This window comes from Saimiri boliviensis, chromosome 13 (genome assembly GCF_048565385.1).
Source record: "Saimiri boliviensis isolate mSaiBol1 chromosome 13, mSaiBol1.pri, whole genome shotgun sequence".
Classification (NCBI taxonomy): domain Eukaryota; kingdom Metazoa; phylum Chordata; class Mammalia; order Primates; family Cebidae; genus Saimiri; species Saimiri boliviensis.
The window spans coordinates 27,367,199-27,439,287 of record NC_133461.1 but is presented as its reverse complement, the minus strand read 5'-3'; the positions used below and the strand labels follow the sequence as shown (position 1 = coordinate 27,439,287).

General features: G+C 42.1%; 1 protein-coding gene, 1 long non-coding RNA gene, 1 other non-coding gene and 1 pseudogene across 3 annotated transcripts; 1 reads left to right on the top strand and 3 right to left on the bottom strand.

The window, feature by feature from the left end:
- Window positions 1-4,423, bottom strand: part of LOC141580777 (serine/arginine-rich splicing factor 10 pseudogene) — a 5,943-nt pseudogene extending 1,520 nt beyond the window's left edge.
- Window positions 4,424-14,826: 10,403 nt separating this feature from the next.
- On the bottom strand, window positions 14,827-36,633 carry MEX3C (mex-3 RNA binding family member C). The gene is made up of 2 exons (XM_003926062.4): window positions 35,507-36,633; window positions 14,827-17,859 (listed from the first exon to the last, which is right to left on the bottom strand). Exons 1-2 carry the CDS (start codon window positions 36,261-36,263, stop codon window positions 16,634-16,636), a joined length of 1,983 nt encoding a protein of 660 aa, XP_003926111.2. The 5' UTR covers window positions 36,264-36,633; the 3' UTR covers window positions 14,827-16,633.
- A 130-nt stretch (window positions 36,634-36,763) lies between these two features.
- LOC141580776 (uncharacterized) lies at window positions 36,764-70,378 on the top strand. The gene is made up of 3 exons (XR_012513093.1): window positions 36,764-39,074; window positions 67,165-67,239; window positions 68,730-70,378. It is a non-coding gene; the product is annotated as an uncharacterized LOC141580776 (long non-coding RNA).
- On the bottom strand, window positions 68,690-68,905 carry LOC120361767 (small nucleolar RNA U3). Its single transcript, XR_005577886.1, has one exon. It is a non-coding gene; the product is annotated as a small nucleolar RNA U3 (small nucleolar RNA).
- Window positions 70,379-72,089: the final 1,711 nt, after the last annotated feature.

Sequence of the window (72,089 nt, the reverse complement as noted above, 5' to 3'; positions counted from 1 at the left end):
GTGTGGGAGGAGTGCTTTGTGGGAGGGAAAAGCGGGGATTTCAGCAAATTGCAACTTACTTAGTGCCCACCAAAGGGTGTTTAGATATTCTATTATCTATTTTTAAGTCAACCGAGGCTCCCAAGAAAAGGATAAGTGGCTTTAAAACAATGTTGAAAAGAAATCTTGGACTGAAGATAACGCTAATATGGAAATGACATCAGGCAAGCCCCCACATGGCAGAGCTGACCCTTCCTCCTCCTGCCCCCAGCCACCTTATGAAATGAAAACTGCAGCACTTTCCTCAGACCTTGCAGAGTTGGCTGACATTGCAATCATCCAGAAGACTATTTGAATGGCTTTATATCCATAACCATTCTGGTTGAATGTTGCCTGAGGTGCGTATTGTGCCAAGAAATGGTAACAAGACATTTGAAATATTAATTGTACCTTTATCTCATCCTTTCTACTCTTCTTTTTTGGATGTTTTAAAATAATAGCATGATAATAGTATACAGAAGTAATTTATAACATTAAATAATCAGAATGTCTGGGCACATGAACAACTTTGTGTCCCATGGTCAGGGCAATACGAAAACTCAGTGACCCCTCATCCAGCCCAGCGGATCTCAGGCCCACCTCCAGAGTTTCTGATCCACTGGGTCTGGAATGGAACAGATAATTTGCCTTTCTTTCTTTTTTTTTGAGATGGAGTTTCACTTTTGTTGCCCAGGCTGAGTGCAATGGCACAATTTCGGCTCACTGCAAACTCCACCTCGTGGGTTCAAACAATTCTCCTGCCTCAGTCTCCCAAGTAGCTGGGATTACAGGCCTGTGCCACCACACCTGGCTAATTTTTGTATTTTTTAGTAGAGACAGGGTTTCACCATGTTGGTCAGGCTGGTCTTGAACTCCTGACCTCAGGTGATCTACCCGTCTCAGCCTCCCAAATTGCTGGGATTACAGGTGTGAGCCACCGAGCCCGGCCTTATTTTTTCTTTCTAGTTAACCATTATTTCCTTCATTTTATTTTAATTATAGCATGTTTGCTTATTTTACAGCAAGCAGAAAATAAGCTTTGATCCAAACACTGATGTTTTAAAGGCCGTACACAGTATTTCCTAAAAAAAACACAAAAAAGTACTTTTTAGAAGCTTCTATAAGAAAGAAAATACAAAGTTTAACCCCACAATTTTTCTCTTTGCTGTAACTTGAAACTATTGCTACGGTTTTAAATAGACTTTTTGTTGTTTAAACCATATATCCAGGAAAATCTTTAAAAAAACAACAACTATAGAAACGTGCATATAAATGACTGCATAGCAGAACTTTAACTGCAAACAGTAAAGAAATGAAAGTTAGAAAGACTATCAAATACACAAATGTTCTAGAACCAATCCTTTATAAACACATTCCACAAACCATATTTAAAAGCCACATTTTTGTTCTTTACAGGCAAAGTCCAGATTACTAAAACCAAAACTGAAAAAAGTAATCTTTTAAAAGGAATTGTTTTCCTAAGATAATTCTTACTTCAATACGTAAGCAAGCATCTGAGATTTTAAAAGATGCTAGCTTTCTATTCTGAAACAAAATTGGACATGTCAAGTTGCTCTTGCCCCCAGTACAACCTTTCAGAGAAATACTAGAAATTATAAATGATACATTTGAATGAAGGGTATAATCAATGGGGTTATTACTCCATTTTTAGTAGGTAGTACATTAACAATCAAAAACTCAGAGATGTGACTATTGCTGAAAGCTGACTAATTTTTCCAAAATTACTTTGAATTTCGTGGCACCACAGAATCACCTAGAATGAAAGTGCTGTCTGTCATCTTGCCTCACATTAAATAAACTGAGGTGTGAAGAGCAGGCCTCCCTCATAAAAAAGTAGGCCAGTTTTTATACAAACGCACATGCCACATACTGCAAGTATCAAAATTTAATACATTTTATTTTTTACTTTTTTTTTTAAGAGGAAGTCTCACTCTGTCACCCAGGGTGGAGTGCAGTGGTGTGATCTCAGCTCACTGCAACCTCTGCCATCTGAGTTCAAGTGATTTTCCTGCCTCAACCTCCCAAGCAGCTGGGATTATAGGCATGTGCTACCATGCCTGCTGATTTTTGTATTTTCAGTAGAGACAGGGTTTCACCATGTTGGCCAAGCTGGTCTTGAACTCCTGACCTCAGGTGATCTACCCACCTTGGCCTCCCAAAGTGCCAGAATTATAGCTGTGAGCCACTGTGCCCGGCCTAAAATTCAATACTTTTACATATGCATGCAAAACCTACTTTGAAACAATATACTTGCTTCTAACAGCAGTATGAAAACAAAGCAGTATTATGGTCAGTAGTGCTCCTTAAATTTTAGAATAACTGCCTAGGAACCTTCTTTTCCTTTTAAAATTATTTCTGCCATCACTGACCTGCTCAAATTTTAAGGTAACATTGTCTCATGTTTTCTATGTCTGAATCTTTTGTCAGAAACCAAAAGAAGCAGTGAAGACTCCACGTTTCAGTCAAAACTCAATCTCCCGGACAATATTGCATAATTCAGTTGGCTTCATTCCCTAAAACAGTGGGGTTGCCAAAAGAACTATTCCCCATTGCATGATAAACAGTTATCACAGGCCTAGACACCTTGTCAAGACATACAGGCCCACCCTGAACCTAAATGTGTCTGAGCAGTAGTGTTTTGCTGTGGCTACAACTTCACTTTTGTATCATTCTATCTTATTAGCAAGCTACATTTCTAAGCTCACAGTTTGACCAAATAAGAATATGAAAGTTTATTTTTAATAAGACAATGTTAGGCTGGGCATGGTGGCTCCCATCTGTAATCCCAACACTTTGGAAAGCCAAAGCGGGAGATCCCTGAGCCCAGGATTTTGAGACCAGCATGGGCAACATGGTGAGACCCCATGTCTACAAAAAATTTTAAAATGAGTCAAGAATGGTGATGTGCACCTGTAGTCAAGCTACTTGAGAGGTTGTGGTGGGAGGATCACTTGAGCCCAAGAATTAGAGGTTGCAATGACCTGTGATTGCATCACTGCACTCCAGCCTGGGTGACAGAGCAAGACCCTGTCTTAAAAAAATGACAATGTTGCAAATTATGGTCAACCAACATCTTTTAACCACAAACTTCAAACACGAAAAAAAGAATCTTTACAAAAATATACAGAGACACCACAAATTGGTGGCTACCAATACCGTTAAACAAACTGGACTCTTAAAAACGGTTCCTCCACAGCATATCATTAGAATTATAACCATTGCCTGGTACAGTGTTTTTAAAGCATCGTTACAACATTGTATTCCTGATTTTCTTTTCCTTTGTGAGACAGTGTCTAACTTTGTCACCCAGGCTGTAGTGCAGTGGTATGATTTCGGCTCACTGCAGCCTTGATCTGGGCTTAAGCAATACTCCCACCTCAGCCCCCCAAGTAGCTGGGACTACAGGCGTGCACCACCATGCCTGGCTAATTTTTATATTTTTTGTAGAGATGGTGTTTTGCCACGTTGCCCAGGCTAATCTTAAGCTCCTGAGCTCAAGTGATCCTCCAGCCTCAGCCTCCCAGACTGCTGGGATTAAAAGGTGTGAGTCACTGCACCCAGCCTGGAATCTGTTTTAGAAGTGCCTCTAGTTTTGGTGTGAGATGCAGACCTAGCCTTCATTTCTTCTTCAGGCTGCCTTGAATTAGATGTAGATCTTGAAAAACACGGATTTTGGTGTTTGAATCCACCACTGTTGGAATGGCTTCTGCTACTCTGTGGTTTTCCAGTTGGTCGATTTCTAGGACTGTAAGATCTTCTATAATTGTAATCAAAATGCTGATCATTTGATCTCCTTTCATAACTTTGGCTTCTAGACCTTCTGTATCTGTTATAACCATCACGGCGTGAAGAACTGTACGCATTCCTCTGTTCCTTGGCTTTCATCTGATTTGGTGTCTTCTGACCCCCCTCTGCAAACTGTATTTCAACTTGATGTCCACAAATCTATTTCCTATCCAGATTATGTAAAGCAGCTTCAGCATCACAACTTCCTCAAACTGAACATAAGCAAATCCTCTTGGATGGCGAGTGCGGAAATCAAGTAGAACATAGACATCTCCTGTAGGAACATCATGACCAAATCCACCCTGTCCATTTTCAGACCTGGTGTCATTGGCCAGACTTCTGATGGACGGAGACATGTTTTGGAGGGGTGTGCAGGTAGTGGGACATGATGGCGGTGTGAGTCCAGGCCTGAGGCCCTAACAGACCAGGCAAACTGTCCCTGGCTCTGCTGTTAGAAATTTGTATTTCTAACAAGTTCTTAGGTGATGCTGATGGTCTGGATACCACTGGTCTACAGAAATGACCACAGCCTGAATGAAGGCAAGCTGAAGGCGGTGAGGCCACCGCTGCCCTTGTCAACCTTCCTCACAGGTGGAGACAAGGCTCTCGGCTGAAGACCGATGATCTCTCCCCACGGCCTGCCACATGCCTGAAATTCACCCTCAGTGCTGGACTCCTGAAACATGGCTTTGCAACTGCCTCTAGATACTAGAAAGCGTTAGCAAATGGCGAGCGGGGATGGGGAAGAGCGAGGGTTTGTGATCCCACCTACCAGCCTCACTGCCAAGGGTACAGGCCTGGAAGCCTCAGGCTCTGATGTCAGGGAGAGCTGAGCTGGATTCCCTGTGCAGCCACTTGCTGGCTTTTGATCTCAAATCTCTAGAAAAAAGACTTTGTTATTTCTAATTCTCTTGATGCCTTCTAAGAGGGGTGGGTCTTGGTAGCAGAAGGCTCTTGTCTGCTGGGCTCAGTGCTGGTCGTGGGCATGTAAGTGCGGAGGAGCTGGTAGCAGGAGCAGGGGAGTGGGAGGCTGCTGCGGAAAGGAAGGAGGAGGAAGAAGCTGTGGCCAGTGAGAAGGCACTGGGGAGATCTACAAGAAGGAAGCTGTGAGCCGCGTGGGGTGCAGCCCACCCTGTTCCTCTGGCCCCGCATGCTGCCAGCATCCTTTATAGGGCAGGTCTCCGGAGGCTGAGTCCACATCCTGGTAGGTGTGAGGAAGGCCTGGTACAGAGGCCATGTGCCTGGTAGGGCAAAGTTGCCAAGTAGATATCAGGACCTGCTCCATCCCCTGCTGCCTCAGGACTCCTTCCCCCACATGCATCCATTTTCCTTTATTTTTTTGAGATGAAGTCTCACTCTGTTGCTCAACTCACTGCAACCTCTGCCTCCTGGGTTCAAATGATTCTCCTGCCTCAGCCTCCTGAGTAGCTGGGATTACAGGACTGTGCCACCATGCCTGACTAATTTTTATATTTTCAATAAAGATAGGGTTTTACCATGTTGGCCAGGCTGGTCTTGAACTCCTGACCTCAAGTGATCCACCTGCCTTAGCCTCCCAAAATGCTGGGATTACAGGCATGAGCCACCACATCCAGCCTCTTTATTTTTTAAATATACATTTTTTATAAGGGAGTCCTGAAAACCAGAAGCAGTGACACACCAAAGGATGTGACGTTAATGATAGGATTTTCCGCACAGCACAGGCCGCGAGAGTCGGTGTCCTTCAGAGCGGGCCAAGTCATATCCATGCACATCCAGGCCACTCGCTTCTGCAGAAAAGCCTGTTGTGATACCAGGTTTCTGGACCTGCCCATGTTGGCCTTGGAATTCCAGCCTCTAGCTTGCAGGCTGCAGGGAGAGGGGAGCAAGCAAGCTCTGTGCAGCTCTGCGAAGTTCCAGCATAGCCTGCCTGTGCCTGGTGCTACTGGCTGAGGCTGGCACAGGGGAGCCTCTGAGCTCCCTCCTTTTTAGCACGTCTCATGGACCATTTGCCTTTAGGGGTAATTCTGCAGCCTCCTTTACCTTCATGAGTTAGTGCTTATAAAGGGCTGTTAAGAACTGTAAGAACTGTGTGGAGACAACAGGCCTCAGAGGGTCCAACCCTCACCCCATCACTGGCCACTTGGGTGACCTTGAGCAAGTTCCTCAATGTCACTGAGCCCCAGTCCCTTGCTCTGTAAAATAGGGTGATGAGGGTGCTGACTGCAGATGGCCATGAGGATGAAGCGATATGTTTGAAGAGCAAGGCCCAGTGGATGCTCTCTTGTGTCCTTACTATAGGCTCATCCAATTGGACTCAATTCTAAATTCTAAAAAGCCCTGTGGGTTATGCCATTGAGCTAAGCTCAGGGAGTCTTACCGTAGGATTTCTGGGGCACCTGAAGATTAATTCATTCATTCATCCAGGCAGCAAATGTATACTGAGTGCTGACAGCTTGTCAGACAATAAGCTAGTAAATACCTAAGAACAGAAGCTTCTCTGGGAGAGCTATTCATGCAGTAGGACCTTGAGGCTCTGGCAGACCTCTCTGGAGACTGAGCTGCTGGGTGAGGTGAGAATGAGGCAGGCAGGGGGCACTGCCAGTGGATGGAAGCCCTTTTCCACCCCAGGCAAAGGGGCAGAAGACCACGGAGGAACTGCCAGGTTGAAGGGCCCATAGTGAGACTAGGGGGAGTCTGAGGCTGCAGGGAGTGGCCAGCCTTTTCTGGCCATGAGTGCTCAGCCGCTCTTCATCCAGGTGGGAGGGTGGGAGGTTGCTGGGCTCTATAGGAGCTGTTCTCTACACACCTGACCTGCTGGAGTCATCCCAGTGCACTGCAAGCTTTGGAAATTAGGGCTTTGGAGTCAGGCCTGTATGCAAACCCTGTTACCCTGCTCTGCCTCGGGAAAGTCACTTTAGCTTCTGAGCCTTAGTTTCGCCATATGTAAAATGGTGGTAATTGCATCTTTTTATTTACTCTGCCCAGGAGAACCAAATGAGATAGTAAGAGGAAGTGCTTTCAAGATGATAGCACCTTATGCCCAGTGTCTACCACGTGGCAGTCTCTAGCAACAGCCTCCTCCTTGAATGGTTTTTATACTTTAAAACAGAAACAAAATCCTCACATGTAACAGCAACATGGAACAATGACCTTTCCGCCTCTTTATGATGAGGCAAAGATCCTAACAGACAGATGGGGGAGCTGGGGGAAAGGAGCTGAAGATTGGAGCAGCTGGGCTGCAATGTATAGGAACATCTGGCTTATATCCACAGCTGGACAGTGGGTCCGAATGTTTCCAGTGAGTGCCCCAAATGCAGTGGCTGCACAGACGGTCCCGTGGGCAGCTGCTGCCTTATAGATGGGCTCAAGGTACAGCTTCAAGACAGCAGTGACCACACTGCAGATGGTGGTGACCTGTCTGCTCTTTCTGCCTCCTGTTTAGGGTGCTTGGTGCCTTCCTGTTCAGTTTTCTCACCTAATCTTTTCAATAGAACCTTTACCCACAAAGCACAGCCAATGACCAAGGACACCTTAGAGCAAGGGTTAGTAAGCCACAGCCTTTGTACCAACGCGCCGCATGGCTCATGAACAAAGAATGGTTTTTGCATTTTTAAATAGTTGGAAAAAACTCAGTAGAAGAACATTTCGTGACATATGGAAATCATATGAAACTCAAATGTCAGTGTCCATCAGTAATGTTTCATTCACTTGTATGGTCTATGGCTGCTTTCGTGCTACAAAGGCAGTTTGCATACTTGTGACAGACTATATGGCCTGCAAAACCTAAAATATTATCTGGTCCTTCACAGAAAAAGTTGGCTGATCCTTGAGTTAAAGATACTTTCCTTCTAGGAGTTGCAATTTAATTCACATTCATGCTGTAAGCAAAACAGATGAAGCTCTAATGGTGGAATTTCAGGCGTTTATCTATGACAGGCTGACCTTCTAGGGGAGAGTATGAGGAAAATTAGAGCCAAGTAACAGAGAGGCAGCAGAATGTAAAAGAGAAATTTAACTAGGCAGTAGGAATCTTGCTTTCCAATTCCACCTTCAATTAATGAATGTGATTTAGAGCAAAAAGGCTTTTCACATCCCAGCCACTTTCGTTACCCAAAATCTCCTCTCCTGCCCTTAAAAAGGAAGACAATTACCAGTAGATAAGGCACTAAAAAGAAAAGAAAAAAAAAAAAAGAAGACAATAGCTGTGAAATGCTTTGAGACCTAAAAAAAGTCATTCAAATCAAAGATTAGGAGGGGGAAGAAAAGATTAGGCAATTCTAGAGCATTCTGATGAGGTGGTATCTGATATTTCTTTCTTTTATTTTTGATATCTGAAATATCTGATATTTATTCCCTTTTTAAAAAAATTTTTTTGAGATAGGGTCTTCCTTTGTCACCCAGGCTGGAGTGCAGTGGCACGAACCGCTACCTCTACCTTCCAAGCTCAAGCGATCCTCTTGCCTCAGCCCCACGAGTAGCTGAGACTACAGGCATGCGCCACCAAGTCCAGCTAAGTTTTGTACGTTTTGTAGAGATGGGGTTTGCCATGTTGCCCAGGCTGGTCTCAAACACCTGGGCTCAGGACATCCACCCGCCTCAGCCTCCCAAACTGTTGGGATCACAGGTGTGGGCCACCATGCCCGGCCTTTCTTCCTTTCAAAGAAGGGAAACAAAATGTCTATAGGTGTCGTGACCCTACGCTCCTCAAAACCCTTGGCTTGACCCCAAGTCTATTGTAGACCCTTGGAATCTGTGCAACTGACACACAGTCATTCCCAGAAGGTCCCTGACTGTATATTTGTTATTTCGCCTAGGTACAAATCTGAGTTACTCAGCCACTACTGAGTGAACCCAGTGGATGTAGTGGATGGCCCAGTACGACGTCCCTGGACGGCTGGCTGTTCTTTCCTTGTTATGACAGACGTAGTAACTAATAAAGTGATTTAAAACACTCTTTGTAAATAAATGCTCTGTATTCATGACAATGACCCTCTCAAATGTCTAAGGAGGGACTCTCCATGAGTGACGTGTTTTATGTTAAAAGTATTTATTTGCAATCAGGGACTTTGGTCTGTGGTGGCCATTTCTAAAAGCTGTCTAACATGTCTTTAAATACCATGCCCGGAAGTGGCTTCCTTTTATGGAAGTCTCAGTTTCTGGTTCCTGGAAGTTGCTGATTCCAACAGCACCTGATGCCTGCAAGTCATCTGAGGGACGTGTGGCCAAGAATGGATGACAGCCACATTTTATTCGGACACCAAAGCAAGTTGCAGTCTGAACTGCAGCCACACCCTGCAATGGCCCCAAAGCATGCAACAGAAACAGAATTTGCACTTGGTATGTTTATTTCTGTTGCTCTTAAAAATGCAAACCCACACTCCAGCCCATGCCAAAGACAGAACAAATTGCATCACCTGGATTTTTGGGTTTGTAATAGCTAGCCTATGTTGGTGTGCAAATTGGCCAGTTGCGTGTTATTTTAAACCCTTCCTGCTCTTTTTCCCATTTCTTGCCAAGGGCACACAAAGCTGCCCAGAAGGAAGGAATTCAATCAGCATCAGAAGAATGCATTGAAGTCCTGTTTCCTAAACCCCAGGGGAGAGCTGAGTGGGAGGGAAGGACCCAGCTAGCTGAGGACAGAGTCCTTTTTATGTGTCTTTTTCCCCAGGCCCAATGCTGCACCCAGCTGATGAATGTTAGTGGGAGGGAACAATGGAGGAGGGTGGCTGGATGGCAACTGAAAGGCCTGGGAAGGGCCTGGATGAAGAGGGGGTGGAAGCACTTCCTGAGGATCCATCCGGGCCCAGAGTTTTCAGCCGCCACCTCCAGAGCTCTGCTTGCCTGCTTGGCCAGGTCCAGTTGGCCCTGGCAGAAGGTCATCATCCTGTCTTTGCCAGCACTTCATCCCTGGCCGTAAGTCTTATCTGGCCAAGCTGCTGTCTCTATTGAACTCTCCAGTCAAGTATCTAGACTGCTGGGTTGATAGTCACCTTTTTTCTCTGATGTTTCTCCCTGGTCAGTCTCAGAATTAATACGTTTTTTCTCTGCCAGTTCCCTCTCTTCTCAAATGGCACGGAGGTTCTGTCTAGTCTAAACTCACCCAGGGAATGGGCTGGGCTGGGCCGGATGCCCTGCATGCTGACACCTCCATGTGGCCAGCCCACGCCCTGGGCTGTTTGCCAACCTGCCTCCCATTTTTGCACAGTGCCATACCTCAGGTGCCCTCTCATGTCAGCTAGTCAGAATGGAGTGTCCTCCTCTAGTACCCAGCGATAGTTTAGAGGCTGAAGTCCATCTTAAGGCCTCTAGGGTATCAAAGCCCAGGAAATCTCATGGAAGCATTGGTGTGGGATCAAGTCCACCCTCAGAAAAGTCCTATGCTGTATTATATCTGCTAAGGGGCAAGGCTGGCCCCGAGTAACAGGATATCATAGGTAAGCCCCTAGCAGGGTCACCTGCATGTTCTAGCTGCTCAGTAATGCAGAGTAACAAATATTTGAGTGGCCAGGGCAGTCCAATTACTAGGAACAACACAGAAGGGGCAGGTATTTTTTTATGAATGAAGTATTTCCCACCCAGGGGACTTTATCATTGTTAATATAAACTGTGAATTTAGAGAGCTTTTTTATTTTTTAGATGGAGTGACAAATCCATCGTGGAGCTTTGTTGGATCAAACCAGGTGACACCAAAGCCCTACAGAGGTCCACCGGGGTTAGCTCCGAATGGTCTTAGCACTGCCCTTGGCACACTCTTAGAGATTGGATCCAGATATGGTAAAGAGCACCCAGGACTCATACTTCAGGTGTCTTTCTACCTTATTAATGGAGTAAACTAAGGATGTCCCTCTAAGCCCTTTCAGGACTAAGCCAAGAGGAGTCTCTCAAAGCCCTGCAAGACAGCATCTCCACAACCCTTTCTAAGGCCTGAAGGTGAGGGTTCTGAAGTCCTCTGGTTCCTTTCTGGAACAAGGGTCAAATGAGAACACCACAGAAAAATGGGACTTCCTAGAAAGGTCTCCTAAGTTTTCAAATAAAATCTTACTTGAAGCCTAAGAAAACGGATTCAGGCAGCTTAATTCTTGTGTGTTCCACGCACAACCTATCTTTCACCAAATAGTCTGAGGCAACCTGATGGGGCTTCCAGGAATGGGCAGACTGTGAGGTGGGAAGTGCAGCAGACCCAGGACTGGGTGACTGTAAAGCAGGCCCTCAGGGCACACTGGTCTGGCTGCCTGGCAGCAAGATCTCTAGAGATAATCTGGGAAGTGCAAGAGACAGCTTTGTAAAGCGGTCCTGAGGCTTAGGAAGCCTGACTGTGGCATTTCAACTGCAATGTAAGATGCTGGAGGTCAGGAAGCAGCACACCGAAGGGTTGAAGAACATGCACATCAGAATGCCACTCCCTGGCCGAATGTCATTGTGTGACCCTGGGCAAGTTCATTCATCTCTGAGATGGGGCTCTCATCTCTAGGAGGGGGTACTACTTAAACTATTTACTCCTTAGAGTTTAAGGATTAAATGCCATTGTAGATAAAACATTTAGGAGCATGCTTAACTCAAGTACTCAATCTAGAACTTGCTTAAGCTGACTGGCCAATGAGGGTGTGGCTTTCAATGTCAGAAGGCATTTTTGATGGTCACAACTGTGTGCGTGTGTGTGTACTATTGACAGCTAGTGGGGCGGCCAGGGATGCTGGTAAATACCTCACAATGCACAGGACAGCCCATACCCCCAACAAATTATCCAGCCCAAAATGTCAATAGTACTAAGGTTGAGAACCCCTGATCTAAAGGGAGAAGCTGAGGTTAGGCCACCCAGACGAGGGGAGGTGGGTAGGAAAACAGGCTTACAAGTGTGGGGTCTGGCAGCAATTTTAAATGCCTGCAACCATCCCTGGAAGTGGAACCAACCCTCTTTCTCAATTGGTACACTTTTAGAAGCTGTAAGTTAGGGGTAAGAGACACTGGGTTCAGAATGAAGACTCATAGGTCAGTGGACTGATTTAAATAGCTTTTTGGTAAGATATGAAAAAGCAATAGAAAATGGAGGCCAGAATGGAAAAGAAGCTACAGGCTGAAATGTGGTTCAGGTCACTTGAGGTCATGAGTTCTAGAGCAGCCTGGCCAGCACGATGAAACCCTGTCTTTCTTTGCTGAAAACACAAAATTAGCACCAATACTGGGCATGGTGGTCCAGAAAGAAAAAAAAAAAAAGCAACACATAGTAGTAAAATATGAGGTCCACCCCGCATTGTTGATTTTTATTTCTAGGACAAGGCAAACTACATAGTCAGAGACTACAAACACTTAAGTAAATGGCTTTGCATTATTCTAGAAAAAGACCAGTCCTTCAAAAAGCCCAACAAAGTTATCTGGCTGGGCCACTATCTGCTCAGGCTATGGCGTCAAAGATGAAACGAACTTAAGTAAAAACGACTCCACCACAGCTTTGGCTGATTTTCACATTTCGTTTGCTTGGCAGGGAAAGTGCCCATTGAGTCCACAAATCAATTCTGTAACAATTATCTGTGCCTTAACTAGCTCAAGCCCTTCATGATCATGACAGTGAGGATATGAGTTAATCCTATCATATTAAAAAGGGTTACTGAAATCTTTTGATTGGCATGCCCAGGAATTAGAGAACCAGAGTTAAATGAAAAATGCTCACATTTCCAAGTAACTGAGGCATTTTCCATGGAAGCTTCTGAAAATGCCTTTAGACTTGGGAATTTTTACCTTAAGCCTGTTCCTGTTTTTTTTTCTTTTACTGTTTACTAATTTTTCCTCTTAAGCCTCGGCTTTATTCTCTGCAAAATGGACATAATACTTTCACCCCTAGGGCTATGGTTTAAATTATGCACCTGAGCTCACTTTGTACTATCTGGGTAATACAAGTAAAGGTAGTGTTCTAAACCCCAAGAGCTTTTCACTTTTACTTTACACACCACTCTTCAAGAACACTTCAACAGTATTTTTCAGGGTCATGCTGGATTTTTAAAAGAATCAGAACAAGAGGATGCTACCTATGAAAGCAAATTAGGTACTGCACAGCAAGCATTTCTAAGCCTTAGTTTCAGACTTAGGTTTCATGCAGTTCTTAGAGGCAATTATTTCCATTTTACAAATAAGGAAAATGAGATTCAAAATACTAATCTCCAAAAATGGGATTAAATGCCCTCTAACAAAGCCAAAAAATAAGGCAACGTGAAATGGAAGCCCAATGGAGACTTAAATGAAATTCTGCAACTCCCATGCCTTGACACCTTAGTAGGGCTAGCCCATAAGTTTCTAGGTGAAATGACCGGATTTGTAAAGTGTAGGAAATGACTGCAAAATCAGATGTACTCTAAAAGGTGACACACTAAATTTCCTTCATTCGTCTACCTGGATTTTAAGAACCCAGGGAGAGAGAGCTGTGGAGTGAAGAATTATAGAACACTACGATAACTGAGCAGCTAGCCAAACTTAATGTTTTTAGCTTAGCATTTGTCTGTTCAGGTTGTGAAAATGGAAAAATGTAAAGGTCTCCCAATAGGTTTGCCTAATTCTTGGTTATTCACTTTGCAGATTATCCAGTGTGGTGTGGCTATTTCCTGTAACACAGGTCCAGACTTCCCAAAGCCTCTCTTCCCCAATACTTTGGTAAGCAAGAAAAGTAACACAGGGACACAGGGAAAGGCAGATCCAGACTTAGAACCAGAGTAAGTACTTATCAGTTTTGCTAACATTAGTTCCAGACAAGTTTTTGCTTACTCCGAGACAAGGAAAGCTTCTAAAAGAGAGATTATTTTCAAGGCCCCCTGAAAGATCTTGACCTTGCATTAGGTAAAAGTTAATTCATTTCACAAGTCATCCAATCTAAACAGTAATTGTACAAATACTGTAACATACTTGAATAATTAGACTATTAATACTTCTGGAGGCTAATCCTAAAGTTGACAAAGTAATTCTGCCCAATTCTAGAATGATGATCTTGCCCATCACTGAATCTATGTTTGCAAGTCTACCACAGTCTAAGAATTTGTCCCAAATCCGCAATGAAGCCTTGGTATAGATATGTGATACCTCTAAGTATTAAGAATAGAGGTGAGGCGAAGTGGCTCAGGCCTGTAATCCCAGCACTTTGGGAAGCCAAGGTGGGCGGATCACTTCCAAGTCAGGAGTTCTGAGACCAGCTTGGCCAATATGGTGAAACCCCGTCTCTACCAAAAATACAGACTATTAGCTGGGCATGGTGGCACGCTCCTGTAATCCCAGCTATTTGGGAGGCTAAGGGAGGAGAACTGCTTGAACCTGAAGGGTAGAGGTTGTAGTGAGCCGGGATAGTGCCACTGCACTCCAACCTGAGTGACAGAGCAAGACTCTGCCTCAAATAAAAAAAAAAAAAAAAAAAAAAGAATTTTAGTTTCTTTAAAATGATCTTTCTTAAAAGTGTCTTTATTCTTGCTTTAAAAAAAAAAAGGCAATTGTTTATTCCAATCTGTATCAAATGAATACCATAAATGGAGAAATATTTTTGTCAACCTTTCAGAGGTACTTTTACCTGAAAGGTAAACTCGCGCTTTCGTATTAGAAAAGAATTTGGTTTATAGATTTGGTGATAAAAAGACAAAAATCCATAAACAAAGGATGCAAAACAAGTAGAATTTAAGTTGAATTCAGGATTTCAAGTAACAATGTATAAAAAAAGTCATTTACTATTTACAATTAGATGAGTAGTAGTTTGTGGTCAACTACACAAACATGCAACTAAATCTACAACCAGCCAAATTTCCAATTTACTATAATGTAACACTCATTTAAAGAAAAAAGTAAATTTGGACAGGAACGTGACACATTCAAAACCAAGAGCGCACACACACACACACACACACACACACACACACACACACACAAAATAACTACAAGACTGAGCACAAATAGCTGGCTGGGGAACAGAGAGTCTATAAAAGGAAATTTTAAATTCAATTAAATAACTAAACTGCTGATGATCACATGAAAAACACCAAGGAGAATACATTCAAGTTAATGGAAACAAGTCTTTATTAAGTAACTTTTAATATCAGAAAAATAAAACTCTTATAATTCTCTTTACAGCAAATATATAATATCAGTGCTTTGGCCATCTTAAGTTAAAGGCCCTTTATCATAAAATATATGGTTTTAAATTTTACTCAAATTGAATTTATAATCCCTATGACTTCCCTACATATACATAACAAAAGAGTGTAGTAAAATTAGCAAATACTAAACTATATTGATAATTTATCATTCTTAGTTTGTGGTTTTTAGAAACAGTACACGCACCTAATAATATATGTCGATTCCTTGGCTTATTAGTTGCAGTGTACAATGCAACAAAATACAAAATACATGCTTGGTGAACATTCGTTCATATCTACAAGACGGCAGCTAGAGATTAAGTTTCAATACTGACATTTACTATCCTACAAGCAATTAGCATTACATCATAATATGCCATCAAGGCAACTTTTTTTATACTGAAAAAATCAAAATAAAAACCGTTATTTGTAAACTTTTATACGAAATGTAACTCTTCAAGTGGAAATAAAAAATAAAATTTGTCTATTTACTATTGAATACACATAGGATTTCAATTTTCATTATACTGAGAAAAAAAGCTCTTTTGTGTTGGGAAAATAATGCTTCAAAAAATAATTAGTAGAAAAATCCACCAGTATAATGTTTTGTCCTTTCAATGCCAGCACAGATTTGGGAACATACTGAGGATGAAGTTATAGACATCCACAGGTGAAATGTACAAGTGTATTTTAAAGAAATCTTTCCTTGTGATTGGAAATAGTTTTGAAATGAAGTAAACTGATTGGAGGTTGTCACAGCTGCTTTTGTGAATTATGCCAAGGGCATCATTATCCCTTTCTCCCTCCTCCCTCCCCTAAATTACTAAAAAATAAAAATATATTTATAATGTGCAAGACAAATATGGATTGAACATAAAATGTTTCACATTTTGATCTATAGTCTAAAAATTAACAGCTCAATCAGACTAATGAATGGAATGTTCGCATCCTCAATTATTAGCCAATATAGGTGCCATCCCAAAGCCCTTCCTGATATGGGAAAACCCAGGTGGCCATTTCCACATTCATCAAGAGAGGCAATGGGCAGGAATTCACAACTGCATTCCTGATCCACTGATCACACCAGCCTTGAGCACTCTGGGCGAGATGAAAGTCGATGTAGCAGTTTTTGTCCCAAATTATAACCAGTGATCTAGTAAACTGCCATCAGCCCTATTATTACCAATAAGTAATCACAATGCATTAAAAAGTTACTTGCAATCCTGCAGAATTAGGCATAAGTTGTTGTAAAATAAAAAACAAACAAACCTGTTTTGTCAAAACTGGCAGTGTAAAGAAGGCAGCACTGGAAGTGTATGAGTCGTCTGTAATGCCAAGTACCCTCCATAAACTCTTAAAGTGGTTAGGCTTTGGGACCCATTGTTTTGAAATCTTAAACGTATACACTTTTCTCATAGGCTCACACAACCTATGATTATCTTCACTCAGCCAAGTTGAACTTCAGCTTTAGCAATCTTATATAAGCTATGTCTCTGGGTCTACAGGATAGTATTAATAATTCAAACCAAACTAATAGACAAGAGACCACTTAGGTTTAGTGTTACCATAGCAGCCTTTTATAAGTTTACTAACAACTTTAGCCTAATCCCAATAAAGCCTGGTAACAGTCATAAGAATTCATTAGGAAGTTTACTGGGGGGTACCATTATACCCATGCCTTTACGAGTCCATATAGAGATATAGTATTTATGTAATATATATAGTTAAGAGTGAATTTGGATTGCCTGAGTAACAGCTGTCTGGCAAACTGGACATGAGGGCGTTCTCTTTTCACAGATCTTGTTGGCACATTCCATGCAGAAGAGGTTGTGGCCACACGGAACTAGGGCAGCAATAACCTCATTCTCAAAGCAAATCACACAGTCGTGCTTTCGTCTTGATTCTGGAGGTGAGCTAGAGGTGGAACCACCATTGGAAGAGGAGTAACTATTGGTACCATTAGAAAAAGCAGGGATGTATATTGGAAGGCCAACATGGTTGCCTGTACTAGGTGGGTCGCTCCTAACCCTCCGAGCAAGTGGGTGTTCTATGCTCTCAGGAAATGTAGGAGACAGACGAGGAGTTGATGGCTGACTTCCTCTGCGCTGAGTCTTCATGTTACCAGAAGGATCACTCCCAAAGCCAGAGAGTGGGTTAACTGGTTCAAACGGAGTCCAGATAGTTTGAGCAGATGTTGGTAAAGAGTCAAAGGCAGGAGAGTCAACTGCAAGATCTTCTGAGCCTACAGATGGTAGTGTATCTCCAAACCAGAAGTTTCCTGTGCTAAATGGGCTTGTGGGGCTAAAGTCAGCCAGCCTATTGCTTCCAAAGTAGGAATCTGTGGAGCCACTTCCTAGAGAACTGGAACTATCATTTCTGTAATTGGATATCATTCTTGCGCGGCTAGGGGGAACAGGATTGGAGGACAGCCACGCAGAGCCAAGAGTGCCACCTTCAAAGCTTACATCGGTACCATTGTAATGGAAATCATTCTCTTCATTGAGCTCTATATAGTTTCCTGTACGCATGGCAATATGCATTTCTATTTCTTCCCGTGCTCGGTCAACATTTTCAGGCATCCCCGTCACTTCAAAGACAGGTTCCTTATCTCTGCTTGGAGTTACTATGTAGGTGTGGGTCTGCTGCTGAATTCTTTTAATAGTTGCTCCTTTGGGTCCAACCACTAATCCTACCACACGATAAGGGACCCTGACTTGGACGGTGGTTTGACCGGGCAGATTAGGACTACATGACAATCCTCCCAGGGCAGGCCCGTTTTTGTTTCGAGATGCACGAATCATGGAGAAGTGTTCTGCAGCTGAGAGGATCTCTCTTTTGGCCATGGCAACATCTTCTTTTCTTCCAGTGACAACAAAAATGGGCTCTTCACCACGAACAGGAGTCTTGATATACGTGTTTGTCTTGGCTCTCAGTGCTTTAATTTTACAACCTGTTAGAAAGAAAACATTTCATATGAATCAACATCTACTTCAATAATATTTATAAAGACAAATCACAGAATGTGCCTCTTAAGCTAAATATCTGATTATGGGTAAGTTTTAGAGTTTTTCACAAAGCTAGGAAGTGGCAGAGCCAGAGATAAATCTAGTTTGACTTAAAATCTATGGTCTTTCTGCTAGTCCAAGATCAATTTTCACAATTATCTGAGAGAAGTTCTTAAAATGAATTCCACCTAATTATCTAATCACTTTAACTTAACATTACCCTTTCCTCTGTAAAACTCAGTTGATGACAAAAACACAGTACTTGTGGTTAGCAGGTCATCTCACTCCTGCTCCCACCAGTTAAATTCTAGGCCTGCTATGATTCAGTTTTGTTTATTCCCATGTTGTTTACACTAGGTGTACTCACGCTAGTAACTAAATTATCTAAATTATTGCATAAACTAGTGAAACATGAATGCAAAAAAGATGAGTATCTTAAAAAAGCTGCTATTGAATTATGAATAGGAGAGACAGCTGTAAAGGGCTGGGATAAAAAAAGTAATATAGAATGATTTTGTAATCATTGTATAGTTCTGCTGCATTTAAAAGAAACAGATACTGGAGATTGTATGGAATGTGGGTGCTGGGTGTGGTTTAATTCAAGGACTGCTCTAATTGACAGACACAAACTCAAATAAAAGGCCATGACCCCAAATCCTAAGTATATTTAAGTTAAAATAAAACATCTAAGAGACATATGCGTAACTTTTCGTAATTCTCCATTTTAACCAACTTTTTTTGGATTAATTACAGATTACTATATGCCAACTATGTTAAAATTAGAGGGCTTCAAACTGTAACTTAAAATGTCAAATACACAACCAAGGCATAAAACTCTGGGGTTACACTTTTTAAAGACCCTAACTTGAGCTTGCCAGGATAGATCTGTTCTCATGAATATATCATGCTATTCTTGGCTTGTCAACATAAAGCAGCTAGGTGCTACTGAACGTCACAATCTGAGCATGTCTTTTTCTTAAACTTTCCCTTGCTTTTTTGTTCCCAATAATTTAGTTTTCTCTATTATGACTTTAGTCAGATGATGCTTTCTAAATAAAGCATGTCACCTGATCGCTTTTTTGCACAACATGGCACTGGTTTATTTGCCCTTCCTAAACATTCCCAAAGCACTAGGTGTTGACTACACAGGTTGAGTTATCCCCTATCCAAAACCAATGGGACCAGCAATGTTTGAGATTTTGGAGTATTTGCATTATACCTGCCAGCTGGGCATCCCTAATCTGAAAATCCGAAACGCTCCAGTGAGTATTGTCTTTGAGCATTATGCTGGTGTTCAAAAAGCTCCAAAACAAAATCTGAGGTTTTTTGAGCATTTAGGATTTCAAATTTTCAGATTAGGAGTGTTCAACCTATATCTGCTTTTGTTTCACGACAGAAAATCAGTTAGAAGACCAGAATGTGCAACAAAACTTCCACATCTACTTATCATTTATACAGGCTAAATGTCCAGGAGATTCTCTCATTCAGCACAGCAGGTGTGGTTTGGTGTGGAGAATTGAGATCACTTTCTATTGGCCAATATGTGACTGAGGGAGAGATGCTTAAGGAATTCTGAAAGGGGTGTATAAACACAGAACTGCTCACACTCTATACTCAGGGGAGCTGTAAGTTTACAGTGGGCTACAACTTGACAAGGTGGCAAGGCGGCAAGCAGCCACAATTACATTCCTAACAAGAGATGAGACAATATCCTGCAGAAAAACACTGGGCAAATTGTATTAAGGACAAAGGGACAATTCGTCTAAGGGTCTAGGATTGGTCCCTTTCATCCCTTATTAATATTAACCCATTATAAAACAAAAAATAAAAGAAAAATAAAAAAACTATGTAAAAATCCCTCTCAATAAATACTTTGGATACTATAAGCAACTGTCAGATACTCTAAGTAGAATATTTTCTGTTAAATACCTATATAGGTATATTATTAACTGAGGAAATATTCGTGAAGGTCCACAGAACACTATCTAGCCTATGGCTGGTATTAATAAATAGGTGTTTAACGCATGGTTCACTGGATAGAGAGAAGACAAATGATTTGAGCAAAGGCCACCCTTGAGACAGGGGAGAAAGGCCTGGTCTATACCCCAAAGGGTCATGTGCTTATTAGATTTTACAGATCAGGAGAAAAAGTAACAGGAAGACAGCAAAGCCAATTCTGTTTTTATTTTTGTTTTTGAGACAGAGTCTCACTCTGTTGCCCAGGCTGGAGTGCAATTGCACCATGTTGGCTCACTGCAACCTCCATCTCCTGGGTTCAAGTAATTCTCCTGGCTAAGCCTCCCGAGTAGCTGGGATTACAGGTGTGCACCACCAAGCCTGACTCATTTTAAAATATTTTTAGTAGAGACAAGGGTTTCACCATGTTGGCCAGTCTGGTCTTGAACTCCTGACCTCAGGTGATCCGCCTGCCTTGTCCTCCTGAAGTGATGGGATTACAGGCATGAGCCACTGTGCCCGGCCACCAACCCTGTTTAAGCCACTGCCAATAAAGATAGAAAAAAATATTTCTTCACTTCCCTAAATCTTTTGATTATAGTACCCTAAACGCAGATTAAGGATTACAGGAAACCTCACCAATCATAACGTTATTTCTATAGGAACACATATTCTGAGTTCTAAACAACTAACATCATTTCTAGACTACAAATATATTCTAATGGGGGCTACTCAAACAGGTAGTTTTTAAAAGGTGAAACAAACTAAAGGAGAAAAAAAACTTGTTTTGTAATTTTGCAGGTGACAAAGGTATAAGCATTTTTGAGTATTTTAAATTGAGTTATTTTAAAACTCAAAATATGTTTTTAAAAATCACAAAATAATTTATAATCTCAGAGTGACATACAATTCAGAAGCCATATTACAACATATTAGACTGTATTTTTTAAGTTGCTACATGGCACAAGTCACCAAAAGCAAAGTAAAAAAAATCTGAAGTATTTATAATATCATTAAAAATGGCTAATTTCTCTTGCTTTCTTACATACTCACGCTCCCCTACAAATAAAAACAACAGAAACCCAATATAAGGGTGAAAGAAACAGCTAACATGCAAGTAAAATATACAAATGGCTCTGAAGATGGAAATTCCCATTTTCACGGAAACTGACCTATTATTTTCCACCTATAAGATTGTCAAATAACAAAAGCCTTGTAACAATGCTACTAAGAGTGGGGGAAAGTACTCTCATATTTAACTGTCAGAGTATAAACTGCCTTCAGTTTAGAGGTTTGGTACTCTCTGCAGTTTAGGCATCCACTTAAGGTCTTGGGAAGGCATCCCTGTTTGGTAAGGGTGGACTACTGTACACAAACAGCAGGGTAAATGACTTCGTAGCCTCAAAGCTGAACAAAGTTTTGAAATTTTAAAATATGAGGACTATGTTTTTTACAGCTACAGATAAAAACCCGTATGTAGCAAGCTGTATTCAAGGTGATCAATGGGCAGAAACCTAGACTTGACTGTTAAGAGGTCGAGAACTAATTTTATCTTGATCTGGAAGTAAATTCCCTAAGAAAAAGTCTCCAACTTACCTCACTGGTATACGAACCCATTTTCCCTTCCTAAATCACTGTTGCTGGGGCTACGTTTCACCTTAAAACCCTTTGGCTGCAGCCAGAACTCTGGTCTTCTCATTCCCTGATATAGCAAAGGATTCTGCCTTGCTTACCCAGGGTAAAGACAGCTTTTCCTAGCCTTAGCAATTAAGAGGGGGAGATCCTCTGTTGCTGGGAGAGGGGTTAAAGAAAAGAAATTGAAAGGAAGGTAATCTTTAGTGTTTTTCAAAACCATGGGTTGCAACATCAATTCAGTGGGTTGCAATCAGCATTAAAAAAAAAGAACTATGTTCTGAATGTTTCAGTGAAACATATAACGGGCTGCAATGTCAAATGTTCTTTTTGCTGTCAGGAAAGTTTAAAACCACTAGACAACATCATCTTTAAGGCCACTTTCTAGTTCTACAAAACATGTGAAATGATGTACTTGCAACTAAGAACCAGTACAGTGACAGTGAAGAGGAAGGGAGTGTGGTGTTACTGAGAAAACCTGCGTTTAAGATCTGACTTTACAGATGAAATTTCCATATAGTTGAAAATGGTAATACTGTAGTTCTCCTCTATGGTCACCTAAAAGTAGTTTGTGGAGGCCAGAGAGCCCAGATATATTTATAACATTGAATTTTTAAAAACCCATTATTTTTCTAGCCACCAGCAACATATATTGAACACTTAGAGCAGGATTTTTCAAGTTTTGTTTTTATTTTTAAACCACGGTACATTTAGATGGTAGCAAAAAGACCACATGGCCTACCTATACCATTTGTTCCCACTTCCCAGTAGAAAAAGCACCATGTGATAAAGGATTGAGTTAACACTTAGGTCACCAGTAGCGTACAATTAAGCAGAAAATAAAAGTCCATGGAGCTGTTCATCATTCACCACTAAATCTTTTAAAAAGCTTCCATTGACAGTATGATAGGCAGAATCCTAAGATGGCGCCCCAAGATTCCTGGCCTTAGTATACACATACTTTCAGTTAAACAAACACTAACCTAGGTGGCCTCTGTGAAGAGACTTTGCAAATACAATCCAAATCAGTTCACCTTAAAATAGTGAAATTATACAGATCATCTGGGTTAGCTTGACTTAATCATAAGTCTTAAAAGCAGAGTTTTTGACTGACTGTGGTGGCTCATGCCTGTAATCCCAGTACTTTGGGAGGCTAAGGCCAGAGGACTGCTTGAGGCCAGGAGTTCATGACCAGGCTGAGTAACATAGCTGGACCTTGTTTTTACAAAAAATGGAAAAATAAAAATTTTAAAAAAAAAACAAAAAAAAAAAACCATGTATGGTGGTATGTCCCTGGAGTCCTAGCTACATGGGAGGCTAATAAGGAGGTGAAGGCTGCAGTGGGTTATGATCACACCAATGCACTCCAGCCCGGGCAACAGAGTGAGACCCTGTCTCTTAAAACAAAAAAATTTTTTTCTAGCTTGACTCAGAAATCAGAGATGTGCTCTGGTTAAACTGGAAGAAGAAAGCAAACTATGTATGTTGTAAATTGCCTGTGGTGATCCCAAGACAAGGAACTTCAGGTGTCTTCTAGGAGCTGTGAGCCAGAAGGAAAATGGAGGTCATCATCCTGCAATCCTCCCTCAAAATGAATTTTACCAACAACTATCAAGTTTGGGTAAGGACATGAGCCCCAGGTAAGCATGGCAGTCCTGGCCAATAACTTGATTTGAACCCAGTGAGACCATGAAGAGACACACCATGCCTAGACTTCTGACCTAGAGAAATGGAGATAATAAATTTGTGTTATTTTAAGCTGCTAAATTAGCAGTAACTGTTATAAAGCAATAAAAACTACTAGAGAGTTCTCAGAGCCCTTAAAAACACCACAATCACTGCCTCAAGAGAACAGAGACTAAAATCTTAGATTATTACATTCTTATTCAATTCCCTAAAAGATACTCTAGAAGGCTCTCAAGAATTATTATAAGAAGCAGCTGTGGCCCTCTGTGATGCCTCAAGCCTGTAATCTCAACGCTTTGGGAGGCTGAGGTGGGAGGATTGCTTGAATTCAGGAGTTTGAAACTAGCCTGGGCCACATGGTGAAACCCCATCTACAAAAAACATAAAAAACTGGCTTGGTGTGGTAGTGTGCACCTGTGGTCCCAGCTACTTGGGAGGTGGAGATGGGAGGATCACCTAAGCCCACGATGTTGAGGCTGCAGAGAGCTGAGATCATGTCATTGCACTAAGTCTGGGAAACACAGTGAGACCCTGCCTCAAAAGAATTAAGAAGCAGCTTTCAACATAAAATACTGTATTAAGGTGTTATAGTAAATATGGAATTGTCATTAGTTCAATTAAAGTCCAAAAACATGTCTCTGTCCTTTAATTCCCCATTACCTGCTTTAGTTTCCTAACGCTGTCATAACAAGTTACCACAGTGGCTTTAATGACATAAATTTATTGTTTTTACATATATGTGTTATTTTTTACAGTTCTGTGGGTCAGAAGTCTGATATGGGTCTCAACAGGACTAAAATCAAGGTGTTTGCAAGGGCTGTGTTTCTTGCAAGAAGCTTGAGGGATCTAGTTCCTTGCACATTCAGGTTGTTGGCAGAATCTGATTGCTTGCAGTGAGAGGACTGAATTTCCTTGCTGGGTGTCAGCTGACGGCCGTTCCCAGCTTCTAGAGGCCACCTACATTCCCTGACTTGTGACTCCTTTGATCTTCAGAGCCAGCAATGGAGGCCGAGTCCTTCTCATGCTTCAAATCTCTCTTTCTCATATCTCAGACCCAACTGGGAAAAATTTTCTGCTTTTAGGGACTCATGTGATTGATTATACCCAGATGGCCATCCAGATGATCTCAACCTCCCCATGGTAAGGTCCATACCCTCAATCACATCTGCATAAACACCTGCAACATCCCTTTTGCCAAATGAGGTGACATATTCACAGTTCTTGGGGGATTAGGATATGGACTTCTTTGGGTGGGTGGGATTACTCTGCCAATGACATTACCTTTCTCCTTTCCTTCGATTATTTTCCTTTTTCTTCTAAGTACCTAGCTTTTAAATCCCAATTCAGCATTAGTAATCTAAAGGCCAGGACAGTGAACAGATATAACATAGGGTCAGGAAAGGTTTAGGGAATCACCAGCATTGGAAGAGGTGAAGGGATAAAGCTAAAAATCAAGTTAAGTGCCAGGTGTGGTGGCTCATGTCTGCAATCCCAACACTTTGGGAGGCAGAGGTGGGAGAACTGCTTGAGGCCAGAAATTCAAGCCATCCTGGGCAACATAGTGAAACCCCATCTCTATAATAAACAAATAATTAAACATTAAAATAAGAATATCAAATAGGGAAAAAATATATAAGCCAAGTGTTGACAATGACTCTTAGTAGGTGATTATGCTTACGTTGGGAGGTGAGTGGTTTCGTACATGATACACAAGTAAAAGTGGCTTCTACTTACCCCAGGCATTCCCAACAAAATCATTGCTGGGGTGAACTCTAAGAGCATTTTATCAATTGTGAGATAAAGTTCAGCCTAATGCTTGAACTTACCCATTCACATGTTACATTCCCTATAAAAATGCTAGTGACACTTCCAGGTGGTATAAAGGAACTAGCATCATTTCTGCTATCAAGATCAGTCTAGAGGGAAAAGAGTAAAGCAATACTGAATAAGACAACTGGTTTAAAGGTACCTACAAAGTAGTAGGTACATACAAAAGGAGATGACTTTACTACTTACAGTAAATAAAAGAAAGCTTTAAAGGCATTTGAACTGAGGCTTAAAGAAGGTGGTTTTGCCAGATGGGAAGGAGAACAGAGGGAATTCCAAGTGCAAAAGCAGAGAATCAAGAGTCAGACAACTGGGTTCAGTAGTGTGAGAGCTTCAAGTGACTGGAGGGTGGAATGGCAGGGATAAAGCTGCATGCAGAGACAGACGTCTTCAATGGCAGGCAAGGAAATTTCAACTTTATCTTATAGTAGAAAAATTTAGGGGTAGAGGTAACATAATCAGTTATGCATGTTAAGACTGGTGGGAACATAAAAGATCCAAGAGACAAGACAGGGAGACTCACCTCAAAGCCTGTGACAATGATAAACAGAAATGCTGAGAACGAAGGTCAGAATGCAAGGCTGGGGCTATGTGTGATTACTATTATGAACATCAAGTACTTGTGTTGCATATTTTTGCAAAAAGGAATTTGTTTTCTAGAAATTAAATTCATTATGTTTTCCATTAATTTCATACATTAGCTACAAATATAAAGCGACTGAAGAAAGCTCAAATCCTTACAAGCAAACATCAAAACTGCATTATGTGCATATTTTCACTTTTGGCAGTCCCTGGGGTTTAATTTCCTTCAAAAATTTCCCAGGCAGGGCGCCGTGGCTCACGCCTGTAATCCCAGCACTTTGGGAGGCCAAGGCAGGCAGATCACGAGGTCAAGAGATCGAGACCATCCTGGCCAACATGATGAAACCCCGTCTCTACTAAAAATACAAAAAATAGCCAGGCATGGTGGCACGTGCTTGTGGTCCCAGCCACTCGGGAGGCTGAGGCGGAAGAATTGCTTGAACCCAGGAGGCGGAGGTTGCAGTGAGCCGAGATTGCGCCATTGCACTCCAGCTTGGCGATAGAGCAAGACTCCGTCTCCAACAAACAAACAAAACACAAAAATTTCCCAAGAGGTTTTGTTTTAAAGGGTAAAGAGAGAGTGGAGTTAAACATCTTGAGTAGCTCTTTTTACCTTCAAGAAAAAGAAAACTCTGGCCTGAAATTAAATCCCCACCCCTTTTACACATTAAGTGGCCATAACCTACCTTCTGCCAGACTTCATCCCCCAAACATGCCTTGTTCCTCTTCTATCTCTGCTCAGGTATTTCCTTACATAACCTGGAAAACCCTCCTAGTATTTCTTTTCCTCCCTGAGTTATCTGAATAACAAACATGGCGATTTGGAAAAGATAAAGTTTATGTGTGAAAAGCTCTATGAATTCAAGAATAATACAAACACAGGCACAACTCATTATTACATACAAAGCTATCATATATGAATCCACTAAGGTCCAGTGAAGGGAAACAATACAGGGAACAAAAAAATGGAGTAGCTGAGGACTGGGAAACTGCTGTTTCAATGTTAGGTCAAACTATGATTAAAGATATTTCCCTCACTTGCTTTTTGCAAAGATTATATGAAATAATGTATGCTTACTACAATGCCTGTTATTCAGTGAAGTGCTCAGCCCAAGTTGTCTTAATTCCACAATCCTTTCATCACACTATTTTCCCCTAAAAACACATCACTTCTACATATTCCATGATACATAATGAATAAGGGGGTTGTATTAATGATTACAAAATAAGGTCCCTTTCCCCTTGGAATGGTCTAGACAAAATATTCAAAAGCTCCTCTCATTGTACAGAACATAAAATACTGTATTAAGCTGTTACTGTAAATATGGAATTGCCATTAGTTCAATTAATCAATTCCAGTATTCTATCTTCAAAGACTGATGAATACCAGCTAAATCCCAAAAAGAATGTTTCTTGTGTATACAACATTAATTCAACATTTTAAGTAATAAATAATTTAAGAATGCAATGTATTACTAAATGCACTATATAAAACCAACAGCTTTCCTTCTAGGGTTCAAGTGTCTTCCCTGTAGCTCTTCTAAAGTCAAGAATATTGTTTGTCTCCCTTTAGGGATCACTATTACAGTATTTCAAACAGCTTCATTTACGTGATTTTGGTTTCATTATTAGTATTCATATAAAGAGTTAATGCCTTCAATCAAGTAACATCTACTGTACTTCAAACGAAAGTGCCAAACAACTTGAGGCTGACTATGTCCTTAAATAAAAAGCTGTTAGGCCGGGTGTGACTTATGCCAGTAATCCTAGCACTTCGGGAGGTCAAGGTGGGTGGACTGCTTGAGCTCAGCTTCAGCTCAGAGGTTTGAGACCAGCCTGAGCAACATAGTAAAACCGTGTCTCTAGCAAAAATACAAAAAATTAGCCAGGTGTGGTGGTGTGCATTTGTGGTCCCAGCTACTGGGGAGGCTGAAATAGGAGGGCCACTTGAGCCTGGGAGGCGGAGGATGCAGTGAGCTGAGATTGCACCACTGCACTCCAGCCTGGGATGCACCACCACACTCTAACCTGGAGACAGAGTGAGAATCTGTCTCAAAATAAAGAAAAAAAAAAATGGTGAGAATAAAGGCAAGAGGTAAGAAAACCCCAATTAACACAATATGGAAAGTATGATGATAAACAATAAAATGGCAAGTTTATTATTAAAAAAAATTCAGTTCAAGTAAATAAACAGGAAATATTCTACTTTGTTTTAGGTACTTTAACTAATATTAAGAATGCAAAGATGACTAAGATTCTGTTCTACCTTCACTGACTTCTATTAACTTCAAGCACTAAAAATATTTAGTGATACATGTTCATGTACAGATATTGACCTATTTTCTTTTCTTATACTGTTGGTTGTTGACAGTAGTCAGATCTTTTTCAACAATATCCTCGCTGATTTTTGTCTACTTGTTCTTTTGCCAATTACTGAGATAGGCAAGTTGAAGTCTCAAACAGTTAACAGCTTGAGACTTTGGGTAACTTGTTTATAGCTCCATAGAGCTGTTTATCTGTTTGGTGGAATTAAGAATGGATTAAATGAGATGATATGTGTATGATTTTTGCACAGTGCCTGACACGTTTGTTGTTACTAAAAGGGAGTTAAAAACATTTAAAGAAACTCCTAAAGATAAAACATTATTTATAAACTTTGCAAAACTGAGAAGTTTAACTTCTCAATCTAACTGGCAATATGAAATATGGTTTACTTTTACATAATTTTAGGGACTCTCTTTGGACAAAAATCAGAATACAAGAACTGTGACAGATAACCTAGTTAAATCCCGTTTTAGACATGAAGAAAACCGAAGCCTAAAATTGTCAAGTTATAAACTAGTGACCCGTAAACCAATATTCTCCCCAAGCTGCCTTATTTTCCTAAATCCGAATAAGAATATTTCTTGTGTATTTTTAGGAGTGGAGAAGAATCTAAACTCCCTTTTTCACTTATTTTAGACAAGACAATCAAAAATATTTAATGAAATGGTTTATTACTTGGCCTTTCAGTAAACCTGAAAGACAAAACCAGAAGAGGGTGTAAATTAAGAGATGAAAGGCAGAACAGTTTTCCTAACTGGGGAGCTTGAAATTACATTCATGCTTTTTAGAGAATGTTAACAGAAACCTTATAATTATCTGTTTGGGTAGCATATAATGGAATCGGATTCATTTGTAAATGAGTCTCTTCCAGACTAGCTTAATTCTTTGCCAGGAAATACATTTCCAAAGCTCTGATTTTAAATACATTTTAAGATATATTGTAAACTTAAAAAATATAATTTACCTAAGTTATTGGTACAGCCTAGGAAAACTTACTAAAATGACATTTTTTTTTTGGCTTTAACTAGCATTTGTTCAGAGTATAAAAGAAATTTAGCAGTAAAAATTTACCTTATCTATCAATTTATCATCTCTGTACTTTCAATTGTACCACGGATTTCTACTAATGCTATCTTCTCAAACTTGATCCTTACAACAAATGAGGGAAAAAGGAGAGAAGGACCTGGAAGAACAAATAGATGAAGTAGGTTTTTTCCAGAAGAGGCAACTGAGGCTCAGAGAGGTTAAGTGATTTGTCCAAGGTCACAGTCAGCAAGTGGCAAAACACAAGGTTTCTAACTCCAAGTTCAATGTCCTTTCCTGCATTATACTAAATGGCACTGGCAGAAAGGCAGAATAGAAAGCAAAGGGAAAGGGAGGCACAGAAAAGGGAAATAATAAAAAGGTCAGCCCCAAATGCAAATATATACTTTTACACTGGTAACCATTTTAGGAGATTTTTTCTAGCTGTTTGAAGCCATTCCCTCCCCACTTCCCTTTCAATCATGTTCAAGACCAATTCTTTATGCTTAACTTCAACTACATCTGCAGTTTTCATTAAAGGATTTTCTTTATTATTTTAAGACTTAGTTTTATTATTCCATGATACAACTTAACTTGTGACCAAACCAGGCTTCTCTGCATGCCATGATGAATTGCAGTCTGTGCTTACTGGACAAGGGCAGCAAACACTTGAATTGTCCTTAAATCTCAAACACTGGCACCAGAAAGGTCCTATAGTTAGTGTAACTTAAAAATTCTCAAAATCAGTTTAGAATAAAGACTTGAACTACTCAAACAGTATTAGGCTATGCATACATTCAATTTAGTATATCTGGGTTTGTTAATAGAAAGTTATTCTCAAGGCTTAAACATCAGATTTAATCTTTGTAATTCTCTATATAGTAACTAATGGTAGCATGGAAAAATGTTAAAAGTAAACCCACAAATTAAGGTATATAAGCCACTTGGGAAGCATTAACAATGAAGTTTAATAAAAAATGTATCACTTAAGGATCACCTGAATATTGATGGAGTTTTAAACATAATTACCCACAATCTATTTGGAGCTTCTTAAAAAGCTTTTTTTTTTTAAGTGCAAATATACATTTAGTATCTTATGAACATTATCTACTTTTTCATTTTGAGTTTGGTTACAAATTCTACATGGCAGAAATGACACTGTTTAGAATTCCATAACAATCCCATAAATTATAAAATAGTACTGTGGTAGTCATCATGGCTCTCCTTGTGGGCACACAGTTGTAATGTACTTTCTTACTATTTGAAGTTAGGTGTGGCCAGATGATTTGCTTTAATTAAATTGAGCAGATGTGGTAAGTATTACTTTTGGATCTGTCTAACATTTTAAGACCAGTGTGTGCTATGTCATAGTCTTTCATGTTTTGGCACAATGGAAGATCACTAGCACTGGAGATGGTGGCTGCTGTTGGCCTGTGTCCCTGAATGCCTAAAATGAGCAGGGCGAGCAGAACCCCTCTGAACAAGAAATAAACTGTGGTTAACAGTGAGGTCTTGGGGTTCTTTGTTAACCACAGCATAACAAGTCTATCTTGACAAAAGTGCCAAGTATCTAAAAGGCATTCAGACAACCGTTGGTTCTAGTTCTATTACATTAGAGAATATAATGAGTGAAACTATCTGCTAAAGCCAAAGAAGATTAACATGATTAAACACTGGTTCCAAATTAATTTCAGATTTTCCTTAACAAAAGTAAAGTTGTTTACCACTTATAGTTTCATATATGTAGATTTATTATTTGTGTATCTTCCAGAGTATAGGAATTGTAGATATGATTACGCCCAGGTACAAAAGAGGACTGACTCTGAAGCCTAGGGAGTTTAAGTGACTTGTTCAAGAGTTATTGGCATAGGAATATGTATTTCTGATTGTTGGCTCTTTCCAATATATCACAGTTGAACAGAGACTGTTACAGGCAGTTTGGTGTAGTTTACAATATGTAGTTTCATATTAAAATACACATACTACAACATTTTTATAATCAGTTTAAGGCAAAAGTACCCAAAACCAAATTAGTAATATATTAAGTGCTATCTTGTAACGAAATACTACCTTTCCTTAAAAACTTAAGCTGTGAAGAACCACCAAGAATTCCAACCCATAAACATTTTTTGAAAATTTCTAGGTAGAAATCTCTAACACAGTAACAGAACTACTTGGTTCCCTGGATCATTTTCAGGTTGTTGGTAACCAAGGGGTACAAAATATACCCTTGAATTACCACTTCATTTCCCATTTCCTTCCTTGTGAATCAGAATAGTTCATTAACTGAATAAGGCAGGAAGAAAAGGCAGTAGATTCCCCACCCATTTGCAAAAACAATTACAATAATTGAACCCTTCTCAAGGGTCCGGAGCTAATACAAACCATTATCAACAAAATTTAAATTTTAAAGCCTAGAAAAATTATAATATTTAATTTTTAAAGCTAGTGTCTATATATACACACATTTTCATATATTTCAGAACTACAAATGACAGCAAATTTTTAGCTAGACATATTAGAACTATATTACAATTATAACTGTGCCTGTGGGTAGTAGACATCAAAATTTTATCAAGAAAACTGATTTGGATAGTGGTATTTTAAATTATGCATACTAGAAATTCAGTATCCTAAATTAGGGCACAAGTTAATCCAAAATATTAACCTTCCCAAGCAGAATGCTTCAATACTGAGATGGCAGTGCAGAGTGCAAAGAATTTTATTTCTGATGTCAAATTATGCTAAATCCAAACTCCACTATTTGAGCAAGTTAGCTCTCAGGACCTCAGTTTCTACCTCTCTAAATGGCAGTAATCACACCTAGCAGGGTTAAACGGCACTGGTGAAGCACCTAAAATAGTACTAAGAAAAGAGAAGGCCAACAATGAACTCTCATCCCCATAAAAGAAAGACACTGTGCTATAGTATCATTCTGAAACTATTTATTCTCATGAAATACATATTTCTCCTTGAAGAGAAAATTTATGTACAGCAAGGCCAAGCTTTTTTTCTCCTGCTCACATATGTATACACCTTATTTCAGTTGGTAGAGCTTGTAGGGTGGTTCCATACTAAGAAATGGAGAAGACAACTTGAAACAATGTGAAGTATTAATTGTTAATAAAGAATTTTGTTTTATAATGTGTAACATATTAAGCACACTTACTATTCATATATAAATATTCAGATATTGGGGGTATACACATTTTTTTTGGACAGGGTATACAATAAAAAGAAGCTAGAGATGACTTTTCTAGACTATGTGGCTAGAGAACACATACCATCAATTAAAGTCCAATGAAAATAATGAAAGATACACATTTATCCTAAATAATAATATAAAATCTTGGGTGACAAGTCTTTAAACAACTGAATTTATGACATTTGGTATTAATTTGTAATGTAGTGAAGAATGAGTATGGAGTTCTATTTTAATTCACTTTTTAGACTAAACGGATATAAATGACTATATAAATTGGAACAAAACCTGCTGACTTAAATTAGACCTGTTAATCACTGTTAAATGTGTCTTGCAGGTACTACACTTAAAAACAGAGATGTTCTAAGTTTATAAAATTAGGTCTTAAAATCTGTTGTCAGGTTTATTTCTGATGTCTATATTCTAAAACTTCTTTGATTATATCAACAAGCTTCTTCAGTTCCTGGCTTCATTTTACAGTATTGTTGTTTCACAATAGATGCAATGCTTTAAAAAACAAGGCCAATTTAACATTTACAAATGACCATATGCTACTGGGGAGTATAAATATGAAGTCAAACACTCTGCCAACTTTCATCAGTATCAAAAGCGGTAATTTGTTTTTTAGAAATACACTGGAACTCGGAGGCCATCCACGTGAGTTGCTAGTCTATGTGACTCAGAATTCCATTTGTCCCGCTCTTTGCTTCAGAACTGAAGTCATAAATGTCTCCATCTGTGACATAATTATTTCCAAAACCAATTAAGAGATCTCAAACAGAAAATTATGGCTTTAGGTAATAAATAAAATGGCAGAAATGGGTAATTTAATCTTAAGGATGAAAATTTAGTTCCTTCAAAGCAAACAAGAAAATGAAATGATTTGCCCTGTTTTTTATTCACTCAGGACAGGTTCTCTCCCATGGGGAAATGATCACACTGTAAAAGGATGTGAACATTAGAAATCACTTCGTTCTCCATTCGAGTGAGCAAATACTTTACAGGTTTTATGACTATGCTGCTGGGACATGGGGGTGGCAAAGGAGTCAATGATCCAAAAGTTGAATGGTTCAAAATAGCAAACGGACCAGATTTTCTGCTTTTAAGATAGAGGATGATGACACACTTTTTAAAGTTTTGTCAACTCTGGGAAAATATTAGGTGCAAATTGAATAGCCAGCAATTTGTCTCATGTCCTAAGACATAATTAAATTCAACATTTCCTTATTAATCAAATAAGCACAGCCCTCAAAAGAAAAACTAAGGCTTTATCTCATTTCCTATCATATAATATAGATAGTATGAAATAAAAACTTGGAATTCACTTCACTTTTAAAAAATTGATTTGTATGAAGACAACAATGTACACAAGTAAGGACCATTCTGCAGTGCTTTACGGGGTGTTCACTATAGTGAAGCACAAAAGTTTGCATTAAACTAAATCTATAAAATATGTTATCTTGTCCCTCAGTAAAGCTGGCATGTAAATATTCTTTTCCTTTGTTACCCTAGAGTGTTATCATAAGCACACTGAAGTAACTTGTCCTGAGAAGTGGCATTTTCATATGGCATTCAGGCTTCTTCACGTTCTGGCATGATCGCCTGCCTTTTCCCTTTTCCATCACTCCCCTCTACAGACCTCAAGTATCAAAACAACACTACTTGCCACTTATACCTTGAGGTTAGTCCTCCACACCATTCCTCACATTGCTCCTCCACTGTTTTTCAATCTCCATCTGTTAAACTTTGCTACCCATTTTCCAAGGCCCTCAGGGTAGATGTTATTTTACCTGAGACTGTCACACTAAATACACTATAGTTAGTGCCATTCTACTGTTTATTAGACTGTTATCTTCTTAAGGGCAGAAAGTCTGAATTAACTTCACATTCTCAACTCAATACCACAAACTCAATACGTGGCAAAATACAAGCCTGATACACAGCGATTCCTCAATGTTCTTCCATGAATGCTCAACTCACTCTGATCCAAATTGAGATGCTGTCATTTTATCCCATGTAAATAAGTTTTCTCCTGGATTATTACCCTAAGTATCGCCAAAACCAAACTTCAACCAGGTACTGAAACTCATTAACCAGAAGAGCGACAGGCATAAACCTTTCAATGGAAAGGTCCTGCTTTGAACAGTGTCTTTTAAGTGTCAACCATCAGGCAGTCTGAAATAAGCTATCTCCTTTTTCCAGATTTCAGATGAGTTTTTATTAAAATCCTAAAGATAAGAAAGAAATGAGCCAACTCTGATATGTGAAACCACCATTTCGACAGACCTCTCTTATGTGTACTTTAGACCACTTGGGAAAGATGAGATCATTTAAGCAGCAGCGCCATCATCTCTATTTGACCCCAACAATGCTCTCAACCTAACAGTAAAGAGGCATGCATCAACCAGGCTAAACCATATTGTCGTGAGGTGGCAGCAGGTAACATCTGCCCCCTTCATAAAAAAAAGGGAAAAAGCTACCATAAAGAGCTTAAATGTCGGATACGGAGGTACCCCAGGCATCCCCTTCCCCCACCTTCACAAATCTACTCCTGGAATCTGAGACATAGGTCCTTTGTCTGAACAATGTGGGAGGAGTCTGTCTGCAGTACTGGTGTGCTGGCAAGAAGAGAATTAACTGAAAACTGTATAAACGCATAAAGTTTCTTAATTACCTTACTGCCCAGTTTTTCTTCATCCTGCACACTGAACGGTTCTAAAAGATAGCCAGTGTGTCTTTCCGAGGGTTAAAACGTTATCGAGAGGAATACAGTACGACCGGCGGCAGAGAGTTGGGCTGCTTTTCCAAAGCTAAGTTTCTGAACAGCGGAGGAGCGCGGGGGATGGCGGTGACACCAACCATTTAAACATCCCTTCCCTCCTCGGTGAGCTCTGTCTACAGGCCTCCATTTCTGTCCTTTTCTCCATCTGAACAAGCTCCCGTAAGGGAGGCTGAGCGCTTTCCGAAGACACCCGGCGGCGCAAACTTGCCATCTCGAGGCTCTCCGTCCCCGACAGCGAGCCCACAACTCCTCGGGCCGGCCTTTCGCCACCTCACTGAGGCTCCTGGTGCCACGCCAGCCTGGTGTTCCACGAATACAGCGCAAGCAACGTGACCACCAGCGGACTGGGTCGCCGAGAAACTTCACACTTTTTCCCCGACGAAGCAAGAGGAGAAGCGTGGGTTTTCGCAAGGTGACCCGTCTTCACATCTGGGGGCCCTCGGCTCCTCCCAGACCCCTCCGCCGTGGCCCCGGGGGCCTGGCCCGGTTCGCCTTTTCCGCCCCACGCCGGTCTCCCTCGCCTCCCCACCCACGCCCGGGGCCGTGCCCGGCGGGCCCTCCCTGCCCCTGCACTCACCCTGACGGCCGACGATCTCGGCGACGTGCTCGGAGCTGGGCACCGGGACGCACTCGGTGGTGTTGACGCTCTTCCTCCGGAGCAGGGCCGCCTGCTCCCCGTTCAGGGCGGCCGCCGCCGCCCCGCAGCCGCCGGGCCCGTAGGCGTGGGACAGCATCGCCGCCATCATGCCCTGGGCATCGTCCCCTCCGTACAGCACCCCCGCCGCCGCGGCCGCGGCCGCCGCTTCCCGGGCATCGAAGCCGGCGGCCGGCAGCAGCACGGACCCCAGGGACCCGCCTGGGATCGGCTGGGTCTGAGAGGCGGCGGCCGCGGGGGGCGACAGCAGCAGCAGCGACGACCGGTCCTCCTCCTCGGCTTCCTCCAGCTCCTCCTCCTCCAGCAGGTCTCCGTCCAGCTCCGCTTCCTCCCCCTCCTCCTCGTCCTCCTCCAGCTCCAGCTCGGCCGCCTCCGGGGCCCCGGGCCGGCCGGGCGGAGCCCGCTCCTCTGGAGACAGCCCGGCCGCCCGCCGGGCCTGGCCCTGCGCCGCCGCCGCCGCCGCCGCCCCGCTCCGAAGCGCCGGGGCGCCGGGCTCCGCCGGGCTGGGGTCGTCGAGGCCTAGCGCGGCCAGGCGCTCCCTCAGCAGGAGCCCGTCCCCCTCGAGCTCCTGGCCGCCCGAAGGCGGCGGCAGCGGCGGCGGCGGCGGCGGCGGGGGCGGCTGCGGCAGGGGGGCCGGGGCCGCCGCCAGGGCCAGGGCCGCGGAGCTGCCGCTCGGCATCGCGGCGGCGCGCTGTCAATGGTGGCGGCGGCGGCGGCGGCGGCCAGGTCAGGCGCGGCGGGCGGCGAGCCCCATGGCGGACAGGGCCCGGGCCCTGCTCAGCGCGCAAACACCTTTCCTCTGGGGAGGCGGCGGGGCTGGGCACCCGGGCCGAGGAGCGCCAGGGCCGCCCGGAGACCGGAGAGGGCGGGGTGGAGGGGCAGAGGAAGGGGGCAGAGGTAGGTAACTAGGTGGGTGGGTGGGGACGGCGGCGGGGCGGGCTGGTGGAGGTGGCAGCGGCTCCCCTCTCAGGGTTTCTTTTGTTTCATGGCCTTAACCAGCCCACTGCGCGCGCGGCGGCGGCGGCGACGCCCCACGCCGCTCTCCGAAGGAAGCCGGCGCGCTTTGATTGGCTGCTTTTAATCACTGGGAGCCCGCCTTCTCCTCCTGCAGCCTTCCAACTCCTTTCCCCAGCCCCACCCCCCACCCTCCTGCGGGCCCCGCCCTTCCCCTCCCCAGAACTCTCTGATTGGGTGACCGGGACCAGCCAGTTCCCGAAGCCTACTCCTTTCGTCCTCTCCCCGCCCACCTCCCTCTCCAGTCCCTCCTAGCACACGCGGAGAGGGACTGTGATTGTTCCATTTACATGTCACTCTTTGTGACGTTCCTGGCGGGGGCGGGAAAAAGGAGGGGGATGAAGTCGCTGCTGCAGAGGCTGAAACTAGGGGCTGAGCGGGGTTTTGGCTAAGTAAGGCGCGTGCGGTTGAAGCGCACACCTGGATTTCTTTCCTCCCAAGGCTGTAGCCCACCTGGCTGCGTTCTTTTAGGGAAGGCACTGTGTGAGCGGCCTGGAGCAGAGCCGCAGGCGCAGGCTTTAGGGCGTTGTTTCCTCGGGTTGGGGAAGAGATCGCGCCCTTCTGAGGAAGGGCCTAAGGAGAGTCATGGAAGGAGGGGCAGCGCAGTATCTTCCTATCCCCTCGCGGGGGCGGTTTCCTAAGCCGCGTGGCTCCCGGGCCTTCCCTCTCGGACCCAGGAATGCTCCTCCCACGGGGCCCGGCCCTCCCACGCGCCGCTGGTCCGGCTTCCCTGCCAGCAGGGTGGTTACATCAGCAGCCTGGAGGTGCTGAACTTCAGTCCTTGGGGCTTTTTTTTTTTTTTTTTTTTTGGAAAGGAGTCTCGCTCTGAAGCCCAGGCTGAAGTGCAGTGGCGCGCTCCTGGCTCACTGCAACCTCCGCCTCCCGGGTTTCAGTAGTTCTCTTGCTTCAGCCTCCCGAGTCGCCGGGACGACAGGCACACGCCACCACGCCCACCCAGTTTTTGTATTTTTAGTAGAGATGGGATTTCGTTATGGTGGCCAGGCTGGTCTCGGTCTCCTGATCTCAAGTGATCCACCTGCCTCGGCCTCCCAGTGTTGGCATTACAGGCGTGAGCCACCGCGCCGGGACCTTTGGGGCTTTTAAAGGAAGTGAATCCCGTTTCCTCCTCCCTAGACACTCTTCCCACAGTATTGTTCGGGTAATCTCACGCAATGGCTATCATTTCTAGAGGTTATTATTTTTGTTGTTGTTGAGACAAGAGTCTGTCTCCCAGGCTGGAGTTCAGTGTGACATGATCGTGGCTCACTACAGCCTCGACTTATAGGCTCAGTAGATTCTACCACCTTCCGAGTAGCCGGGACCACAGGCGCGCATCACCACGCCTCGCTAATTTTGTTTATCTTTTGTAGAGACTGAGTTCTCACCCTGTTGCCCAGGCTGCTCTCAAACTCCTGGGCTCAGACAATCCTCCCACCTGGGCCTCCCAAAGTGCTGGGATTACAGGCGTGAGCCACCGTGCCTGGCCTTTAGGAGATGTTTTTAAATGGCTTGTTAAAAATTATGCCTATTACTTTCGTATATCTTAGGCTGTGACCAGCCCAATATCCCTTTGACCAAGTCTTGCCAGATTAATCTTAGCCAGCAGCATGATCCTGTATCTACAGATACAATGTAAGAATGTAATTTTAAAATTTCTAAATGACCCCTTAAAAGCAGAAAGAAACATAATTTAATAAATACACTTAGTTCATTATGTCCAAAATCGTATTTCATCATGTAAGCAATATAAAGTTACTGATAATGTTTTACAGTTCTTTTGCACTAAGCCTTTGAAACCAGAGTGTGTCTTACACTTGCAGCATTTTTTTTCACACTGATCACATTTCAAGTACAACTCAGTAAGGACTCTAAATTTCTTGATTTTGAAATTATAACAGGACACTTTATATATTGGATTAATTTACTATATCTAATTGTCTTAAACTCGTTTCTTAGGAGTCAGGTTTAATTGAACACATACTTCCCTACATTGTCTAGGCTGTTACAAAGACAGAGAAGACTAAACTGTGACTTGCATTTCTTATTTTGTGCCCATAGGCCATTTGCACAGTCCTACCCCACCCCTCTGATCAAAGGCCTAAGAGACTTTTATCTAACACTAAACCTTTCCTGTTACTCCTGGGTTTCCGCAGCCCTCCTAGAACCTTATGTCTTGCTTCTCTAACAACACATTTGTAGCAGTAAGCTCTGGAGGAGGTGGGTTTATTTATTCTCATTTATTTATTTTTGAGATAAAGTCTTACTCTGTCACCCAGGCTAGACTGCAGTGGCGCAATCTTGACTCATTGCAAACTCTGCCTCCTGGGTTCAAGTGATTCCCCAGCCTCAGCCTCCTGAGTAGCTGGGATTACAGGCACCTGCCACCACGCCTGGCTAATTTTTCGCATTTTTTTTTTTTTTTAGTTTCACCATCTTGGCTAGGCTGGTTGCAAACTCCTGACCTTGTGATACAGAGGTGAGTTTATAGAAGAAATCTTGCTATTACCCATACTGAAAAGCGATCTTTTCCTTCCCTACCTTCCCAATTAGGCACAATTTTCACTGATTTACTACTACATTCACACCCTTTTTGAGATATGCCTTAAGGACTCATTTCATGATATTTTGTTAAAGGTATTAAATCTTGTTTAATGTACCAGTGAACAGCTTGTACAACTAAACATTTACTTACAGAATATACAAAAATATTTGCTGTCTGATATTTCAGTTTAAACAATAACTATTATTTGAAGGGAAGAACTTCTAAAAAAAAAATAAAAATCCAATCAAGGGAGAAAGCCAAAACATACAGCAGCCACTCCCAGGATATGTTTGTCATTGGAATGAAATACAAATGAAACTCTTGAAAGTCCTTCTCACCACCTCTTTTAATGAGTTATCATGTAATGCTCACTCCTTAGTCTGAAATTATCTTCCCAAGAACCCAAAGCAAAAGCTGTAGCAGGAGTGAAGTTCACCACACATTTTTCTTTTGAGAGGGGGACATGTAAGAAATAGATTCATGTATGGGGGAGGGGCGGGGGGGTGGGGAGGTGGGAAGAGATAGCATGGGGAGAAATGACAGATACAGGTGAGGGGACGGAAGGAAGCAAAGCACACTGCCATGTGTGTACCTATGCAACAATCTTGCATGTTCATCACATGTACCCCAAAACCTAAAACGCAATAAAAAAAAAAAGACAAAAAAAAAAAAAGAAATAGATTCATGTAGATAAGTTGCACAAAGATCCACTTGACTAAGATTTTTTAAAATGCTAAATGCTTTAATTTAGGTGTTTATAATATAAAATTGCTTTCTACTGCATTCTCACATAATAAATGAGGTTTCATGAGTTCCTGTACACAAATATACATATTCATGCATTAATTTATATTTGATCAATGTTGTGATTTATGAATAAGGCAGGAGATATTGAAGGTCACAGACCTTCCCATTTGGGTCTACATTTATTGTCTTGTATTAAATCTTGTTTATGAAGCAACTTTGAGATTTGCTTTTGCTCTAAATATAATGACTGGGATTCTTTCATTTAAATATATCAAACCTCCCAATCCCTTCTATCTCCCTCAGTCGTGCCATGCACTAATTTGCACTTGAAGTGAGTTTCCCTTTTATTTCTGTGGTGCTGTTGATGACACAGTTTGACACATGGAGGGTGGTGGGGAAGAAGAGTTTTAAGGATCTTAAAACAAAAAACCTACAGCATTGGCACTGCCCTTTATCAAATCGGGGGTTGACTGCTGAACTGGCCTTTTAAATGTATCCAATTGTAATATTAAGGTTGGAATAATTGCAAAGTAAATAAAGCTTAACAAGATGTTTGTCCTAGTAACAAAGTTGAGATAATTAGACAATAATTTTAATGCAATGCTGTAAAGACTGCTAGAAAAACATGGTGAAAGATTCTGCTGAGACCCTCAACCAGAAGCCAGAACTAAGCACATGCTTCCTTTTTAAAGCAGGACGAGTTTCTTTAGGGTGGGATGTCCCTCAGAAGTAGTAATACCCAGCTCCACCATATTTCTGCCTCTCCAGGACCATGCACATGCCATTCTCTTGCGTCGAATGGCTCATTGCCTTGGAACAAAGTCTTCTACATAGAATTCTAGGCCTTCCACACTTTGGTATCATTCTTTCAGGCGCTCCAAACTGTCACATAAACATACTCAAATCTCTCCCATATTAAGAGAAACTCTTCCTTGATAGCACATCCCCCTCTTGTTACCACCCTCTTTACTTTCAGTCAACTTCTCCATTCTGCTGTCTGCAGCCACTGCCCATTTCTTTTCCAAGCACTGCAGTGCAGCTGTGGCTCTTGCTGCTTCACTGAAATTATTCTCACCTTGTCAGTAAATCCACTGACCACTTTTTATCCTTATCCAGCTTAACCTTTCCATGGCAGGATTTGACACTATTGACTGCTCCTTAAAGCAATCTCTTCCTTTCCCTTCCTTGAGCTCTGCTTTTCTTCTTACTTCCATGGTCATGCCCTAGTCTCCTTAGCAGTCTCTGTGTTCCTATCACTCACATTTCGTATCCATCAGAGTCTGTCTCAGGCCTGCTTTTGCTTATTCTATAGTCTCCACCTAAAACTCTTATCCATTTCCAAGGCTTCTATTACCTTGTTAACAATTTCCAAATATTTATTGCTATTTCTTATCTCTCCACTGAGTTCCAGACTCACAAATCCCACTGTTTTACGGATACCTGCATTTGGCAATTCAAATTCAACTTCAGTTTAAACTCGTCTTCCCAAACAAATCTTCTCTGGTAAAATTGATTTTCAGCTTAACAGTGTGCTAGGTAGTGCCATTAGCTACTCCATTCTTTTGACAGAAGCCTGGTAGACGTTCTTGACTTCTTCTTTAACTCCTATAGCCAGCCAGCGATTAGGTTATAAGGGTCATACCAATTCTCAAATCCATCTCTTTCTGTATCTCTCCACTGTGATAGAATAAAAAAATGTATATTTGATCTTCATCCCTAATTTGTGGCACAGAGCTCCTAAAACTTCTGTAATTTCCTGAGTAATTGGTGGTGATAGGAGCATCTTTTGCTATAATATTTGATCTTCATCCCCAGTTCCTGACACAAAGCTTGTAAATCCCTTGGAATTTGATGAGTGATAGATGCATCCTTTGTTCTAATGAGGCAACTCTTGGTGGGTGGTGGACCTCTAGATAGCTTCAGGATGGGAGCTGGTCACCAGAAAGACCAAAACTTGATTAGAAACTTGGAACTTCCAGCCCCATCGTCCAAATTCTGGGGAGGAGGATGGGGATAGAGATTAAGTTAATAAACATGCATGTGTGATAAAACTTCCGTAAAAAAAAACCCTACATGATGGGATTCGGAGAGCTTCTGGATTAGTGAAGGCACACATGTACCGGGAGGGTAGTGCGCTCCAACTCTGCTAGGACAGGAGCTCTTGAGCACAGGATTCTTCCAGATCTGACCCTGTGTACCTCTTCATCTGGCTGTTCATTTGGATCCTTTATACTCAACCAGTAATAGTAAGATGCTTTTCTGAGTTCTGTGAACCACTCTAGCAAATATTTGCATCTTTGGGAACTCCTGACTTTGTAGCCAAATGGGATAGAAGTTTAGGTACCCTGGATATTCAATACTTGTGTTGGCATCTGAAGTGGGGCAGTCTTGTGGGACTGAGCCCTTAACCTATGGGATCTATGTTAACTCCAGGTAGTTAGTGCCAGAACTGAATTGAATTTTAAGACACCCACCTGATGTCTGGAAAGTTGGAGCATTGTTTGATTTGGAGACAAAACGCCACACATTTGGTGTTAGAAGCGCTGAGAGTAAAAACTGTTCAGAACCATCATGACCACAGTCTAGAAGGGAAGGACTAGCTCAGATTCTATTGGCTAGAAATGTAGGTTGGAAGAAATAAAATTTAAGCTGAGGCTAAAAAATATGTTGAGATGGGGAGGGCGGGATAGAAGGTAAGGGCTATCTGAGCAGAAAAGCACCACCAGCAAAGGCACAAAGATGAGATAGTACAATGTGTATTTCAAAAACGGCCAAAGGCTCAGATTAGCTGTAGTACTGAGTTTATTTGAAAGAATATCCATCTAGTTGGTCAGTCAGCAAGGACATACTGGCCCCTCCTAGGTACCAAGCACTATGGTAAAGATGGCTTGATCAAGATGAGAGAGAGAGAGAAAATTCAGTAACAATGATAAGTGTTGCTAGGGTAGTAGAGGTTGGAATGAGAGCCGATTGCAGGACATCTACCTTACCTAAAAGGTTAGGGAAGACATCCTAGAGGAAGTGATGTTGAAACTGAGCCCCCAAGGACAACTTGTATTAATGTTAGCTAAGCTAAGAGTGAAAGGAGAGGCTGGGTGTGGTGGCCTGTAATCCCAGCACTTTGGGAGGCCAACATGGAAGGATCCCCTGACATCAGGAGTTTGAGACCAGCCTGCCCAACATAGCGAAACCCCATCTCCACTAAAAAATACAAAAGTTAGCCTGGTGTGGTACTGGTGCCTGTAATCCCAGCTACTCGGGAGGGTGAGGCAGGAGAACTGCTTAAACTTGGGAGGCGGAGGTTGCAGTGAGCTGAGACTGTGCCACTGCACTCCAGCCCGGGCGACAGAACAAGACTCCATCTCAAAAAAAAAAAAGTAGTAAAGGGAAAAGAGCCATACTGCAGACCTGGAGGCATAAGAAGAGTATGTAGAATATATGAACGATTGCCAGAAGCCATTATTGTAAGGGCAATGCAAAAGGAAAACTGGCATGAATGAGGCTAAGAGGTAGACATAGCTTAGATGCAGGAGACCTTGTATGTTAGAAAATTTGGATGTTATCCTAAAGACAACAAAAAGGATTTTCAGGGAAGGAGAAGAAGCAATCCTGAATTAAAATCATTCCAGCTGCAGCAGCACAAGGAGTAGATGTAAGACCGTTTGTCTTGGGGACACCTGTACATCATCTAGCCAAGAGTACACAATTTCTAAACCTGGCCGTCAAGAATCCCTCATATTATCATCCTTGCTCCTTCTATACCTGTGAATCTAAATGATTATGATGAACTTGGAAGCCACATGTTAAAGAAGACAGAGCTGCAAGATAAAAGGAGCTTGAGTCACCACATGGAGCAGAGGTGCCCTCCAATCAGATGTACCTGTTTCAGACTTTATGTGAGTGAAAAAAAAAAAAAAAGATTTTTAAGGAGTTTGAAATATATTTTTATGTACATTGGTTACAGCAGTTAGACTATTTTTTTCTTTTTTAATTTTATTAATTTTTGCTGAGGGAGGTACAGGTCCACACTGAGGCCCAGCCATCCTACTTAGCCTGTCTTAACTAATATAAAACACCAAGTTAAAAACCCCTGGTTTGTAAGGAGAAAGCAAAAAGATTAATGGTTGCCAGGTGTTAGAGGAAGGGAGGAATGGATAGGTGAGGCTTAGAGAATTTTTAGGGCAGTGAAACTATTTATAGTACTATTATGGTAGATACATGTCTTTCTACATTTGTCAAAATCCGTAAAGTGTACAACACCAAGACTGAATCCTAATGTAGACTATGGACTTTGGGTGGTAATGATGTGTCAATGTAGGTTCATGAATTGTAACAAATGTTCCACTGTAGTGCTGGTTGTTGATAATAGGGGTGGCTGTGTATCTGTGTGGAGAAAGGGTACATGGGAGCTCTCTGTACTTTCTGCTTAATTTTACTGTGAACCTAAAACTGCTTTAGAAAGTAAAGTCTACTGAAAACAAAACAAAACTCTGGTTTACACATTTATAATTATTATTATTTTTTTTGTAAAGACAGGGTCTCAGTATGTCGCCCAGACTAGTCTCAAACTCATGGCCTCCCCAAATGCTGGGATTATAGACACAAGCCACCATATCTGACCAGTGCATTTAAAATACAGAGTTTAAACTACTTATATGCTCTGATCACAAACTGCCCAAGACTATTTCACTTCATAGCACAGAGCCTGATAATAAATATTTATTTAGATGAGGATCCAGATAACACAGCAGCTCTAAGTGTGTGTGCATTTAACAATTGAGCTTCAAAATACATGGAAAAAAGGCCAGGCATGGTGGCTCATGCCTGTAATCCCAGCACTTTGGGAGGCTGAGTTGGATGGATCACCTGAGGTCAGGAGTTCAAAACCAGCCTGGCCAACATAGAGAAATCCCATCTCTAATAAAAATACAAAAATTAGCTTGACATCATGGCATGAGCCTGTAGCCCCAGTCTTGTTTTATGAGGTTGAGACAGGAGAATTGCTTGAACCCAGGAGCTGAGATCATACCACTGAACTCCAGCCTGGGTCAGAGAGCAAGACTCTGTCTCAAAAAGAAGAAAAAAGAAAAAAAAATTAATCATCATGAAATGTTCATTTTCTTAACTTCTGAGATTCATCAATGTAGAACTGAGCTTCTCTGCCACTGTGTTCTAACACTGACACAAATATCAATTTGCCATTATAACCTAACCTACAGATTATATCTTCCAGAGACCGTGTGGGACATGTACCAAAGGAGAGTTAGCTGCTTTTTTAGCTTAACAGATCACTTATCCTGTTAGTGCCTCATTTTCTTCACAGATAAAATATGGATTCATTCATTTATTTATCTAACAGATAATTACCTAGCCTCTACTATGTCCCAGGTGCTGTTCTAAGTATCTGGAAAACATTCGCGAACAGTAACAAAAAAGATCCCTTCTTCTGTGGAACCTACACATTCTGTAACGTGGGTGGGGCACAAAAGTTAAACAAGAAATATAACAAAATAAGTAAACTATACAGCACGTTAGAGGTGATAATGCTATATAAAAAAACAAACACAAAACAAAGGCCGGGAGCAGTAGCTCATGCCTGTAATCCCTGTCATATAGACCAAGGAAGGTACATCACTTGAGGTCAGGAGTTTGAGACCAGCCTGGCCAACAAAGCAAAACCCAATCTCTACAAAAATTAGGCCAGGCACAGTGGCCTAATCCCAGCCTATAATCCCAGCACTTTGGGAGGCCAGTGTGGGAGAATCATGAGATCATGAGTTTGAGACCAGCCTGACCAACATGGTGAAACACCAGCTCAACTAAAAATACAAAGATTAGCTGGGTATGGTGGTGCACACCTGTAATCCCAGCTACTCAGGAGGCTGAGACGGGAGAATCCCTTGAACCCTGGAGGTGGAGTTTACAGTGAGCCAAGATTATGCTACTGCACTCCAGCCTGGGTGACAGAGTGAGACTGTCTCAGAAAAAAACCCCAAAACCAAAAAACAAAAATTAACTGGGTGTGGTGGCGTGTGCCTGTAGTCCAGCTACTCGAGAGGCTGAAGCAGGAGAATCACTTGTACCCAGGAGGCAGAGCTTGCAGTAAGCTGAGATTGTGGCACTGCACTCCAGCCTGCCTGAGCTACAGAGTGAGATTCCATCTAAAAAAGTATATATATGTAAGGATAAGGAGGATATCAACTACAGGAACTACAGGGGCCTAGGGCAGGATGTTGACCCACAATGGTGGGTCTGGGTAGACCTGATTGAGAGGGTGATGTCTGAGCAAAGATTTGGAGGTTATGGAGTTAGCCAAGTGAGTATTTGGGGGAAAAGTGTTCCAGGAAGGGCCATACATCTAGAGCGAAGGCTAAGTTAGGAGTGGAGCATGTAGAACTTTGTAGGCCATTTAAAGGACTTCATTAGCTAGGCCTGGTGGTGCAAACCTATAGTCAGAGCTACTGGGGAGGCTGAGGTGGGAGGATTGCTTGAGCCCAGCACTGCAGTGAGCTGAGGTGGTGCTACTGCGCTCCAGCCTGGGAGACAGAGTGAGACCCTGTCTGTTTAAAAAAGTAAAAAATTGGATTTTAGTTTTACTCTGTGGGAAATGAGAAGCCATTGCTGAGTTTTAAGGAAGGAAGTGGTACTATAAAGAAAAAAGAGTGATACTTATACATAAAGGTGTTGAGAATTGAGTGTAGGTGACACAAATGGAAGCAGGGTGACAAGAAGTACTGGGATTTGGGACACACTTTTGAAGACAGTGCCAGCAAACTCCAGGGTTTTTGGCCTGTGCAAGCAGAAGGATGCCCTTGCTCTTAGTGGGGAAGGCTGCAGGCAGAGTGAGTCTGGGGTAAATATTTCTAGGGTTTCATGAGCATCGGTGGTCTCTGTTGTAGGTTGAATCCAAAAGTCACTTCTCTGATTTGGTATTTCTCACCATCTGTCCTGCCATTACTCCTCTTTTTCTTTGCAACACTCTTTAGAGGTGGAAAGTCAACCTAATTCCCTAGACAGGCATCGGCTGGTTCCCTTTACCTGGAGCTTCTAAATATAAATCTCTCTGCTAAAAGCTCTCCCTCAGCACTGGCTCTTAGGGAACGTGATGACTTATTTATTTTGGGTCAAGTGTAGGACTTGTTGAGTTTACCGTGTATAGAATGAGTTTTAAAATATGTCAAACATGGCTTTAGCCCAGAAGTTTGAGACCAGCTTGGGTAATATGGTGAAACCCCATCCCTTTCAAAACTAAAAAAAACTAGGACCCGAGTTGAAGCTATTAACTTATTATATTCAGGTCTGTTCGTAATTGTGATAGAGGCATCGGTCCCTCTGGTCAGGTTTGCACTAAAGTCATTGCACAGCAAAACTTCCCAAAGGCTACATTTTTACATTTCATTTTCAGACTGTTGGTGCCACAGGAGCAATTAAAATTTGTGAATAATGTTTTTTCCCCCTAGATAAATAATGTGGATGGCTTGCAGTCTGCTCATATTCGTGCCAAGGGGTTTAACAGGCTTATTGTGTTGATAACAATGTGGATGCAAATTGTAAACATTTATCATCTCCCAAGTTTCATGCAATTTTCAAAGCAATGCTAGTTAAAACAGGCGCTGTAACCCTCCAATATATCTTTAGATGATTTTCCACATTCTCCAAAAATATTTTGTTTTCCAGTAACTTCTATTTATTATATAGAGTAACATTGTAAAATCTGGTGGAAAGTAAGTGGTAATGTTTAATAAGTTTAAGGTCCTCTAAAATTGATTTTGTGTCTCTTTAGATGCTATGAACTACTATTAAGGTATATCAATAAAACATCCCACATAGTGGTATTTAGTAGTAAATTCTCTATGTATGTTTATTAGCATGTTTATTAGGAAGTAAGCTACTGTAAATTTCCCTATAATTTATCTATACTCTCAGCATTTTACAATTGTTATGATCTTGATTCTTGAAAATCACTAATGTAATAGGAAAGTCCAAATATTTGAGTCTTAAGATCAAATATTTTACCAAGGGGGAAAAGTTTTTTTATTTTTGAGATGGAGTCTGGCTCTGTCAACAGACTAGAGTGCAGTGGCACAATCTCGGCTCCCTGCAACCTCCACCTCCTGGGTTCAAGCAATTCTCCTGCCTCAGCCTCTTGAGTAGCTGGGACTACAGGTGTGCACCACCACGCCCAGCTAATTTTTGTATTTTTAGCAGAGATGGGGTTTCACCATGTTGGTCAGGATGGTCTCAATCTCTTGACCTCGTGATCTGCCTGCCTTGGACTCCCAAAGTGCTGAGATTACAGGCATGAGCCACTGCACCTGGCCAGGGGGAAAAGCTTTTTAAGAATTATTATGACTTGGTATGGTGTGGTGGTGCACACCTGTAATCCCAGCTCTTTGGGAGGCCAAGGTGGGCAGGTCGCTTGAGCCCAGGAGTTTGATACCAGCCTGGGCAATATGGTGAAACCTCATGTATTCCAAAAATTAAAAAAAAAATTAGCTGGGCATGGTAGTGTGTGCCTGTATTCCCAGCTACTTGGGGGCTGAGGCAGGAGGATTGCTTGAGCCCAGGAGGTTGAGGCTGCTGTGAGCTGTGTTCACATCATCACACTCCAGCCTGGGTGACAGAGCGAGACACCATCACTAATACAGCACGGCGGAGGACAAAAACACGAGTCAACAAATACTGATTAACTTCTTACAAGTTATTGTACTGAGCATATGAAGAATAAAAGGAAATAGAAGTCATGGGCTAGACCACAAGAGACTCATAATCTAGTTGGCAGAATGGTCAAACGCTAGAATGCATGAGGCATTGGAAGACAATGATCTAATAATTCAGTGGATGCCAGGGAAGCATATTGTAGGCATTTCAAGAAGACATATGTGTGTGTGTGTGTGTGTGTGTGTGTGTGTGTGTGTGTATTTTTTTTTAATCAGGAAAGACTTGATGGAAGTAGTGAAATTAAGTAGGCATTTAAGAGAGGTGAACTCCAAATGGGTAAAAAAGAGGGGGAAAGGCAGCTTCTTGGTGAGAGCTACCACCAGTAAAGACACAAAGGCAAAAGAGAAGCCCACAGACTTGGGAGCCCCAGGAGTGGGATTGGGAGGTGAGTAGACACTTTTGATTACAATGAGAGATTGATATATGGCAGTAAGGAAGCAAAACCTGGACATTTGAAATGGCTAAGGGGGTTTAGACTCTGCTTGGAGGCCCATCTACTGTGGATGGGTTGGTTTCCTGTGTAAAGATTCAGACAGAGTAGTGGTTAAGTCCCAACCTTACTACATATGAAGGAGGTGTTACTTAATGATTTAACTTACTTGAACTTCAGTTTCCCTTCTGTGCAAGGGAGATAATATCAGTGAGCAGAGTTGTGAAAGCTATGTGAAATAACAGTTCATTGTGATCTAGCCAAGTGAGTAGTCATGACATTAGTGGTCATTTCCTTTCTGTGGTAAATGGGTGGGGCAGGGAGGCCACACTAAGGGCTTGTGAAGAGGAAAATGACATCACTGAAGGAATAGATGTGGGGTTTGGGGAATATTAATTTTGGGATGGTGTGCATAATGAACTGAAGAAAGATAGCGTGTGTGTGTTGGAGGTGAGGGGAACATTAGACCACACAGGAAAACCTGGGGCCGGAACTGGCTATACCAGCTATGACTGAGCCAGTAGAAATGATGAAGCCCACTGGGCATGGTGGCTCACACCTGTAATTCCAGATACTCAAGAGGCCGAGGCTGGAGGACTGACTGAGCCTAGGAGTTCAAGCCTGCAGTCAACTATGATGGCGCCATTGCACTCCAGCCTCAGTGACAGAGACCCTACCTCAAAAAACAAAACAAACAAACAAAACCCAAAAACAAAAACAAAAAAAAATAAAGTGAACCTCAGTGGATAGGAATGAAGGGATTTGGAGAAGATAAAGCTGGATATAAAAAATAGAATCCAGAAGAAAAATGTATTAATTTTGGGATGAAGAAAGAAGTATCAAGCTAGTAGAAGGAAATACTAAGGAAAGACCTATATTAGTGTTTGTGTTTGTTTTTGTTTTGTTTTGCTTTGTCTGCACAGTTTATCCAGCTCTCTCCTTTGATTAAGGGCTCTTGTCTCACTTTGACAACATGCCTTAATCTGGCAAATCAGAGCACTTTCTTTTCTTGGCACCAGTGATTGGTGTGGGGGTGAGCATGTCATAAGGCTGAGCCAGTCAGTCTTTCCCCGAATTTTTCTACCTGAAGTTAAATCTTCTTGCCCTCCCTGGATATAGAAACTAGAAGGTTGTCAGTCTGGAGAAAGCTGCTGGCAGAAGCATATCAAACCAAATGGAGACCACAAGAGATTAAAGGAGAAGTAGAAAGACAGATTTAGAAGCTTGGTAATGTTGATGATCATTTATTTCTTAAGACCCACAGCATTGCCCTGATTACTGCAAAATCAAGTCAAACAAATTGGGAAACACCTGCAACAAAGACAATATGATAAAAAAGATAACAATTCTCATTACATGAAGAGAGTTTATACATCAATAAGAAAATATTAACATTCCAAGAGAAAAGTCAGCAGAGGCCATGAACAGACCATTTATGGAAGAAAAAATACAGAGTAAATAAGAGTCTGCTTCAATAACAAAGAAAGATAAACCATGACAGGAAAGTATGATACTTCACTAATCAAATTGTAAATGTAAAAAATATGGTAATGAAGTTTGGGTACAATGTGCATGTTATTCCACACATTGAATGGCTATTCCACTTTTCTTGAGCGTTTTTCTTATGGTATCAAGAGCCTGAAAAATGTCCATAACCTTTGATTGAAACATTTTACTTCTAGGAATTATCCTAAGAATATAAACAAAGATGTGCACAAAGATTTGCAAACAAGGATATTTATTGCAATGACATTTTTATTAGCAAAATTATAAATGTGTAATTGGGAGATGGTTGAATAATGAGAAATGAACAGTCATATGATGAAAAATTGTGAGCCAATAAAAATCATGTTTTTGTACTGTATTTTCACAATGGTTGTCATGTAACTTTTTCACTCCCTTTTTGTACTCCATATCTGTCTTCCAGAAGCATCCTCTGCCTTTTCTCTTGTTGTCTCTTAATCTAATAATTGTATTACTGCCATTACAGAATGCAGTTATTTAAAAAAACAAAGAAAAACAATCATGTTTTTGGAGAATAGTTTTGTGACACAGGAAATGCTCACTATATAATGCTAGTGATATATACTTATATAATATATATATATATAAGTATGATGCAAATGATGTGGTCTCAATTATTATTACTATTATTTCTTTTTTTTCCTAAAAAAGGAGATGGGGTCTCACTATGTTGGCCAGGCTGGCCTCAAACTCCTGGCTTCAAGCAGTCCTCCCATTTTGGCCTCCCAAAGTGTTGGGATTACAGGCATGAGGCATTGTGCATGGCCTAATTATTATTATTTTATATGTGTATGTGTGCTTGTCTATATATATATGTATCAGGATGTGAATTGGGACTTTTTCGATTGTGTTGAACTTTTGACCAAAGCCCAAAGCTAAGAATAATTGATAACAAATATCGGCATACTCTCAAAAAAAGGGTTAGACAGAGCTTCACAATATTTACTGTAAATTAAAGAAAGAAAAGCCTAGTTAGTGCTCACCATTATCACCAGCAGCAGCCTATATAAGAGATTTCTCAGAAAGGACAATTGAAGTGAACTTATAGGGGTAGAGAGTGCTTTGTGGCATAGACCCCGGTGCCTGAGACAGCACTGGCAATATCCAAAGGTGGGAATTTGGCCAGAATAGTCCACAAAGTCAGGGCAAAGAGAGAGTAGGCAGCAATGGGCACAGGCCTCACTTCCACCCTTGGGGTAAGGGTATGTGGATTTTCTCACAGTGTGAGTAGGGTGGGGTGAGAAGAATGAAAGAGCAGACCATGACCTGCTCCACTCTAAGCCCCTAAACTGCAGATTCTGAGCTGAGGGAAGGCAGAAGTATTGGCTTGACTTGAGAAATACGGACTTAAATGCCTGCACATGACCCAGTGCCGATACCTGAAAACAATGGGAAAGCTATGGGATCCTGCTGAACCGTGGCTCAGGGCAAAGAATGGGGAATTGATAAAGTATGCTCCAAGGCCATGGTGGGAAGGAAGCCATCAAGCTGCTTGATCTGTGCACTCCACCAAGCCCATCCTGTTTAATAATCACTCCTAAATGCATCAATCAAGGTTGTAAAAAAAAATGTTACCTGAAATCAGAGTGGTGAGAGTACAGGTGTTTTTGATGTCTTTATACTCTTCCTGCATATTTTTCAAAATTTCCAAAACTAATACGTATGCTTTATAATTTTAAATACAAATTAAAAAAGAATTAAACCCAACCACCACTACCACCAACAAAACAAGACATAAAAACAAAAGACGTAGAGGAAATGGTTCCAGAGAAAAGGAAAGAACCAAGATAAAAATTTAGAAAGGAACAAGAATTGTCTCCTACTCTAATGATGCACACGTTGTATCTATATTTCTGCTGAAATGCCTTTTGTCCTTCTCTGTTTTCATTTTCATACATCCATACTAGTGCTAACTCTGGCCACATTCCCTTAGAAGACTGCAGTGACCTCATAATTGATGTATTTTCTTCTTACGCACCTTCACATCCACTGACAAGCCCATCTTCTCAAAACACGTTCTCTTCTCTCTTATCTCTCCCCAATTGTCCCAAAATAACTTTCCCACTTCAGGCCAGTTTTTTGTCTTTACTTTTTCTTTCTTTCTTTCTTTCTTTCTTTTTTTTTTTGAGGCAGGATCTCACTCTGTCATTCAGGCTGCCATGCAGTGGGTATGATCATGGCTCACTGCAGCCTTGACCTTCCTGGGTTCAGGTGATCCTCCCACCTCAGCCTCCCTGGTAGCTGATACCACAGCCAAGCACCACCACACCCGGCTAATTTTTTTTTTATTTTTCATAGAGACAGGGTTTTGCCATGTTGCCTAAGCTGGTCTCAAACTCCTAGGCTCAAGCAATCTGTCCGCCTCAGCTTCCCAAAGTGCTGGGATTACAGGCATGAGCCACTGTGCCTAGCACAGTTTTTTCATTCTCTCTCTCTCTCTCTCTCTTTTTTTTTTTTTTTTTTTTTTGAGATGGAGTTTTGCTCTGTCACCCAGGCTGGAGCACCATGGCACAATCTCTGCTCACTGCAACCTCTGCCTCCTGGGTTCAAACGATTCTCCTATCTCAGATTCTCCTATCTCAGTCTCCTGAATAGCTGGGGTTACAGGTGTGTGCCACCACACGCAGCTGATTTTTGTATTTCTAGTGGAGATGGGGTTTCACTATGTTGGCCAGGCTGGTCTCGAACTCTTGACCTCAGGTGATCCACCTGCCTCGGCCTCCCCAAAATGCTGGGTTTACAGGTGTGAGCCATCACGAGCAGCCCATACTCTCTTCTAAAAGGCCAAGCTTAACCCTGCTTGGGCTTTTGTTAATTTCCAACATCCAAAGGATTTGCCAGTCTATTTAAATTGTAACTTGTTCCCTGGAGCTACCTGGGGTCCCAGATCTTCTCTTATTTAAGAAAGCAATAGGCACTGGGTTTAGTAGTTCGTTACATGTTAAACACAGCTCTCTTGCTTTTTCACATATGTAAATAATTAAAAGTTCCACCAATGAAGGTACTATGCTGTGTGCTTTTTGTGTGTAGATCCTCATGCGACACACTACAATGCGTTGTTTAGCACATAATAGCTTCAGAAAATACTGTTGAATTGACTGCACCTAATTAATTCTCATGGAACTATTTAATTCGTTAATTCATCACCAAAGCTACCAGAATAGTGAAATTTAAAATAGCTCTTCAGTTCCTTTACTGATTCTGGCAAACTTTCTAAATCATCATTTCCCTGTTTTCACTTCAAGTATATGGTCATGTGAAAGTAATTTGATGCTATAATATCTTAGAATGAAAGGATAGGCTTAGATGAGAGCAGAATAAGACAGTAGACTTAGATAAAAGAAAATTCATTTAAATCCATTTATACTTGCAATGAAAAAGAAACATTTTCATATTACTATTGTCATTTAAAAAATTACTTTTTGGGTCTCTGAACAAAGGTTATTAAAAATGTAGAAAAATTTTCACACCTCTTCCTACTCCATCATCTATAAAAAAATATATATGTATCTATATAGTCTTCCTGAACAGATCCAGGGAAATAAAATAGAGGCTCATACTTGTTTTCTCTACATTTAGCTTTTTAAACTTACAAGTAAGTTTATCTTGACTCTACATAAGCCAAGTATTAAAGTGCAAATAAGAGAGAGAGATTAGGTATAGACAAAGGCTGAGGGTTCTCTAGAATCTACAGAAGGGCTGTATGCAATAGGATTGACAAACATTCAATATTTGTGAGCTGCGTATTTCAGAATTCCATAATATAGTGTATTAAATTGGATTTGAACACATTAAGTACAATACTGATCAAATACTGATCTAGCTTTAGTTGTTAATCATTTTTTAGGCCGGGCACGGTGGCTCAAGCCTGTAATCACAGCACTTTGGGAGGCCGAGGCGGGTGGATCACGAGGTCTAGAGATCGAGATCATCCTAGTCAACATGGTGAAACCCCGTCTCTACTAAAAATACAAAAAATTAGCTGGGCATGGTGGCGCGTGCCTGTAATCCCAGCTACTCAGGAGGCTGAGGCAGGAGAATTGCCTGAACCCAGGAGGCGGAGGTTGCGGTGAGCCAAGATCGTGCCATTGCACTCCAGCCTGGGTAACAAGAGCAAAACTCCGTCTCAAAAAAAAAAAAAAAAAAAATCATTAAAAAAAAATTCCTTATTTGACCTCACCCAGAAACCTGACGGACTTTCTTAGTTCCCACCTTCTCTTCCATTAGAATCCCCAAATCCATTGCTCTCCTCAGCATCAGTGCGATAGTGTAGACTGTGTCTGTGATGGGAGTCCTATTCGGACTGAACATGGCACCGAGTCCTATTCGGACTGAACATGGCACCAAGGCCTATCTTCTGGGTTGACACACAGGGGAACGGCCTGAGTCTCTGGAGGAGCCCCAAACCCTGAGGTAGCCCCTCTGAACTCCCTTGTCTGCACAGCCTGCTTCATTTCCAGAGTCACACCTTTCTGTTCTCCTCATCCCTTTTTACTTCATTTTTGTTTTTTGGTGGTTTTTTTTTTCCCCCGAGACAGAGTCTTGCTCTGTCGCAGAGTTGGAGTGCAGTGGCCCAGTCTTGGCTCATTGCAGCCTGTGCTTCCCAGGTTCAAGCAGTTCTCCTGTCTCAGCCTCCCTAGTAGCTGGGATTACAGGTGCCTGCCACCACACCCTGCTAATTTTTGTATTTTTAGTAGAGACAGGGTTTCACCATATTAACCAGGCTGGTCTCGAACTCTTGACCTCAGGTTATCCACCCGCCTTGGCCTCCCGAAGTGCTAGGATTACAGGTGTGGACTATTGCGTCCAGTCTTACTTCATTTTTGAAACAGTGTTCTGCTGTGTAGCTCAGACTAGAGTGTATTGGCATGATGACAGCTCACTGCAGCCTCTACCTCTTGGGCTCAAGTGATCCTCTCACCTCAGTCCTCGAAGTAGCCTCTTCTGTCCATTAAAAAAAAAAAAAAACTAGGTTTCAGGTGATTCCCTACCTTTGGGTTGGCAAGCAGTGGAAGGTGAAAGCTGGGCTGTTCTTGCTGATGGCAGTGGTAGAGTTGTGATCCTGGCTGAACCTTAGAACTCACTTCCCCAGGGCAACCATAGAACTGTAGGCTATTGTTAGGTAGGTTCTATCATATGTGTAGAACTCCAGAAGAGGTCTATGGGTCAAATGGAGTTTTGTGAGTTCTCCTGAGCACCTACCCACCACTTTTTAGGTTGGTTAGGGAGTTAAATGACTCTGAGTTCCAAATAACTGACCATAAATCATTTTTGTGTAGAGGGAACCCCAGGGGCATAGGTCTAGATTGTTTCTCTGCTATGGACTCTGACAGGTGTGGGCCTCTTTGAGAGGCTTCACTCACATGACGCCCCCTCCAGGTCTGATACCAGAGCTGTTAGGGAAACAAAGAACCCCCTCTGAGTGAGTACCCAGAAGGGAGATACAGACATGAGAGAGGAAAGGATGTACATGAACTTGATGCAAGACCTTGGCTGGGGGCAGGAAGAACAGGAGGCTCAGGGCTGGTGGGGGTGGAAGCTTCCAGAAGGCCTTTTGGCCTAACCGCTAGAGATGTTAACAGTGTTACATTGTTAAGCGAGTTCCTATAGACTTATACCAGGGTTGTTGGCAGGAGGGTTGTAATAGAAAGAAAGCGGAGTGAAGAACTGTATCTTTAGAGTTCTCTAAGAAATGGAGGCCAGGGGAGAGTTATCTTGTGATGAGTAATGGAATACATCACAGGGTTGTGTGTGTGTGCATGTGCACATGTGTGGACACATGCACACCCTATCTCCAAGTACCATCACATCGGGGGTTAAGGCTTCAACATATGAAATTGGGTGTGGAGTGGGGCATGGAATTCAGTTTATGGCATCCCCAAGGTCAGAAACCTGTGAGTCAGTTTAGGAATCTTTCCTTCTCATCACCCTACTCAATAGATACGTAGATTGTTTAACTGGAACAAATAAATGTTCCTTGGTAATGACACGGCTGTGACAGTGGCAGCAGGGAAGATCATGAAATAACTGGGGGTCACCAATAAGGTAGGATAAAGAATGGTTATGACCACTTTGGGTCTGCATGGAGTCCCACAGGATCAGAAGAAAAGAGGTTTCTGGGGTCTGGGACCCAGAGATTGGGAAGGAGGGGTCTAATCTAGATTTATCAAGTAGATAATGTTCTTGCTACTCTTTTGATTGTGTCCTGGGGAAACTTAGCTGCTTATCTTTCCCTTGGTACACAGTACAGGGTCATGCATGAGGTAGCCCTCAATAAATGTTACTGGCAGCCCAAATAAATAAAACAAAACAAAATAAAATTAGTATATAATAAAACTAAATATCTTGAGGTTCAGACAACAGGCAAAAAATATGTGCTGCAATACTGAAGATGCACTGTGCAGCTTGAAACCTGATTTTAGTCTTTGTCATTGATGAATATCACTGTCGAATGTGCCCATCCAATCTTTGTCTTCAGTGGAGCTCAGAATTATGAAGAGAAACCAGTGTTCACTGTGACAGTGTAAAGCTGGTTTTATAGTCTTTAGAAGTGGTCTGCTAGGGATCTGAGCCTCCTCTCCTAGCAGACAGTGCAGTGGGTAATGCTGTGTTGGTGAGTTGGTGGCAAAATTTAAATGCTGTGATGGGTTGTGGGTTGGGGTAGGGAGGTATTTTTTGTGCAAGGTGCAATATGTTTTCCAGCTCTTGCCTCCCATCCCCAGGAGGTGCTTGCTCTCCCAAGAGTTTTGAGTGAAGTGTGACTGCAGAATTCGGCTCTTCTGTCAAAAAACTTCAACCTACTTGTTACAGTTTGACATATGAGTTGGGGCCGGGGGTGAGGGACAGACTCTAAATAGATGAAAATGTATGCCGTGAAGGGACCTGATAAATGCCAAATGGTCTTATGGAAAGTGTCCATTCATTGTCCTTTGATTTAATATTTATTGAGCTTACCTATTACATGCCAGGATTGTGGTCTGCTTTTTGGAAATATCAGAGATATCTTCAAGTTTTTGTGCTTTTGTGACTATAATTCTTCAAAAGAAAGGACTTAGACTATCTCATTCATTTTTTTGGTTCCTGTGGGATGTCTTTTCAGGAAGCTTTCTAAGTTGCAGGGAAGGAGTAGCTCTCTTTCTTCTTGGATTCCAGAACTGCCGGTGGAATATCTCTTGCTACTTGGAGTGCTTTGAGAGAATGAGCCCAAATACAGTGAAGCCAAAGGGAGAGGGAAAGAGAGAGATAGAGGTCAGGACAGAGACCTAATCCTGGTGCTTTTAGAGTTCAGTCTTGAAGAAGTTTTCTCTACCTCTACTTCCCACCATTTGGCGAACGTACGAAGTTTCCTAAACCTATATCAAATTTTCCTAATTTGATATGGGTTTCCATGACTTGAAAGCCAAAGAGTCCTGATTTACACAGTATTTAACACTGAACTCACCATCTTCCTCTCCCAAAAGAACCTCCTTCTGTATCCTGGTTAATAGTACTCTCTACCTAATCCCCTGTATTAGTCAGCTCCAGCTGCCAAACAAAATACTGGAGACTGGGTGGGTTAAACAAGAGGAATTTATTTATTACAGTTCTGCAGGCCGAGAAGTTCAAGATCAAGGCGTCAGCCAATTTCCCTAGTAAGGACCTTCTTCCTGGTTTGGAGATGGCCACTTTCTTCCTGTGCCCTCACAAGGTGAAGAGAGAGAGAGAGAGGAAGCAAACTCTGGTGTCTCTTCTTATAAGGGTACAAATTGCATCATGTGGGCCTCACTCTTATGACCTCTTCTAAATCTGATTAACTTCCTAACTCAGGAATGGAAAACAAACACTGTATATTCTCACTCATAAGTGGGAGCTAAGCTAAGAGGATGCAAAGGCATAATGACACAGTGAATTTTGGGGACTCAGGGGAGAAGGGTGGGAAGTGGGTGAGAGATAAAAGACTACAAATTGGGTGCAGTGTACACTGCTCAGGTGATGGGTGCACCAAAATCTCACAAATCACCACTGAAGAACTTACGCATGAAACCAAACACCACTTGTTCCCCAATAACCTATTTAAATAAAAAAATTAAATAAATCTAATTTCCAAACACCCCGTCTCCAAATACCATCACATTGGGGGTTAAAGCTTCAACATATGAAATTGGGTAGGGAGTGGGGAAAGAGAGAGGCAAGCAGCATGTCTCAGTCTAAGTTCAAAACCTTCAAAACCAGGAAGGCTGATAGTGCAGACTTCAGTCTGTGGCCCAAGGCCTGAGAGCCCCTAGGAGGCAGCTGATGCAGGTCCCAGAGTCCAAAGGCTGAAGAATCTAGAGTTTGATGTCCAAGGAGAGGAGAGGAGGGGAAGCAAGCACCTGGCATGAGAAGAGAGAGCTAAAAGACTCAGCCAGCAAACTTATCCCACCTTCTTCTACTTGCTTTGTTCTGGCCATGCTGGCAGTCAGTTGGATGGTACCCACCCATATTGAGGGTGGGTCTGTCTCTCCCAGTCCTCTGACTCAAATGTCAGTCTCCTCTGGCGACACCCCTACAGACACACCCAGGAACAATGCTTCCCCAGCCATCCAGGAATCCCTCAATCTGGTCAAGTTGACACCTGTATTAACCATCACAAGTCTACCCCTTGTCAACATGGCACCTATATATATCTCCTTACATCATACTTATCTCCAATAAAGACCAAAATAAGGTCATAATTATGCCTAACATGATACAACTGTTCTTAGTACAATCAAACATGCACCAATCCTTAACTTAAATACTATTACATAAAATTAACACTTAAATGCTGATATGAAATCAGTAAATCTTATATGATAAAGGAGTAAGAAAGGAAATAAAGATAGCTGCTTAATACAGCTATATATTTGCACAAATGTATTCTTAACAGAGTAAGAAGGAAATACGGCAATTACAGTCCTCATTTCTGTAACTGGTCACATGGTGGTAGCTGGTATTGAAAACTACCTTCTTCTACTAGCCATTCTACATTTCCTTTGTCTTCAGCAAGCACCTCAGTTGGTCGAGGTTTTTTTAACCTGGTGGAATGACCCAACCCTTCACTTCTGAAGGGTCTGGGTCATTTGTAGTCCTGCCTGGATTGGGTTCTTGTAGTTTCCCATTGACCTTTATTATAGGGCAGAGTGATATTAAGGGATGCCGTCGGGGATCTCCTAAATTCCAGACATTCTTCCTTACTGCATTGTGGAGTAGTAGTCTGATTTCATCTTGACAGTCCAGGTCAATCACCCCAGCCAACACTGTAACTCTCTTTTTAACCTGTTGACTCAGAGGCATGAGGAGCCAAAGTAGCCAGTGGCAGTCTTAACTCCCAGTTCGACAGAATTGTATTGTGTCTCCTAGTGGCAGTATTCCGCTCTCTGGAACTAAGACCTCTAGGCAGCAGAACATAATGTCACAGGAACAGGAAGCAACAATTTTGCTAGTGGGTGACTAGGGGTGATGATGAGTGGTGCCATTTCTACTTCCACCCCTTGGTTCCTGGATCTGTGAATCCTGGCTATGAGAAAAACAGTACTCTATAGAGTCAGAGCATATACAGATTCAGAGCATATATAGCCTTCTGGATAACTTTGCCCTGGTCCTGAAAAGTATTGTCATTGGCATTATAAATGCAACTTCAAAAGGCTATTTGACTGTTCTATCAAGCCAGCTATTTCAGGATGATGGGGAATATGGAAAGACCAGTGAATGCCATGAATGTGAGCCCACTGCTCTACTTCTTTGGCTGTGAAGTGAGTTCCTTGGTCGGAAGCAGTGCTGTGTGGAATACCATGGCTGTGGATAAGGCATTCTATGAGTCCAGGCTTAGCAGAACCATTGTGTGCAGGAAAGGTAAATCCATATCGGAAGTAAGAGTCTATTCCAATAAGGAGAAACCACTGCCTCTTCCATGAGGGGAGTGGTCCAATGTAAACAACTTGCCACCAGGTAGCTGACTGATCACCCTGAAGAATGGTGCCATATCAAGGGCTCAGTGTTGGTTTCTGCTGCTAATGATTGGGTGCTCAGTAGTGGCCATAGCCAGGTCAGCCTTGGTGAGTGGAAGCTCATGCGCTGAGCCCATGCTAAGCCAATGTCCATCACTGCCACCAAGGCCACTTTGTTCATGAGCCTATTGGGCGATAACAGGGGTGGCTGAGGAAAGAGGCTGAGTGGTGTCCACAGAATGGGTCATCCTATCCACTTGATTATTAAAATCTTCGTCTTCGGAGGGCACCTGTTAGTGAGCATTTATGTGGGACACAAGTATCCTCGGTTTTTGACCACTCAGCAAAGTCCATTCACATATCTCTTCCCCAAATTTGTCACTAGTTTTCCAATTATAATCCTTCCAAGTCCCTGAAAATCCAGCCAACATTGTCTACAGCCCATTAATCATTATGTAAAGACACATTTGGCCATTTCTCCTTCCATACAAAGTGCACAACTGGGTACACTGTTAGAAGTTCTCCCCACTGGGGAGATTTCCCTTCGTCACTGTCCTTGGGTATGTTCTGGAAAGGGGCTGTAGTGCTGCAGCTGTCCACTTTCAGGTGATATCATGCACCATCTGCAAACCAGGTTGTCCCTTTCTCTGTCAACTGATCATAGGGAACTCCCCATGAAGCCACAGATCCAGCCTGAGAGAGAGAAGGCAGGGTAGTAGGAGTAAGGACCATGGTATGTGGGCCACTTCTTCATGTAAGTTACTTGTGCCATCAGAACCTGCTTGAGCCCACTGATGGGTACACCACTTCCATTTGATGATGGAATGCTGCTGTGCAGGCCCAACTTGATGGCTAAATGGATCAGAAAGCACCCAGATCATGATGGGCAGTTCAGATTGCCTGATAACTTGGTGACTCATAGACAAATGTTCAGTTTCCGCCAAGGCCCAGTAGCGGGCCAAGAGCTATCTCTCAAAAGGAGCGTAGTTATCTGCAGAAGATGGTAAGACCATGCTTCAAAATCCTAGAGGCCTCCACTGTAATTCATCTATGATGGCCTGCCAAAGGCTCCAGACAGCATCTCTATCTGGAGCCAGTGACATCTCAAGCTGGATGACATCTCAAGCCAGTGACATCTCACCACTGGATCTGCTGGGTCACATAGTCTAAATGGCAGAGCAGCTTTCACAGCATCCTGGAACTGTTGAAGAGTCTTATCCTGACCTGGGTCCCACTCAAAACTAGCAGCCTTTCAGGTCACTCTGTAAATGGGCTGGAGTAACATACCCAAATATGGAATGTGTTGCCTTGGAAATTGAAATAGGCTCACTAGATGTTAGTCTGTTCTCCTGCTGCTAATAAAGACATAATCAAGACTGGGTAATTTATACAGGAAAGAAGTTTAATTGACTCATAGTTCCACATGGCTGGGAGGCCTCATAATCATGGCAGAAGGCAAGTGAGGAGCAAAGTCACATCTTATATGGTAGCAGGCAAGAGAACATGTTTAGTGGAACTCCCATTTATACAACCATCAGATCTTGTGAGACTTATTCACTACTGTAAGAACAGTGTGGGAGAAGCCATCCCATTCTGTGATTCAGTTATCTCCACCTGGCCCCACCACTGACTCATGGGGATTATTACAATTCAAGGTGAGATTTGGGTGGGGACACAGCCAAACAATCTCAGCCTCTTTCTTGGCTGTAGGAAGGGCCAGAGGCAATAACTTATCCTTCACCTTAGATGGACTATCTCGGCAGGTCCCGTACCATTGGATCCCTAGAAATTTTAAGGTAGAAGTCCCCTAAATTTTAGTCAGATTTATCTATTTCCCATTCCCTGACATGCAAATGTCTCACCAATAAGTCCATTGCTTGCTGCTTCTTACTCACTGCATCCAATCAGCATAATGTCATCAATGTAATGGACCAGCGTGACAGCTTGTGGAAGGGAAACACTATCAAGATTTCTGAGAACAAGATAATGACACAAAGTTGGAGAGCTGGGATATCCCTGAGGTAGGACAGTGAAGATGTACTGCTGGCCTTGCCAGATGAAGGGGCTTTGCTGCTGGTGGGGCTTATGGACTGAGATGGAGAAAAAGGCATTTGCCTAGATCAATAGCTGCATACCAGGTAACAGGAGATGTTTTAATTTGCTCAAGCAATGAAACCACATCTAGTACAACAGTTGAAACTGGAGTTACCATTTGGTTAAGCTACTGATAATTACTGTCATTCTCCAAGATCTATGTCTTCTGCACAGGCCAAATAGGAGAGCTGATGGGAAATGTGGTGGGAATCACCACTCCTGTATCTTTCAAGTCCTTGATGGTGGCACTAATCTCTGTAATTTCTCTAGGGATGCAATATTGTCTTTTATGTACTATTTTCATAGACAGAGGCAGTTCTAACAGCTTCCATTTGGCCTTTCCCACCATTGTAGTCCTCATCCCACAGGCCAGAAAACTAATGTGGGGACCCTGACAGCTGTTAAGTATCTCTATGCTGATTATGCATTCCAGCACTGGAGAAATGACCACAGGATGGGTCTAGGACCCACTGGACCCACTACAAGTCAGACTGGAGATAAAACTCCATTAATTACCTGACATCTATAAGCCCCTACTTTAAATGGAGGGCCACAATGATATTTTGGGTCCCTTGGAATCAACGTCAGCTCAGAGGCAGTGTCCAGTCGTCCCCAGAAGTTCAGATTAATTCCCTTTCCTCCATGCACAGTTACCTTGCTAAAAGGTCAGAGGTCTCCTTGAGGAAGGTTGGGAGAATGATTAACAGTAAGAATTTTCAGTAGTGTAGCGGGGTTGGTCCTTCCTCAAGAGGACCCAATCTCCCCTTCATTCAATGGGTTTTTGGTCTGTAAACTGGCTCCAGTCTGGAAATTGGTTGAAGGGCATTAATTTACGTTTTTGAATTCCAATTGGACTTTTGATCACTTGATCTGGAAGTTTTCTGCTTATATAGATCAAGTAAGAAGGTGGTAGGCTTCCTGTCAATTTTACTTCTAGGAACACCGTGAGTAATTAGCCAAAACTAGAGCTCTGCAGCTGTCAGATTGCTGCTTTGCCTCTGTCCATTACTAACTATGCCCACCTTGCCTTTGATGGTTGAGTGCTGCCACTTGGCCTCTGCCATCTCAGGATCCAATTATTGTCATTGCTTTTAAGTCTTCTAATTGAGTGACTGCAATTCCCACTGTATGATCTGGTATACAGAGAAGAGCAATCACAGAGCTCTTCAAGGATGCTGGTGCTCCCTTCACAAATCTGTTTTTCCAGGTACTGGTGAAAGGTGTGTCTTTTGGACCCTCCCAGTTGGGATGAGTAGGTCTTCACTGAAAAATTCACTCTAGTATTCCAATCTCCCTAAGCCTTTGGACCCTTCCTCTATATTAAACCAAGGGAAATCAGCATTGTGGGCCATCTTTTGATCCATGTTTCAGCTAGCCAAGCAAATAAATAAACTATTAGAAACTTTTTAAACTCCCTGAGCTGCAACATTAAATGCAGTCTTGGCTTAGTGGGCCCATAGCAATATATTCAGCAATATATTCAGGACCATAAAGTTGGATCACTATTTCTGGGATATCTATCCTTCCTCTGTTATCCCACACCCTTAATATCCATTTCCATACCTGTTCCCTGAATTTCTGCTTATATAAATTAGAAAACCCAGCAGATCTTTTGTAGTGTAGCATGCCTCTGCATGGGTCACCCCGTGAGCCTCACCTCTAAGGGCATGCTGGGACTGGAGTCCAGTTAGGGTGCAGAGGCAAACAGGGATGGGGGGAGAACCAGCATTGTCTTTCCTGGCACCTGCCTTAGGGGAGGCCATCGCTGTTTCCCTGGGCAATGCAAGGTTAATCTCAAAGATGGAAAGGCTGGTACTGCAGTGGATGGGCAAGGGCATGTTGCTACCACTGGAGGTTGGGAGGCCATTCCCTCTGACTAAAAAACTCATCAGAATTTAGGAGTTCAGTATTCCTAGCTTCATTAGGCCCCCCAACACGTCCCCATATTAACTTTCAGGGTCCCACTCTTTTCCAATCAATGTCCTCCCTTTAACAGTAGACACCTGGTGAGGCTGAGCATGCACCTTTTGTTGCAGGTCAGCCACTTGCATAAGAGCTTGTGTCTGATTTTCAGCAATTTCAGCTCTTTGTCTACAGAAGAGCAGACTCTCACCCAGGGCAATCTTAGAAGATTTGAGGCTCAGCGTGTGCTTCTGGAGCCTGGAGATAGAATCCCTGAGCTTATCCTTTTCTTTCATCACTTTGCCCAGGGAACTTGGGACCAGCCAACCAACTTCCTTATATCCCTTGGTCCTCCACAAATGTTCAAAGGCATCATGTATAGAGTCACTAAACTCCTTGCCTCAGGAGCAGGGAATCAGGAATATCAAATGCATTTATTTTGCATAACTCTAAACAGTTCACACCAATGACTGACTATCAGTGCTGTCTGTACTATTAGAAATAGTCTTTAGCATATTTGGGTCTAATTTGATTAGATAGCCAACTCAAGAAACCCCAAAACCAACGAAGGAAATTCATTCTTAAAATTCCATTCCATTAGAACCGCACCTGGTGCCAAAATCTGTGTTAGGGTTCTCCAGAGGGACAGAACCAACAGGGCAGACGTATACAATAAAAGCAAGTTTATCAGGGAGAACTGGCTCACAGGATTACAAGGCAAAGTCCAATGACAGGCCATCTGCAAGCAGGGGAGAAGCTGGGAGCATGGCTCAATCCAAGTCCAAAAGACTCAAAATTAGCAAAGTCGACGATGCAGCCTCCTGGCTGAGGCTGAAGGCCTGCAAGCCCCCAGGAGGCTGCTGGTGCAGGCAGGTCCCAGAGTCCAAAGGTTGAAGAACCTGTAGTCTGATGTCCAAGGGCAGGAGGAGATGAAGCAAGCATCCTGTGTAGGAAAAGACAGCATGAGGGAGGACTCAGGAAGCTGTTTCTTCCCCTTTTCTGCCTGCTTTGTGCCGGCAGCCAATTGAATGGTGCTTGATTACACTGAGGATGGGTCTTCCTCTTCCAGTTCACACATTCAAATGTCAGTCTCCTCTGGCAACACCCTCACAGACACACCCAGGAACAATGCTTCCCCAGCCATCCAGGCCTCCCTCAATCCAGTCAAGTTAATACCTAATAGTAACTGTCACAGTCTGTAAGTGAAAATATTACATATACCCTGGATTTCAAAGACTGAATACAAAAAAGAATGTAAGCTGTCTCATTAATAACTTTAAAATATTGATTACATGTTGACACAATAATGATTTGGGTCTACTGTATTAACTAAAATATATTATTAGAATCAATGTCACTGTTTCTTTTAAAACATGGCTAATAGGCTGGATGCTGTGGCTCAGGTAATCTCAGCACTTTGGGAGGCCAAGGAGGGTGGATCACATGAGGCCAGGAGTTTGAGACCAGCCTGACCAACATGGTGAAACCCTGTATCTACTAAAAATACAAAATCTAGCCAGGCATTGTGGCAGGCACCTATAATCCCAGGTACTCAGGAGACTGAGGCACGAGAATCGCTTGAACCTGGGAGGCGGATGTTGCAGTGAACTGATATCATGCTATTGTACTCCAGCCTGGGTGACAGAGCAAGACTCTGTTTCAAAATAAATAAATAAATAAATAAATAAATAATTTAAAAAATAAACATGGCTACTAGAAAATTTAACATTATGGGCCAGGCCTAGTGGCTCATGCCTGTAAGCCCAGCACTTTGGGAGGCCAACATGGGTGGATCACCTGAGGTCAGGAGTTTGAGATCAGCCTGGCCAACATGGTGAAACCTTGTCTCTACTAAAAGTAGGGCACAGTGGCTCACATCTGTAATCCCAGAACTTTGAGAGGCCAAGGCAGGTGGATCACGTGGTCAGTTCGAGACCAGTCTGGCCAACATAGTGAAACACCATCTCTACTAAAAATACAAAACAAATTAGCCAGGTATGGTGGTGGGCGCCTGTAGTCCCAGCTACTTGGGAGGCCAAGGAAGGAGAATCGCTTGAACCCAGCAGGCAGAGGTTGCAGTGAGTCAAGATCAGGCCACTGCAGTCCAACCTGGGTGACAGAGCAAGACTCCATCTCAGAACAAACAAACAAACAGACAAAAAATTAGCCAGGAGTGGTGGTGCATGCTTGTAATCCCAGCTACTTGGGAGGCTGAGGCATGAGAATCACTTGATCCCAGGAGGTGAGGGCACAGTGAGCCGAGATTGTGGCACTGCACTCTAGCCTGGGTAGCAGAGTGAGACTCCATCTCAAAAAAAAAAAAAAAAAAAAAAGAAAAATTACGTGTGTGACTCACATTGTTATTTCTCTGGGACAGTGCTTCTCCTGACTGCAGTATGAGGCTCAAGAGGGCAATTTTCTCACCTTTATATATTCCTACTTATACTGCCTGTTGCTTAATTAGCACTGCACAATTATTTAATTCATGAGTGAATGCCTGGATGTGTGTGTACCACAGAGCAGAGGAGTCTTAGGGAGCAACCTCACCTTATCAACGCATTTCTAGCCTGTGTCACTATGTATTTTAAGAGTCAAAATTTTAGGGGCAACAGTGGCAAACCCATGTTTAATGACACAGTTTGTTTCTATCTCTTCACAGGTGAAATACCTACACCGTGGTCGGTAGAGTTGCCATGGCTAAGCAATGGTAAACCAGACCATACCCTGTGATGAGGTGGGTGTGTGCTGGGGATGGCGGGGTAGGCTTTGTTGCACTGGGCAGGAAGCAGGCTTCTAGGAGGTTCTGAGAGAAGGTCAGGATCATCTGTGTCAGAGAGTCTCGGGGCACTCATGTAAGAATATACCAGGGTTGAGCCTGTCAGCAATGTTCACTTCCCCACAATGTTTCTTCCCTCTGGCGACTCCTCCTTCCTTTTCCCTCAAAGGTAATCCTTATTATTTTACACTGGTGTTCCTCAAACTAACCCCACAAGATGTCTTACCCAAGACCCTGTATCCAATTGGGGATGTTTATTTTGTGGATTGTAGGTCTCTACTTACCCGAATGGGCTTTTCAAAGGGTGATTGGGTAGCTTGGTGAGAAATTGATCATTTGGGTTTTGTTGGAAGCAAGTCAACTATGTTAATACCTCTGCACTGCGGGTCATCCATCTCCACCTTTTCAGCCCCAAGCACCTCTTCTCAACTTGCAAAATGGCATCCTCTCATTTGGCTTGTCTCTTGTACTTTTCTGAGACCTTCTTTCTTTGGGAAGAAATACGTATAGACGCAGGCAGAACAGGGACTCCATGTTGTTAGGATTAAGGTCCCTTAAACATTCACTCTGCCTGTTTGACTTGTAAGGCTGTGAGGTCTGAGTCATCTGAAAGCTCCCAAGGGGACTTCCCTTGCTGGGCCAACCCTGTCACTCTGCCCATCTTCCCTCCATTTTCACAGATCTCACACAAGCCCTGTCCAGTAGCTTGTTCTCATTCATTCCATCTTTATACTTCCTTTAGTGCAATGACCTACTTAAGTTAAAGGGAAATACAAACCCCCAAGAAAATTTGCTGACGGCTCTTTCTTAGGTAGAATTAGGTTGGGCATGTGTCTGAGGTAAGCTCTAAGAATCATTTTGGCTGCAGATGGGAGTGGAAAGGGAGGAACAGAAGGTTACTCAAAAAAGTGGCGACAAGTGTTCCCGGGGAAGTGACTGGAGACTGATGGTGGCAGGGAGGGCTGGGTAAGAAATAAGTCCTCCAGGCAATTCTAAACTGGCATTTAGATTTTCTTAGATTTCAGTCTCCTCCCTCAATTTTCTGCTTAGAAGCTCTACCTCTAAGGTCATGGGTCTAAAGAATATCAGGGTCCAGATAGAGCAGATGAAACCAAACCATTATTGCGGGGGAGAATACATACTTTTAGTGTGACTGATAATATTCTGACACAAGCATATCAGCACAGTTTTAAAAATAATTTAAGGATGAAAAATGACAAGTGGAAACAGCTTCAGACCAGGTGCTGGAACACATGTATCTTTTTGAGTTGGATTTTCTAGGAACTGGCTATGTACCTTAAGTAAGTCATTTTTACCTCTCTAAACCTCACTTTTCTCATCTGTAAAATGGGTGGTTTAGACTAGATGATGGCTAAAATGCTTTTTAGTTTTTTTTTTTTAAACGGGAACCACTCAGACTGTGTCCTCTCCCTCTTACTCTCCCAAAGGAAGAGAAGAACGATCATCAATGGCAAATGACAGTTGCACTAAAGCAACACCAAGAGCCAACTTCAGGCTCAGAAGAGAACACTGCGCCTCCTCCTCGTGGCTTCCTGTGCTCTACACATTCAGAGAAACTTCTCTAGTAACACACTCTAGAAATGATCCCTGAAAGTATCGTCTTGCTTTTCAGTTTTTAAGCTTCTTCAAACACATAAAATTACTTGCCTGTTGGCTCTGGTAGCTAACAATTGTTATTATTTTGGTAAAGTTGTTGACAAGTAGTTGATAGATTTATGTTTACTTTCCTTTTCCTTTTTTGGTGGAGGTATTTTGCAGGATAGCCAAAAGGTGGGGCACAGAAAAAAGTCCAAGATCCAAATAAGCCTCAAACCACACAATGGGCCTCTGAATCATGGACAGCTGATTGGCTATGGACTGTAGAGTTCCTTCGGCAATCTCTGGTATGAGTCACAGACCTCACCACCCAAGACTTTCAATGCCATGAGGCAATCCTTTCCTTATCTATTCATATAGTATGTGGGAGAGCAGCGACCTCCACCACTGACAGCCCAGAAACTCCTGGCTGAGCGCTAAATGCACTTTGCATGCTGTCTTCATTCAGTTGTAATGGTGTGACTGCTATGGGCACTGAATAATGTTTGAAGCTAAATTTCACAATAAAGGATCGAGTATTTATTAGGAAAACTATTAAAACCAGTTACAGTAGAAAAAGTACTCATAGGTCAGTTTATAAGATTAAACTTAAAGTGACAGAGAGTTTTAGAGCTCAAAGACACAGGACTTCATCTGATCTAATACACGTTAGAGATGAAAAGAAGATGAATTGTCCAAGGTTGTAATTTTATTAGTGCAAATTTAGAACTAGAAAACACCACTAGATTCTTAGGTCTGTGGCTTTCTACTATACTATATTGCTTATGCAAGAATCTGAGTATGTTTTAAATACAATGATTTTTCAATATACAGTGAATGCACTACACAATTTAAATGACAGAAAGTTTATAGTGAAAAGTTAGTCTTCTGTTCAATGTTTTCTCTAAACACTTAAATCTCTTCCTTCTTTAACCAATAGGGAATTTATTTTAGTTTAAGATGTGAGGTAGGGATTCAACTTCATTTTCCTTCAGATGACTGTCCAGTTATTTTACTAGCTGATAAGTTGTATTTCCCTTATTAGTCCTTCTATTTTGGAGTTTTTTTGTGTTTATTTTTTCTGCTTTCTCTCCTATATAAACTTGAGAACCAAGCTTACACATTAAAAAAAATTCTGTTGGTTTAAACAAATGAGACTGTGTCAAATGTATAGATGAATTTAGGGGAGAACTGACAGTTTTATGAAGTCTGCTATTGAGCTTCAGGACATACTTTCCTCCCTGATAAGAAGAAGCATGGTACAAGATGCTGTCCTTTTTGCCTTTTGATACAGTTTTGTGAACCCGTCATTGCCACAACTTCAAACATCACACATGACCTCACTCCTTATGCTAAAATAAACTCCAGCCACACTGGCCTCCTTGCTGTTTCTTCAACTTAACTGGCATGTTCTTTCTGCTCAGAACAACCCTTCCCCCAGAAATCTGCCTGGCTCATTCCCTCATCTCCTTCAAGTATTTGCTGAATGCCACCTTCTCAATGAGCCTTCCCTGATCACCCAATTTATTTTAATTTTTTTTTTTTTTTTTTTTTAGACGGAGTCTTACTCTTGTCACCCAGGCTGGAGTACAATGGTATGATCTCAGTTCCCTGCAACCTCTGCCTCCCTGGTTCAAGCAATTCTCCTGCTTCAGCTTCCCAAGTAGCTGGGATTACAGGTGCCCGCCACCATGCTTGGATAATTTTTTTGGTATTTCTAGTAGAGATGGGATTTTGCCCTGTTGGCCAGGCTTGTCTCGATCTCCTGACCTCCCGAACTCCTGTGATTACAGGTATGAGCCACCATGCCCTGCCTGACTACCCAATTCAGTATTACTCTTGGCCAGGCATGGTGGCTTATGCCTGTAATCCCAGAACTTTGGGGAGCTGAGGCAGGCAGATCATGAGTTCAGAAGTTCAAGACCAGCCTGGCCAATATGGTGAAACCCTGTCTCTACTAAAATTTCAAACCTTAGCTGAATGTGGTGATGGGTGCCTGTAATCCCAGCTACTATGGAGGTTGAGGCAGGAGAATTGCTTGAACCTGGGAGGCGGAAGTTGCAGTGAGTTGAGACTGTGCCATTGCACTGTAACCAGGGCAACAGAGAGACACTCTGACTCAAGAAAAAAAAAAAGATAAAATAAAATAAAATAACTCTTGCCTCCCACTCTGAGCTCTCCTCATTTTCTTATCCATTTTACTTTATTTTCCATATGGCTTATTGTCTTTTTACAATTTACTTAATCCTGACACCTTGTTTATTGTGTATGTCCCACACTAAAATGTAAGCCTTAAGAGGACAGGGATAGTTGTCTATTTTATTCACTGCCATAGCCCAAGTGCCTAGAACTCTGACTGGCATACAGTAAATGTTTAATAAATATTTGTTTAATTGAATTAAATAAACCATTTTTGGCCTAGCGCAGTGGCTCACACCTGTAATTCCAGCACTTTGGAAAGCCAAAGCGGGTGGATTACATGAGGCCAGGAATTTGAAACCAGCCTGGCCAACATGATTAACCCTGTCTCTACTAAACAAAAATCAGTCATGCATGGTGGCGTGCGCCTGTAGTCCCATACTCGGGAGGCTGAGGCACAAGAATCCCTTGAATCTAAGAGGTGGAAGTTTCAGTGAGCAGAGATTGTGCCACTGCACTCTGCCCTGGGTGACAGAGGGAGACCCTGTCTCAAAAAGAAAGAAAGAAGAAAAGAAAGAAAAGAGAAAGAAAGAAAGAAAGAAAAGAAAAGAGGAGAAAAGAAGCTATCTATTTAGTAACAGATTTTATTTAGAATAAACACTGAGATTTTATCAAATATATGTCTTTTCATATTTAGAATAAACACTGAGATTTTATCAAATATATGTCTTTTCAGCAGTCATGAAAATATTCATATGACTATTTTCTCTTTCCATTGCCAGACATGGTAAATTATGTATTACATTTCCTGATAGAAAAATAGCCTTGCATTTCTGCAATAAACCCCACTTAGTCATGGTGTATTATTCTTTTATGAGCTGCCTGATTTTGTTTGCTATTGTATATATTATATTTAGGTTTTTGAATTGATACTAAAAGTGAGATCGGTGTAAAGTTTTGTCATAACATCTTTGTTTGTCTTTGTTATCACTGTTATGCTAGCTTTAAAAAATAATTTAGAGCATTCCCCTTGCCATACTCTTGAAAAAATATTCTGCAATACTCCAAATAGC

Bases quoted from the DNA above. Each gene is read 5' to 3' on its own strand.
- MEX3C (XM_003926062.4), bottom strand. From the start codon at position 36,263: ATGCCGAGCGGCAGCTCCGCGGCCCTGGCCCTGGCGGCGGCCCCGGCC. The intron at 17,860-35,506 runs GTGAGTGCAGGG...TCTTTCTAACAG, and splicing joins CGAGATCGTCGGCCGTCAGG to GTTGTAAAATTAAAGCACTG.